This window comes from Bos indicus, chromosome 11, assembly GCF_029378745.1.
Source record: "Bos indicus isolate NIAB-ARS_2022 breed Sahiwal x Tharparkar chromosome 11, NIAB-ARS_B.indTharparkar_mat_pri_1.0, whole genome shotgun sequence".
Lineage (NCBI taxonomy): Eukaryota > Metazoa > Chordata > Mammalia > Artiodactyla > Bovidae > Bos > Bos indicus.
The window spans coordinates 35,058,410-35,130,498 of record NC_091770.1 but is presented as its reverse complement, the minus strand read 5'-3'; positions in this window follow the sequence as shown (position 1 = coordinate 35,130,498).

The window sequence follows — 72,089 nt, the reverse complement described above, 5'->3', positions numbered from 1 at the left end:
TCTTTGGCAAATTCAAGGTCACTAAGATTTACCCTTATATTTTCTTCCAAGAGTTTTATACTTTTCCTCTTTTATTTAGGTTTTTGATTCATTTTGACTTAATTTTTGTATATAGTATACAGTAATGATCCAGTTTTATTATTTTATATGAGGCTGATTATAATTTAATTTTGCTCTAATCAGAGATTATACTTAGCATGATTTGAAGATTCCCTGGTGAAAGGAATGGCAACCCACTCCAGTATGCTTGCCTGGAGAACTCCATGAACAGAGACACCTGGTAAGCTATACAGTCCATGGTGTTGCAAGAGTCAGACACAACTGAGTGACTAACACTTATTAATACTGTTTTAGTTCAGAATATGGTCTTAAAGTTCAATATACACTTGAAATTTGTATTCTGCTTCATGTACTTTATTTACTCTTTCTTTTTCCAGTCTTTTTTTTTATCTTTGCCTTTTAGTTTTGGAAGTTTCTATCAAGATGTCATCAAGTTCAAATACTTTTTCAGCTATGTCAGTCTACTAAAGAGCCCATCAAAAGAAATTTTCATTTCTGTTAAACAAGATCTTTGATCTCTAACATTTCTTTCTCCTTTTTATTCTTAGTATTTCCATCTCACTGCTTACATGGTACATTTATTCTTCCATCTACTTTATCTATTAGAGCCCTTACCATATTAATGGTAGGTGTTTTAGCACAGCAAAGGAAATCATAAACACAACAAAAAGACAACTACAGACTGGGAGAAAATGTTTGCAAATGATGTGATGGATGAGGGCTTAATTTACAAAATATACAAAATTTTCAGACAACTCAATAACAAAAAACCAACCAAACAGCCCAGTCAAAAAAAAAAGGGGGCAGAAGACCCATTTTTGGAAAAATGGAAAAAATAGACATTTCTCCAAAGAAGACATGCAGATTGCCAACAGGCACATGAAATATACTCAACATCATTAATAATTGGAGAAATACAAATTATAATGACAGTGAGGTACCACTTCATACCAATCAGAATGGCCATCATTAAAAATCTACAAATAACAAACACTGGAGAGGGTATGGAGAATAGGGAACCCTTCTACACCATTAGTGGGAATATAAATTGGTACAACCACTGTGGAAAACATTATGGAGTTTCCTCAAAAAACTAAAAATAGAGTTGCTATATAATCCAGCAAGTTCTACTCCTGGGCATGTATCATAATTCAGAAAGATACATGTACCCAGTGTTCATAGCAGCACTATTTACAATAGACAAGAAGTGGAGACAACCTGAGTGTCCATTGATATATAAATGGGTAAAAAAAAAAGATGTGGTATCTGTACACAATGGAATACTAGTCAGCCATACAAAAAAATGAAATAATGCCATTTATAGCAATGTAGATGGACCTAGAGATTATCATACTAAGTGAAGTTAAGTCAGAAAGAGAAAGACAAATAACATATGTATATGTGAATCTAAAAATGACACAATTGACCTTATTTATGAAACAGAAGCAGATTCACAGACACAGAAAACAAATTTATGTTTCCCAATGTAGAGAGCAGGTGAGGGAGAGATAAATTAGGATATTAACATATATAAACTACTATACATAAAAGAGATAAACAACCAGGTCCCATTGTGTAGTACAGCAAACTGTATTCAAAATCTTATAAAAAATCATAATGGAAAAATATGAAAAAGAATGTGTGTGTGTGTATATATATATATATAAAACTGAGTCACTTTGCTGTACACTAGAAACACAACATTGTAAATCAATTCTACTTCAATAAAAAATAAATTTAAAAAAGGAAGCATGTCTGTGATTCCCAAAGAGACATGCCAACTATATGTAATGTGCTATCTTGGATGAGATTCTGAACTGGAAAAAAAAATTAAGTAAAAACTAAAAACAATTGATAAAATGTGGACTCTGATTAAAATAAAATATGTTAGTTGTTTTAAATTTTCAGTCTGATAATTCCAAACAGCCCTGCCTTATGAGTTTGGTTCTGACACTTGCTCTGTCTCTTCAAAGTGTGTTTTTATTTTTTTATATGCCTTGTGATCTTTTTCTTGGTAGCTGAAAATGACATACTGGATAAAGAAACCCAGCACTGGTTCTCATACATGTTTCTGCTCACAGGTTTCTGCTCTGACAAATTGTAATTCTCTCTATTTATCTGTCTGTCTCCCCAATTTTGGGTATAGCAGTTTGTACTATGACCCTATTTCCCCAATGGATCTAAGAAGAGTTGTTGATTTTTCAGGTCGTTAGCTTTTTACGGTTGTTGGGACAGGGTGACAACTTTCAAGTATTTTACAAGCTGGACTGGAAACCACAAAGTATGGTTCATGTATTGAAAGCTCTATTTTGGGGTAAAACACATTGAAGGCTATTATGCACATTTGATGACTAGACTTGTTTATTAAAATGATTGTATTATCTCTGGCAATATTTCTTGCTCTAATATGAATTAGTATACACTAGTATTCTAATATTAGTATGTGTGTGCTAAGTCACTTCAGTTGTGTCTGACTCTTTGCAATGCTATTGCAATTTTCTTCCCATTAGGATTAGCATAGTAAATCTTTTCCTACTCTATACTTTTCTATATATTTAATGTAAATGTCATGTTAAAAGCACATAATTAGTTCCTACTTTTTGATCCAATTTTAATATCTCTACATTATTGAGCTGTTTAGATGATTTACATTTAAGGTGATTATTGATATGATTAGGTTGCAATCTACCATCTAATATTTATGTTCTATTTTTCAGTTATTTTGTTTCCATATTTCCTGTTTTATGGAATTTCTTTGGATTGAATATCTTTTATGATCCTAACATATCTCCTTTACTGCCTTATTATGTTTTTATTAACTTTTTTATTGGCTATTTTTGGCTTATAGCATGTATCTTTAATTACATCTATTTTAGGTAGTATTATATGCCTTCATAAGCCTAAGAGTATACTTTCAGTTTTCCTATTCTAGTCATCATGGCCCTGTCCTCATAATGTAACTTATACATATATTATAAACCCCATTGTTTGTTTGTTATAGTGTTTTTCTTATTTTAAACAATTGTCTTATAAGGAGATATTAAAAATAAGAAAAGTTTTTGTATATTTATCTACATATTTATCATCTATGTTACTCTATTTCCTTGTGTTGTAGATACATATTTTTATCTGGTTAAACTTTCCCTATGTAATATGCGCTTCTTGTGATATCTATGATTATGGTCTGCTGGTGATACATTCTTACAGTGTTGTATATTTAAAAACATTCTTACAACTCAGGAATTATGCTCCACATATTTACTCAACAGATATGAGTATATGCCCATATAAGAGCATATGGATAAATGGTTACAAAATATTTACAATCATAAATACCTGGAAACAACCAAGATGTCCAGCAGTAGGTGAACAGATAAATAAACTGTAATAAATACATAAAGTGGAATACTATTCAATAATAAAAATGATTAATGAGCTAATGGTCACAAAAATCTTAAGTGCATATTATTAGTTGAAAGTAGACAATTAAAAAAAAGTTACATATTGTATGTCATTGATTATATGACATTTGGGAAAAAACAAAAATATAGAGATTGTAAAGCCTTCCCAGGTGGCACTAGTGGTAAAGAACTCATCTACTAATACAGGAGACGTAAAAGACACAGGTTTGATCCCTGAGTTGGGAAGATCCCCTGGAGGGGGGCCTGGCAACCCACTTAGGTATCCTTGCCTGGAGAATCCTGTGAACAAGGGAGCCTGAAAGAGTTGGACATGACTGAAACGGAACACACACACACATAGACTCGAAACAGATCAGCAGTCATTAGTTCATAAGGGAGGGTTGAATAGGTGAAGCACAGGGGATTTCTTTTAGGACAGCAAAACTGTTTTTAATGATATTATAATGTTGGATTCATGGCATTATACAATTGTTGAAATCCATAGAAATTTATAGCACCAAAGGTGCTTGTAAAATGCAATTAAAAAATTATTAAGAAGTCAGGGAATCCCAAAGTGGAATGCAAAAGGTGGCTAATGAGTCTAATTGTATTACAAATGGATAAAACAATGTCCCTGAAGCCGGTGGAAGGAAAAAATTAAAAGTGACTTTGGAGAGGGTAGGAGGAATTAAGAAAGTGGCATATACTCTATCATGTGTAAAATAACTAGTGGGAAGCTCAGAGAAGGCAATGGCACCCCACTCCAGTACTCTTGCCTGGAAAATCCCATGGACGGAGGAGCCTGGTAGGCTGCAGTCCATGGGGTCGCTGAGGGTCGGACAGGACTGAGCGACTTCACTTTCACTTTTCACTTTCATGCATTGGAGAAGGAAATGGCAACCACTCCAGTGTTCTTGCCTGGAGAATTCCAAGGATGGGGGAGCCTGGTGGGCTGCAGTCTATGGGGTCGCACAGAGTCGGACACGACTGAAATGACTTAGCTTAGCTTAGCTTAGCGGGAAGCTGCTAGAGCTTCCCTAGTGGCTCAGTGGTAAAGAATCTACCTGCAAGGCAGGAGCCACAGGTGATGGGGGTTGGATCCCTGGGTCGGGAAGATCCCCTGGAGGAGAACATGGCAACCCATTCCAGTATTCTGCCTGGAGAATCCTATGGACAGAGGAGCCTGGCAACCTCTCAGTCCATAGTGTTGCAAAGAGTCAGATATGACTGAAGCAACTGAGTACATATGCACACATTGGAAGCTGCTGTATAATACAGTGAGCCCAGCCTGGTGTTTTGTGATGACCTGGAAGGGTGGGATGAGAAGAGGGAGGGATGCTTAAGAGGGAGGAAAAAAAAAAAAAAAAAATATATATATAAAATTATGACTTATTCTGATTGTTGTATGAGAGAAATTAGCACATTTTAAAGCACTTATGCTCCAATTTAAAAATAAATTTTAAAAATTATGGTATCTAAGACTAAAAGCAAAACTAACTGTAATAAACTATATACCCTTATGGCAGAAAGCGAAAAGGAACTAGAGTCTCTTGATGAAAGTGAAAGAAGATAGTGTAAAATCTGTCTCAAAACTCAACATTCAAAAAACTAAGATCATGGCATCCTGTCCCACAGCTTCATGGCAAATAGATGGGGAAACAATGGAAACAGTGAGAGACTTTATTTTCTTGGGCTCCAAAATCACAATAGATGGTGACTGCAGCTATGAAATTAAAAGATGCTTGCTCCTTGGAAGAAAAGCTGTGACAAACCTAGACAGCATTTTAAAAAGCAGAGATATTACTTTGCCAAGAAAGGTCCATATAGTGAAAGCTATGGTTTTTCCAGTAGTCACGTATGGATGTGAAAGTTGGACCATAAAGAAGGCTGAGCACCAAAGAACTGATGCTTTTGAACTGTGGTGCTAGAGAAGACTCTTGAGAGTCCCTTGGATTGCAAGATCAAACCAGTCAACCTAAAGGAAATCAATCCTGAATATTCATTGGAAGGACTGATGCTGAAGCTAAAACTCCAATACTTTGGCCACTTGATGGGAAGAGCTGAGTCATTGGAAAAGACCCTGATGCTGGGACAGATTGAATGCAGGAAGAGAAGGGGAAGACAGAGGATGAGATGGTTGGATGGCATCACTGACTCAATGGACATGAGTTTGAGCAAGCTCCAGGAGTTGGTGATGGACAGGGAAGTCTGGTGTGCTGCAGTACATGGGGTCACAAAGAGTCAGACACGACTGAGCAACTGAACTGAACTGATATACATATACTGCAATTGCATAATTAAATAAATTGATGATTCATGGTGGGATCCAGGTTTCTTACTATTACAATGGGAGGTTAAAAATAAGCAAGGGAATGAGGCTATAATAATCTATGTGGTAGGAACTTGGAGTTCCAGATATCAGTCTGAATTGAGGTTTACCTCATTATAGATACAGTATATTACATATATAAATATTTATAGAGATGTGCATATACATAGTTTAGTATGCACATAGATATTTCCTTGCTCGGTCAGCTGAGACAATCTATAAAAACATCCCTGTAGCAATGGGCATACCTAGTGCTCAGATCTTGGTTTCTAATATCCTTATTAATACCATTTGGTTGAAACTGGTATTTCTAGGATTGGAGCAGGAAATATAGACTATGAGCCTAGAATACCTTGTGATGTTGGAAAGTAAGGAAATGCTCAAAAACAAAACAAGATCCTGTAATGATGAGGCTATGGCAAAGTGACACTGGAGTCAGTAAGAGGCTCCCAATGTTCCCAATTGTTCCAAACCTGGAACAGTTTAATATGGAAAAAAAGTACTGAATTCTAATTCCCAGTATAAAATTAATATTCATGATTCTATGTTGATAATGGCAACCCACTCCAGTATTCTTGCCTGGAGAATCCCATGGACAGAGGAGAGCCAGGTGGGCTACAATCCATGGAGTTGCAGAGTCAGACACGACTGAATGGCTTTCACTCACATGTTGATATATATGATTGATTATATAAATATTCTTGTATACATGAGCTTGTATTAGTACACAATAAATCCAGATAATTCTCACATACAGAAGAAAAATCCTAAATAACCTATGTTAAATATTCTGCCCTCAAAGAAGTAACACATTAAACCCCACTTTTAAGTATGGGATGAACTTAGTGAATTCCTTTCAAAGAATACAGTAAGGAAAGCAGTGGGGAACAACTATACCATGAAAAAAACTGACAAATATTAGTTCAGCCAGGTGATCCAAGTAAATATCAAAGGTAATAAATTATGTTAATAGTATCTACTCTTGATATACTGTGATGACTCTGACACTTTTTTCTGTGGTCTTCCCCCCAAGAATATAGAACCTCAGTATTACAGTCTGTTTCTGCCATTATTAAAAAAATACCATAGACTGGGTGGCTTATTAACAACAGATATTTATTTCTCATGGTTCTACAGTCTTGGAAGTCCAAGATCATAGCACTGGCTAATTCAGTGTCTGAAGAGAGCCCAATTCCTGGTTCACAAATGCCCATCGCAGTGAGCTCACATGGGTGAGGGATCTCTCTTGGGTCTTTCTTCACAGGTACACTAACCCTGTTCATGAAGACTTACTTTTGTGACCTCATCCCCTCCCAAATGTCCCACCTCCAAAGCCATCACACTGTGGATAAGATTTCAGCATATGAATTTGAAGGAGGGAGGCAAATCTTTAGTCTACTGTATTCAGTCTAATCATGAAAAAATATCTAACAAATCTTACTTGAGAGACATTCTAAAAAATACCCAACCAGTACTCCTCAACACTGTCATTAGTCATACAAAACAAGAAAGGTATGAAAAATTGTCACATCCAGAACAGAAAAGAGATATCAGGTAAAAATTAAGGAAATATAGATAAAATATGAATTTTAATAATAATATATCAGTATCAAATTATTAGTTTTAACAAATATATCACAATAATATGTTAATAATAAGGGGAACTGGAATAGGAGTTCTTTATATTAAATATAGGAATATAAAAAATAGGAATTCTTTATATTAAAGTAATATTTATTAATATACAACTAAAATTTAAATATTCCTTTAAAAAAAAAAAACAAGGCCTTTATTTCACCTTTCTTTTTGAAAGATTCTTAGTTGAGCACAGAATTCTAGTTGATAATTTTTTTCTTTCAGTACATTAGAGATTTCATGCCACAGTTTTTTCTGACTTACATTACTTCTGAGAAGTTGACTGTCAGTCATCTTTGTTTTATGTATGTTTTGTTCATTTGCATCAAGTTGCTTTTCACTGTTTCTAAGCAATTTGATGTGCCTTTGTACAGTCATGTATGAGACCCTCTCTAAAGAAAATAGTGGGTATTCATATTTGAATATTAACACACAGAACATTTCTTAAAACCATCATTTTAAGCCTAAAAAGTAGAGATGAAACGAATATGAAGGACAAAAGAACCAAATGTATTTTCATGTTCACTAGGGTCAACCCTTCAAATATTACCATTATGAGATTATAAGAGATGTTAAGTTACATTTAATCTCATTTTATAAATAAGGAAACTTATGATCAAGGATGACTAAGCAATTTTGTTTTAAATCTCACAGCAATTTAATAGAAGAGTGGAAACTGAACTTATCTTCCTATTGGTTACTTGTTAGTACTCCAGCATCTGTAGGCTAGAATCTGCTGGTCCAGCCTGGTTGCTGAATGTGGATGCAGGATGAGATATGAGTAGAATGCTACAACCTCGATTTGCCTGCGTAGGCTTCCTTCTATGCAATGAGTTTCATAGCCACAAGAATGCAGGAAGTCCGGGACTTGGAGGGTTTAATTATACTTGAAAAAGATACATTGGTTCTTGGCCTTCTGCTGTTTTCTCTCTGGACTGACACTCATGTGGTATGAATCTCCGTTGGATTAATGCTGTATCTTTTGTGTCACAAGGCTTCAGAGTGACTTGCACTTAATCAACCAAGATCTTGGTTCTTATTTTCAACCTTGGCTCTTGTTTTAAACATAAATGACCTTCATCACTTATGCCTCAGGTTCATTTATGATAAGGAAGACTGATGTGTAGTTATGGCCATGAAACCTGACCTATGGGGTAGAGTGCTGGGAAGTTTCCCACAACATTTTATAACTTGCTGTGGGGAACAGCTGAAAATTACTGCTACTGGGGTGTTACCAGAGAAGCTGCAATATTCCTTTTCATAATCAAATTTTCATAAAATTACCACGTTACTCATTAAGAATAACTATTTCTTGTAGAAAATTGCCCTTTGAGGAGGCATTTGGTATGTTTCCAAAGGAATTTACTTAATAAAAAAAAGTGTCTCTGTATTCCTATCGATTGCCTTTAAAAAACATCTTTATACCAGAGACTCAATAACAGTAAAATGGATAAAAACAAGCAGACCAAGGGATGAGGAACTCGAAAATAAACCAAAATTACCCAGGTGTCCTTGGGTAGTAAATGGTACACACTAACAAAGACAAAACCATTCTTCATGGGACAATACTCAAAGAAACATCTGTGCCTTTCCCAGAACCAAAGAAATTTTAGTCTGGCAGTATGATACAGATCAATTGATGTAGTTTGAATGGATAACAAAACATCTGCAGCTCTTATTAGACTTAATGCTAGGAACTGTACTTGGAGGTTAAATGTTATGGAGTCTCTGGCTGCAGACATCATTAAGTTAGAGATGTTGACAGAGGAAGAAAGTAAAAATGAGGTCTCAATTACACAAGCATCTAGGTAATAATTTACAATCACACACATATAAACATATATATTTATAAATACTTCCTATGCTGTGATAAGAAATTGTTGTAATTAATCTCAAAGTAATTATCTTTGAGCTGTGAATACTTATGATCTATAAAGCAGAGGCTTTTCCTTATTTAGGACAAAGGAATAGTTAAAATGGAGAGGGAAAATAAAATTGGAGGTGAGATTTCTTTTCAGCTAAGCCAAGAGAGAGATTAATGTCTGCTCCCTGGCAGCTGCCCATTACTAAACTCCTAAGTATGGGACTCTGCACAATTGAAGGCTCTCTGGAAAAATAACTATTTACTTACAGTCAACAAACAAAAATCCTCAAAAACCCAACCAAATTACTCTGCCCTGGAAAACCTGCAAAAATAAGATCAATTTATTATCATGGGTCTTGTGTCACAGAACTCTAAAAACTGGTTTGTAATAGGCAGACTATGTAGCCATACACATACAGAGATATGTGGATTCAAGGAGATTTATCCATGTCTATATATAAACAGCCTCACATACAGCAGATAAAAACATGATAAAAGGGTAAGGCTTGAAACAGCCTTTGGATTTTTAACAAAATATCTTCTCCTGTGCAAGAAATGGGACAAACAAATGGGAGATGTGCTGCCCAACAGCCATTTTTAAGGCATAGTGCTAAATTTGTTTGTGTATTTGAGCATCAGGTTATATATGTGTGTATATATATATATATATATATATAGACAAGCTCCTCCCACATTTTTTGGTACCTTTTAGTACCAGCAAAATAGCTAACAAAAATGAAATAAAATGACCATTTATTGAACATCTCTGGCCTGCAAGGCATCTTGTTACATCCTGTTGTTGTCTGCACAATTTTTCAAGATTAAATGAACAGAAACTACATTGATCTATTCACTTAAGTGGGGTGGCTAATGGTGTGACACAGAAAGCTGTTTCTGCTCTAAGAAAAATATGCACTTTTACTTTGACACCAATGATTCTCTCAATTTACTGAATATCTACAAAGAGCACGCTCAACATTAGTGAACTGATGGCAACATTTTCCCAACAGTGGTACAGATTCACAATTATTTACCTCAGCTATAAAATCCAAAAAAGTTTTGAAAGCCAAGAATTTTATAACTTTTTTGGGGAGCAGAAGCTAATCTGAGCCAGTATTTATAGCTCCTTTAAAAAATCCCACTTCATGTAACTACTCATCTGTTTAGCTGTAAAAAATATTCATATTTGATTGTGGAATGCTGCCCCAGACCCCACTGGAGTTGTTACATAATATGCAGTTTATGTCCTAATTGTGTTCCAAAATATGAAAAATTCTGAATTTTAGAACATATTTGGGAGTGATACTGATAAGGGGGGAGGCAATGCCTGTGTGAGAAGAGGAAGGTTTATGGGAAATCTCTCTACCTTCCTCTCAATTTTCTTATGAACCTTCAACTGCTTTAAAAATGTACAATTGTTAAAAATAACAACACAACACATTTGATCTCAACAGTTGCAGGCAATGGATTTTGGATCTAGGCAGCAAATGATTTGAAACCCTTGGGTTCTTCATTATTTAATAGCAATAATTTTAAAGAATGAGAGTATTCAGAAAAAAATAATAAACTTCATATTAGATTTTTTTTCATTCATAACATCATAAAGTTATAATCCAGGGATAATTTATTCTGTCTGCCAAATCCTTTATAATTATTTATCAGGCCACCAAAAACATTCACAAATTCAAATGAATCCTAATCACATTCTTAACGTTAACTTGCAGTCTCTGATATCAGATTAGCTTGTCATGAATTGGTTTATTGGCAATGGCTGATTTTTTCTCAAAGTGGCAAATAGTCATTTGGTAAATTGCTATTTATTTTCTTTAGGATGTAGACTCACGGGGGCTGGAGGTGAAATGATTCTTAGACCAGGAATTATACTTTCCACTTAACCACTTTCACAATGAGACTGTTTCTGATGCTGCATTATTGGAGAGGGCTATGGACCTTGAAGAAAGCAAATGAATATCGACTTGTGGTGATGGAGATGACATGTCTCCAGAGGATCCCAGGGATTCGCAGAAGACAGAAACAGAGTAATGACATCGGCGGTACTTTGTGAATAGAAAGGAGCTGCGGGCTGTCAGGGGAGGACTGGGATTGCTAACTGGGCGGTTCACCCGTCAGTCATGCTGAGAGAGAAGAGAAGCAAGGGTGAGCTCTCCTTCCAGACATCTGAGAAGTAAACCCTGCTGTTCTCCAGACCCTGAAACCATATGGCTGTGAAACCACACCCTGGACATCGCGGTTCTGAAGAAAGCTCATCCATGAAAAAAAATGAATGAACAATTCTCAATATTCTTGTCAAAACATAAGCTTGTAATGATTTTTAGCTCCCTCAAGTTGTCCTATTTACCGGCTTTGAAAACAAGAATGGCTCGATTTAGAATAGCAATTTAGTAAAAAAAAAAAAAAAAAGAAAGAAAGAAAGAAAGAAAGACATGTAGGTCCTTTATTTTTCTGGAGATCCTTTCCTTGAAGTTTTAAAAGCAACTGCTAGTTTCCAAATAAAATTGATTAAATGTGAGTCACTCTAATATGGACCACTGGAGCTGATACTTACATTCTCTGGCAACAGCCCTATGGATAGTGAATAAAAGAAATGAGAAAAGCTTCAATAGTCTAGGAGTTCAGATTGTCTTAAACTGACACACAATGGCTGACTATCAGAACAGAGTCTGACATCTCCATGATGCAAATTAGAACACTAATATTTTCAAAACGCCTGACGTTCATCCTCCCTTTTTTTCCTTCTGTTTAGGAATTTTGAGTAATTTTTTTTTTCATTCAAAATCCATAAGACACCTAGAAACCCCCAGTAATGGCTTCACTGTGAACTTAATATAATTATGAATGGTTCTTTGTGGTTCCCTGCATGATTCTTCAATAGTATCAGCATCACCTGGGAACTTGACAGAACTTCTCCTACTCCATCTGAGACCTACTGACTACAGATTTCTGGATTTAGAACATAGAAATCTGTAGCTTAACAAGCCATCCAGGTGACTGAGACACGTTCAAGTTTGATAACCACTGGCTTAACATTAGGAAACTTCAAAGGGGACAGAGGTACAGGTAAGGAAATCACCTGATTTTGGAAAATGGCCTGTTTGTGGGTTTTGCATAATAATCTACAAGGTGTTAACACCTAAAATGAAGTCAGTGTCCTTCATGCTATCCTGGCTAGACTCCCACCAAATGATCAGAAAACAGGTGCTTCGTCCAACTGCTTGCTGTCCTCAGAATTAACATCCCTTAGTGGCTCAGATGGTAAAGAATCTGCCTGCAATGCAGGAGACCCGGGTTTGACCCCTGGATCAAGAAGATGCCTTGTGGAAGTGAATGGCTACCCACTCCAGTATTCTTGCCTGGAGAATTCCATGGACAGAGGAGCCTGGCGGGCTACAGACCATGGGGTTACAAGGAGACAGACACAACTGAGTGACTTTCACTTCACTTCATGACATAATGGAGTGTTAAACAGTTATCAGTTTTGTTTGTTTTGCTTTTTATTGTTTTATTCTCTTCTCCTTTTTTATAGGGTCATGTAAAACCTGAAAGTAGTAAACTGGGTGTTGTGACTTAATATATAATAATTAACTCAATCTCTTGCACTACACAAGATGGAGAAAATTGAGTCCCATGTTTTGTTCTTTCGTGGGTGTTCTTGCTAGTCAGATCATGTCAGAACATAAATCAACACAGAGCTTTCTTTGTTGAGAATGTATTCCTGCTGTCCTCCACCCAAAAATATCTACTGGATTAAAGAATGTGCTTAAAGACTGTTTATTGGCATTATTCTCTGTGTGGTCTGATAACAGTTACCAGGTAGCAGTCTATGGATCACCCTTTGTATGGCCCTGTTCAAAACTACCTGTGCATCTCTCATAAAAGAACATTGTGGAGCCTTTATCCAGAGCTTAGTTTTCCTTACTTAGTTGTGATTTATACACACACACACACATACACACACATACATATATATCCCCTTAGTCATAAAGGTTGCTTGGTGAGGTCTGGAAAGCCAATATACATTGCAAGACATTATTCTACTCTATGGGGTAAGAGGAGAAGATAGTTGAGAACCATTCAGTTAGACATATAAGGCCATTCTCAGAAATAGTCCCAGTGAAGGCAGCCAAGTGGTCTAATGCATGTCTCTGCCTGAAGGATGTGAAGAGTGGAATCTGGTTTCAATCAATGTGCAGGAGAGTCCTATAAGACACATTGGGCCTTACAGCAGGATTCTAAGTGGAAAGTAGTCAGGCATGGTCTTAAGAAACATATATCCTAGCATCCCAAATATTGATTCAGGTACACTGAGCAGCAGACAGTGTTCCTTTCTCCGAAGGAGAAATCCTTGCCTGAGGGAAGAGTCTCCCTGATACTATGTAGAACTCTATCTATGAGGAAGTCATGGTTAAAACAATGTAGCAAAGTATTTTTACATCATTACAAACAGTTTAGGATAAAACACTACTCTTTTGGACAAGTAGGAATACTCTTCAGCAGAGGGAGATCATTTTTTATTTAATCAATAAAGAGGTATGCCCTCCTGGATATCAAACTGAACCTGAGATGTAGGATTTGAGCTATATGGATGACAAAATCAGAAAGGCCTGTCTATCTGGAAAAGCACTTTAGGGAAGTAGAAAGTAGAAGATCCATCTCTTGAAAGCGACGAGGTCTGTGTGGGCAAACTAATTAGGGGGAAATCAAGTCTCTAATTTGCTAACTAAATGATTACAGTCCTTGTTAAGTTCTATATTTAAGGATCTATTAGCACTTGTGGTATCATTTTAATAGTCTCATCCAGTCTTCAACACAATAAAGCAAGCCAAAGACCACAATTAAAAAAAAAAAAAAAAAGGACCTCACCATCTGGGGCCAGGACGGTAGTCAGGAAAACAATGTCACAAAACCTCAAGAAATCAAAATTCAAGAAGGCAGGTGTCATATAGTGAGTGGCTTTCATTTAGTAGGTTTTTCATCTTGTGCCAAACCTTATTTATTTTAAGTTTTCTCCTATTTAGCAGAGCAACATTGACTTATATCTGACAAGATCCAGTAAGCCTGCATACTGCAGTGATGAAGGTCAAATCAACTTTTCAGTTCCAATCAACAACTAAAATAAAGGGCAAAATAACTCAGGAGGAAGCTGAACTGTGTATCTAATCCACAAACAGAGAGCAGGTCAGTTTCCTATGGCTCACCATAAACTCATTCCTTTCCATGTCTATGACCACTTGATCAATGTCAGACCTTCCATGGATGCTACCCAGTTAGAACTGACTGAGGTAAGAAGACAGATCCTGCAGTGAAAGCGAGCATATATACATATACACATACATACATAAATAAAAGAAGTGAGTTATCAATTCAAAAAGCAAAGCAGTCTTAGAACACTTGAGAATAGAAAGATCTCCTATACTAAAAGAATCTTTAGTTATTAACATAATACAGAGCAGCAAAATAACACTTTGATAATAATATGACTCCTAAATAAGGGTTATGAGATATGAAAATTGCAGACTTAGAGAAGAGGTATTATAGGTCAAATATGGGTTCCAAATCAAATTATTGCTCTAGAAAATTAATGTTATTATAAAAGTTAATGAAATAATGTAACATGGTATTGGCCTACATTGTATGTTATATCAAGAACTTAATGTACTTAAAATATATATCAATGAGAAATTGTGACCTAAAAGATAATGTATTTTTAACAACTCCATCATTGAATTTTCCCAGAAGCACAGTATTTTGTCTAGCACCAGCATTCATACATATGTTCATACACAGATTTTTGTCTTTAATTCTATTTTCTACTAAAAGAAATCAAGGATCATTAGAGAATAGTTCTTTCTGTCTATATCCTGGCAAGCAGAAAAATCAAGATGGTCCTGGAGTATCTTACTGTGGTCACAGTGTAGTGTGAAAGTGAAATTGACTCAGAATTCTCCAGGCCAGGATACTGGAGTGGGTAGCTTTTCCCTTCTTCAGGGGATCTTCCCAACCCAGGGATCAAACTCAGGTCTTCTGCATTGTAGGCAGATTCTTTACCAGCTGAGCCACAAGAGAAGCCCAGAAATACTAGAGTATTGTCACAGTATAAGGATAGTATAATCTGAAAGATGTTTTGAAAGTTTCCAGAAGTGCAAATGAATGTACACCTACTGCCCAATTTTTGACAGTTTGGATATATACTTAATTAGAGCAGTTATCTAGGTAAAAAGGAAAAAAATTAAAAAAAAAATTATCAAAGTGATTAATGATATATATTCTACAAAAGAAAGGGCAAGTTTTCAAAAATATATACAGAAAAATCAGAATGATACACAATTGGAATTATAAATATGCACTGTTCACTTTTTGTTAATACCTAGGTTTATAATCACAGCTAAGTAAACCAATCTAAAAGCTTTAAGCTAATTCATAGACATTAGGTCCACATTATTTATAAATTATAGGACCTTGAGACCTGTAATCCTGATGAAGTAATACTTATAAATTTATCATTTCAAGAAATAGAAATATATGTGACTGGCTGATACTGGGAAGTCCAGTTGAGTCATCAATTCAAAAGTTTCACTGTAAAAGCTTAATAATTTTGCTGTAACTAAAGTGGCAGGTATACAATCATCTTGAAAACATCCCTGATCTAACATTAGCCATTTAATAAAGAGAATTAATCTCTTTGGGGACTGATAAGATTACTGCAACACTAAGTTTACACATATACACACAATCAATCTGATGGCAGTATTTTTGTTTTAAATTATGCTTTTGAAATTATTTTGCAGGTTTATGTACATTTTCTTTACAGGTATTTGAAATACTTAAATGAATAGAGTTTATTAGTTTTATAAGACAAACTTATTAACTTTACAAAATATATTTTTCATAATTAATTTTAATCAATATTTTTGCAAATTAAGAGTTAGAGAACCTGAGAGACTTGTAATTTTCATTTAGTAGGATTTAATTAGTCAATTAAATAAGAATTTAAACACTGAAGAGAAATTGATTCTTTAATTACATAATTATCATGATTTAATGATTAAACAATTGTTAACTGAATCTACAAGCCCAAATCATTGACCATAAGTCAAGATGTGAAGTGTTTATGAAGGTTCTCCTGTATGCACAAAAAGCCTCTGGGCAGTAAAGAGCTCTCAACAGACCTGAATTATGGAGAGTTTATAACCTTATAACTTGTGCTTTAAAGGAAATGGGAATACAGGACATATCTTTGAGAAATATTCCATAAAAAATCATGAAAACAGATTTTTGGTACTTAAAGGGGTATGTGTCAATTATTTGGAAAATGTATGCGTGTGAAACACTTCATTTCCTAGATCATGGCATCAGGTCCCATCACTTCATGGCAAATTGATGGGGAAACAATGGAAACAGTGGCTGACTTTATTTTTCTGGGCTCCAAAATCACTGCAGATAGTGATTGCAGCCATAATTAAAAGAGGCTTGCTCCTTGGAAGGAAAGTTATGACCAACCTCAACAGCATATTAAAAAGCAGAGATATTACTTTGTCAACAAAGGTCCATCTAGTCAAGGCTATGGTTTTTCCAGTGGTCATGTATGGATGTGAGAGTTGGACTATAAAGAAAACTGAGCACCGAAGAATTGATGCTTTTGAACTGTGGTGCTGGAGAAGACTCTTGAGAGTCCCTTGGACTGCAAGGAGATCCAACCAGTCCATCCTAAAGGAGATCAGTCCTGGGTGTTCATTGGAAGGACTGATGCTGAAGCTGAAACTGTAATACTTTGGCCACCTGATGTGAAGAGCTGACTCATTGGAAAAGACCTTGATGTTGGGAAAGATTGAGGGCAGGAGGAGAAGGGGACGACAGAGGATGAAATGGTTTGATGGCATCACTGACTCAATGGACATGGGTTTGGGTGGACTCCAGGAGTTGGTGATGGACAGGGAGGCCTGGCGTGCTGCTGTTCATGGGGCTGCAAAGAGTCAGACATGACTGAGTGACTGAACTGAACTGAATATGGGATAAATGAAGTGTTGCTATATTCATTGGTTGGTTTATTGAAGACATCCATCATATAATGATGCTTTCTTAATAGATTTGCACAACTGAAATGATAATTTGCTACTTCTACAGCAATTTCCAGATTTAGCCTAAATTTCCAGACAATATGAATCAATTCTGAAAAGCAAGAATAAGCTTGCTATTGAGAAAGCAGATACATTCTCCTATACTTACAGAATCATGAAGTTGGGGAAAACCTTAGAAAACATTTTAGCCCAGTAACTTATTTTACCAATAAGTGAACTAGCTAAGGGAAGGTAAATAATTTATCCATAATATCACAGGTAGTTAATAACAAAGACCAAGTCAGTCTTATTACTCCCATTCTTTCCCATCAAAAGTCCTTATTTTAGTTTGTATACAATTGTCATTTTAGTTCACAAATTTTTACTTAGTTCTATTGATAAGAAAACAAATCTGTAAGAAAAAACTGGAGATTTTCATCACTATTGTACAATATTTCTTTATATCTCTGCCCTCTTGAATTGCATATCTAAATTTTAAAGTGATATGTTTATGATAGTAATAATAGAATGCTTGTTATTATTTATCTCTATTGACAGCATGCTTCTTTTATAAATTCATGTCTCTGACAGTATTCATCTGATTTTAGTCCCTCAAATATCCCATCAGATTTTAGAAGACCATTATCTCAAAATTATTTAGAAAACCGAGGCAGAATGTACCACAATTCAATAGAGCCGCAAAGTTAAAAGTAAATGGGTGGTAACGCTAGTTGAAAGGAAGGAGAAAGTGACAGGACCTTGAAGAGTACATACACACACAGACTTTTCACAGACCATCTTCACTTTCCGCCATAACCTGCTGTTCTCAAATAGCAGTTCTCAAATTCTGGTCTCTGGACCTCACTATAACTCTTAAAAATTATTGAAGAGTCCAAAAAGCTTTTGTTTATGTGGGCTATATCTATCAATATAGTTGTCCCTGGGTATTCCCAGGGGATTGTTTCCAGAACCCCTGTGAATCCAAAATCCAGAGATGCTCAAATCCCTGATAAAAAGACATGGCACAATCGCCCTTTCCTTGATCTACATCCAAAGATTCAACTGACTGCAAAACAAAATCCAGGGGTGCGGAACGTGAGGGTACAGAACCCACAGACACAGAGGGTCCACTGAATTTACTGTAAGATAAAACTAAGAAACTACAAAATTAGTTTCTTATTAATTAGTAAATTATTGGTATATTTTTAGATTAATAAAAAATAAACACACATTAATGAAAATAACACAGCTTAGGAAAAATTAACTACGTTTTCCGAAACAAAATCAATGAGAAAAGTTGCATTGTTTGAATTTTTGCAAATCTCTTCAAAATTTTGCTTTAGACAGCTAGATGCTTCTGCATTCAATCTGTTATTTGACTGGCACTTACTAAAAACATTTGGACTCAAAGTGGTAGTCGAGAGATAAAGGACTTCACAGACCCCCTGAAAGTGCTTCATGGCTCCCCAGGGGCTCTCAGATCACACACTAGAAATATTGTCCTACAGTAAGAGAGGGAACCACAGCAGAACTTCATTTAAGCTCAGATCAGCTTCAGATACTCATCTAAACTTTTGGAATGATCCAAATACAAATACCAACTAATTGAACACCATAAGGGGCTATCTTTGGCTTCCTATTTTGGAGATGAGTCTGCCACAGGATTTCATGTTTCCAAAAGAGATTCCTATCTACCTACTGTCTTTACTTCTTTGTTTAGTGCTGTGATCACCAACAGTCATTGCATACCCTTTGTCATTGTCATGGTCTATATCAGAGTCCCCCACCTATCTATACCTGTATATCTGAATAATCACGGGCTGCAAACATCATATTTTAAACTAGGAGGTGTGTGCATATATTTAAAAATGGAATTCCTCTTTAATGTACATTCTGAGTTGTTCACTGGTTGGTCGTAACCCTGCTAACGTGAAGATATAACCAAAATTAAGGGTTGAAGAATGACAGCCTAAATGCATGTCAGCAATGAAGGCAAGTACAGAATTTGCTCATCAAAATCCACTGCTTTCCTTAGGAAGATAGAGGAAGTCTATGAATACATGATAGAAAGTGCTTCCTTGGTGGCTCAGAAGGTTAAGTGTCTGCCTACAATGAGGGAGACCCAGGTTTGATCCCTGGGTGGGGAAGATCCTCTGGAGAAGGAAATGGCAACCCACTCCAGTACTCTTGCCTGGAAAATCCCATGGGAGGAGCCTGGTAGGCTACAGTCCTTTGGGTCACAAAGAGTCAGACATGACTGAACGACTTTTATTACTTACCATGTCAACAACCAGTCAGGCTCCTAGACTTGCTCTTCAGGACTATATTATGACAACTACGACTGCATGCTTTCTAAGTCTCGGTCAAGGCTGTAAGACTTCCTATAAAGACAAGCTATGAGAAAAGGTAAGAGTGCTCTTAGGTAGCTACAGCATGTTCCAACTCCCTCCCACCCCCAACAGATCATATATGACAGGAGAGTAGAATACTGATCTTCTTCCAAACCATAAACATACACGCACTCTCGAAACCCTCACACTTAAACAATCTTTTGTTCTTTTGTTTTGGGTAGGATTATTATTTCCTTTAAAAATGCTTTTAAATGCTACTCTTTAAATTTTGGACAGCACTGGCTGCTGAGTATTTCAAAAGAAGATGTATCTGTCATTGTCAAACTTGTTTACATGAGTCAAGTGACACTGTCATTACAGAAGTACTGTCACCTTTTTTCCCCTCTCTCTTCTCTTCCAGATTTCAAAGCAATGTCTACAATATTACAACTGTATTTATGTTGACTTGAAGAGGACTGCTTTTTTCCCAAAAATAGGTGGAACTTAAAGACAACCCCCCAATTCACAAATCTTCAACTCTGTAATGGAGATTAGGCAGCTGTAAACAGAAGTGAAATTGGAGGAAGAGTGTTGGGTGTTTAGACAGGACTACATGCATTTTTCTTTTTTCAACTAAGCTGACACTTCGTATTTTTATTTACCTTTGCTTCTTTCTGTATAACTTCAGACATGCAAACAACTCATGCATGCAGATTTTGCAAGCCACTGCTAAATGGTAGATATTATTTTATGTCTTAAGAAAAATATTTCTCAGCAGGTTTGGATGATATGTAAACCCCGTTCTGCCCATAATCTTTCTGTGGCTTTTCAGGTATCTGTGAAAATGACCAAGAAAAGATTCAAATCAAATTTGTCTTCCCTAAAGTTTGACTATTTGGCCTATAGTTTATATTTTAAACCTAGGGATATGGACTAGAATTTACTGTCAAAACTGATGTCAGTGACTGACAAAGATACTCAGGTAGCACCAATTAAAAGAAGAGTGAATTTTCAATTCATTCTGTCTTATAAACACTAAGTTACTTAAAATGGCAGTTCAGAATAGTAATTAATTCATTTACCAGGTAGTTCATTATTGCTAAGTGTGACCGCCTGTAAGTTATTTATGTTCTTTAGACCTCATTATAAAGGTAAGTTTAAAATGCCATTACTAACCAGATGTTTGACCTCAGATAATAGTAATAAACTTAACAACTGCAAAGTATTTTGTGATATAAAAATATTTTTGCATTCATTATCTTTTCCTTTGTACATTTTATCTGCCTTTACCAGATGAAACACAAGATGTACAGTTAAACTGGAATTTCATTAAAAAAAATTATGTATTGTATGTCCCAAGTATGGGACATGCTGTATTTTCATTTGCCCAATCTAACAATTCTGTATTTGAAGAAGCCAAAGCTGAGAGAGAGAGAGACATTTTACCCAAAGTCATCAGGTTCTTTTTACTCCAAATCCAGTCTGTTTTTTCTATATTGCCACTGTGCCTAGACTCTGCAACCTGTTTTCACAAAAAAAACAAAAGAAGTATGGTAGGAGTGGGTCTAACCAAGGTAACTGTTAAAAGACCTTCCATTTGCAAGAAGTTGTGTTCCCAGAGATTTCCTGAGGGCAGTGTGAAATAACACTACACTCTTAGACAGGATTAGGTTATTGGTTGTAATCAACAGAGTTACTCTTGGCTTATTTAAACCAAGAAGGAATTCAAAGATACTAGGTAGCTTACAGGAAATCCTGGGAATAAGACAATCAAGTTTGAAGACTGCAGAAAAATGAGCAGTTCCCAAATTCTCCATTACAACTGGCTCACGAAGACCACAGTGCCACTGCACTAGACAGAAACCTTGCAGACAGTCAATGCTGGGAGTGGAGCACTCTGAAAGCTCCATGTCTGCCAACCACATTCCACCATCTTCACTAGGAAGGATTCAGTGCATATCCTCCTACTTCCTATGATTCTTCTCTAGATTGAAGGCTTGAATTACATCTAATTGGTGTTGTCTAGGCCACATCATTGAAAAGAATGAGAAGCATAGAGTAGATCTGCAGCAATCTTTTCTGAGGATGGCAAGAAAAAGAGACATTTCAACTGTACCTTTAGATTCGCAATCAGGTTGATGGAAACAAATACCCCAGGTCATTCACCTTAACACCTAAATAAAGAAACAAACAATTGGCCAACCAGAGGTGTAGAATTGGTATAGAGTTTAAAGGCTCAAGAGACAGTTTTCTATGACAGTTAACCTGGGGTATCTTCTAATGCACATTAATGAAGTCTCCTTTATGTACAGTTGGGAAGGTCCCCTGGAGAAGGAAATGGCAACCCACTCCAGTATTTTTGCCTAGAGAATCCCATGGACAGAGGAGCCTGGCAGGCTACAGTCCATGGGGTTGCAAAAAGTCAGACACAACTGAGCGACTAATACTAATACTAGGCCACATCATACCAATGTGTTAACTGCAAGGGCAACTGGAAAAGCAAGTTCCTGGCTTTTACCCTAGATGAGAATGATTCTTACAATGGGAAATTCCCCATACATAATAAGTATGCCTGGTTTAATAAGTAATGGTTTAATAAATAAGTTTAATAAGTAAGGGACAGCAGAGACAGTATGCCACATGTTAACATTAGCGACATGCTTCACCAGAATAATTGTGTTCATTTTTAGTAGAACTACATCATACTCATTCCCATCACACATCCACTTGTGTCATCTGCCTTAATCCAACCTGTTTTAAAATTTCCTTTCCTCTCAGATCGTAACAAAGAACATACACATTTTATTATATACGGAGTCTTCATCCATACAGAAAACCTGACCCAAGGCACCAACCTATAAATGCAAAGTACCATACTATCTATCCGAATAGCTTTGAAAGCCCCAGAGTTTGCCCCATGTAGTTTCTCAGATCCCCAGATTTCATTTCATTGTAGGAGAAGAGCATGCCTCCCTTAGAGAAATTCTTGTCACTTTAAATTCCAAGATCCCAGAAGTGTTTGCTTCTCAGCATCCTGAAACACGAAAGTGCTGACAACTGTTAATCTTTATTATGGATGAAGTTTTTGTTTTAAATCCAAGATCTATAAGCTTCTCTATGTAAAGGTTTAAATAATCTACACCTGTGGCTCCTGCAGGTTTATTCTGCCTGTAGAACTGACATTGCAAGTGCTCTGCATGGATCATGCAAAGAAAAGAGACAGAATATACATTGGTTTTCTGAAAATCAGAGAAATTCTAAAAGGACTATCAAAGACTGGGTGTCCTAAATAAGCTATTCAGCTACTTCACTGCTTAAACGGAACCCATTGCCTTATAGCGGTCCCGATCTACACTCCTCAGACACCCTTTTCTTTCTGGTGCTTAGATGAAGAATCTCACTTCAATGACATCCTCACTGCTTAGGTAGGTTCATAGATTCCATTAGGCTAAATAAACTTCAAAGAGAAACACATGCATTTTTTGAGTTTTATTTACCTCATACTAATTTTTGATTCTTAGAAATTATATCTGAAGAGACATGGGGGAAACAGCTAGTCAGAGCTGAAAACAGCTTACAACTATCTTCAAAAAGTCTTTATTTCTAGCTTAAAATGTTGTGTAGTCCTGCACTCCAAAAAGAAACAACCTTGAATTCAACAGCATTTAAGAAAAATCACAGGGATTTTAAAGTTTTAATCCGTCTATTTTGACTTGGGTATAAATGGAAAAGGAATAGATTTTTTTGAGGAAATTTTTTCTATATCAATAAAGAAGAGAAAACTATGCAGACTGTCCAGTGAATACATTATTTCTTTTGGTAACTGATTCAGTGGGATAACCTCCATCTTTTCACACATAAATAGGATAATCGAATTTCTTTTAACAGCCCAAGCTCTCAAGTCATTAACAATTGAGTCAATACCAAAATACTGACATCTCCCCCAATAAAACTTTGACATTTTTCCTATTTTCTTTCTCGGGTAGAAAATAGAACATGTAAAAGCTATTTATACTAAATTTCCTCATTAATTTATACTAAGTGATCCCCTGAAATAAGAAAATTCACAGTAAGCATTTTTATCCTCCAATATAATCACGAATGTAAAATTTTGTTAAAGTAAAAATCCAAGTTAGTCTTGAAAACAAAAGAAGTTACCAGAAAGTAATCACAAGTCTTTAACATATGAAGGAATTTAGGTGGGTATTTCTGCTAACTATCTAGCAAAAAAATTCTTCACAAGAATATATGGTGGGAAGACTGTGGTTATGGGCTGATGGTATGTGTATCAGCACCCAATATCTGCTTCCTGGCTTCTTCCTGGGCCACTCCTCATTCTTGGTGAATCTGTACAAAGTTTATAATAATCTGACAATTTATAGGGCTGTCTTCATCCCTTTGGGATTCCCAGGTGGTGCTAGTGGTAAAGAACCCACCTGTCAATGCAGGAGACATGGGTTTGATTTCTGAGTCTGGAAGGTCCCCTGGAGAAAGAAATGGCAACCTACTCTAATATTCTTGCTGGGAAAAATCCCATGGACAGAGAAGCCGGTGGGTTACAGCCCATGGGTTCCAAAGGGCTGGACATGGCTGAGGATACACAAACACACACACACTCTTCATGCCTATATACTTCACTTGGACACCTTGACAAACATAGTGAAAAGCATGTATACGAATTTGTTTTCCTTGCCAACATATGACACTTGGTCTTCATGTGCAAAGTCATTTGCTCTAAAAAAGAAACTCCATCAGTGGGTATAGACCCACGTGTGAAACCAAGTAGAATGTTAGAGAGAAGGTGTTTTCAGGTGACCCTATTTCTATGTCACACAGGTAACTCTACCTACTCAAATGTATTTATTCAATATATTTATAAAAATGTTTCTTGTGCTTTTCTGTATTTTCAAGAATATGTCACAAGTTTCTCAAAAACCAATTAAAAACACAATTTAACCACTGACACCTGTCAGCATTCATTTCATTATCACACGTGCCAGTCATATTTATAAGGTCTTAGTCACTAAGTCGTGTCCGACTCTTTGCGACCCCATGGACTGCAGCCCACTAGGCTCCTCTGTCCGTGGAATTTTCCAGGCAAGAATAATGGAATGGGTTGCCATTTCTTTCTCCTCATATTTATGAAGATGACAATTATTTATCTTAGCAAACCTGTTCCTGTTCAAGAAGCAATCAAGAATAGGAGTAAGGTCGCTGTATACTCTAATATGCAGTGACAGCTAACACACCTAAGTAATCAGTGCTTAGGCACTAGGGACGGAATTTAAATGTTGGTACAAGCATCCCATTTCTCAAGTTTGGTACCTTGTTTCTTTTAAACTTTTAAAGGCTTTACTACTAATGAATTTTCTACCTAAGTAATTACAACAGTTGGGCTATGTTTTTTTCTGGTTGCTAACTACTGAATTTAAAATATATTGGCAGCCAGTTGCTTTCTTTTCTTTATGCTAAAGGAGATACTGATAACCAGTAGGCCAAGAGTACTAACTATATGCTATGAGACTGAGGGGTATACAGGCAAATAGAGGGATGCAGAGATATGGAGCCTGTCTTCTGTACCTGGCATACCCCAAAAGGATAGGCAAGGGCTGATTGATTTTTAACTGCAAAATAATGATTTCCTGAGCCTCTCAGTCATTTGTCTAACTATCCCGGCTTGGTGTTTATCATCTCCCTAGAAGTAGTTTAGACCTGATTGAATGCACATTTCTGAAAGCTCCAGAGATTATTAAAGTCCAATTGTCAGCCCATAAATCATTCCAAGATTTTATATTATGTGACTCTGAGGCATCCATGCTACTAATTGCAGACTTCCTTCTAAGGCTGTTATGATAGCCAAAGTGCAATTCTTAATCCCCGTGTGACTTAGACAGCTATTCATAGACTGAGTAACATCACCATCCAGGCTGTAGAAGAAATTGAAATTTTGTTCAAAGGTTATCAAATCATGGGTGGTTGAGGCATCTGCCATCTGATTACCTAATAATTTACAATATTAGCTATATACATGTTACCTTATGATATCCCATCTTGCTTTTCCTTTATTTCAATTATTTCCAAAATTTTTACTTTTATTCTTCCCTAAAATATTCACCAATACAATGTCATCATATTCAAAATAAAAAATGTTCAATTTAAGAAATATTTATTGCAGCATTACAATGTTCCAAGAACTATGCTCGGGGATCACAGTTTGAAAAAAATCAACTAACTGTAACACATATAGATGCACCAATCATAGAATATTCTGCAAAGTTATGAGTGCTATACTAGCTATTGAGGGAATCAGAACCATGGAAACTTCCCTAGAGATAGTTAACCGTAAGCTAGAGGATGAGAATTCTTCTTGGGGTACAAGAGATACAGGGAAGAGAAGGATCCATGTGGGGGAACACTGGCCAAAGCAGAGGTTTTATAGGAAAGGAAAGGCCAGAATTGAAGTTGGAAAGGGAATCTGGAACTAGTTAAGACCAGTCATAGATTCTTCTGGTCTTGTTCTATTGGAATCATTCCAACCCTATGTATTCCCTCTCCAAAACCATAGGAGGCATTACTAGTTCTCAGAATGCCTATTTGTACTGGTTTTCCTATCTTCATACTAGTCATTTTCCCCCCCTTCTTTCTCTTAACTATATTCAATCTTTTACCCCATGGGCAGAATGATGTAAGATGCAAACCTGAGATGCACTCAGTGTCTCTGTAGCTCCCACCTGCTCTAGCCCATGTGTTCTAACAGGCCATACATCCCCTCCATAACCAGGCTCTTGCTTACCTTCCAGTTTCATTTTTAGGGGATTTTCAATTATTAATCCTTGAATTCAGCATGCTCTCATACCTCTTTGCTTCTGCTGCATCATTAATCTTGAGAAACCCTCCTCTCACTCCTGCATCACCTTGAAAGCTGGTATTTCTTGGAGGGGGCTGCTTTCTAGAATAACAGAAACACACAGCCCACTCTTCTCTGCATTTACAACACTTCATATGTACTGCAATGAAAACATTTATCATATTGATTATAATATTATATTCATTATATTTTATCCTTCTCCTTATAAGGCTACATAGTTTATCCTGTTCATCATTATTTCACCAAGAACTAGTAATTGTTCCTGGCCTCTAGCAAAGGATTATCTTATGGACAAATAAGTGAACTTTACAATTTGAGTCAAAGAAGAGAGAACTGCAAAAAACGAGGGACTGAGTCAACAGTCATTTTACACAGAAAAGTCAAGGAGAATTAGGGTAAAAGTTATTAATGATACTTTCAATAATTTCTCAACAGATTAAGGTGCATTAAGAAGTGAATTGGTAATGAGCATATAGCAACAGGAGATCATCTGTACAACATTTACAAGTTGACCATATCTGTAAGACCCAGAGGAAAAAAAGTGAATGTGTTAGTCATTGAGTCATGTCCAACTCTTTGACACCCCATGGACTGTAGCCCATCAACTCCTCTCTCCATGCAGTTCTCCAGGCAAGAATACTGGCTGGAGTGGATAACCATTCCCTTCTCCAGGGGATCTTCCCTCCCAAGGATCAAACCCAGGTCTCCTGCACTACAGGCAGATTCTTTACCATCTGAGCCACCTGGAAAGTGCAGAGGAAGATCCAGGGAAGGAACACTCAGGGAAAACCCAGAGGAAGAAATTAATGAAAAGGGAAAGATTGAAAATACAACACAGATGGGATAATTGATGGGAAATGATTTCAAAGGAGATAAGGAATAGCATCAAATTACATTTGGAGAGACTTGTCTTATAGAGTAAGGAAGATTTCTTAGACAACTGGTAATGTGGTACACTGCAAAGTAAAAAACCAAAAACAGGTAAGTTCACAAGTAGGACAAATGGGATTTGAGCATTTATGCACTTATACCTTATGTCTTTACAGTATACCTCATTGCCTAGAGCATAATAATAGTTCAATAAATATGTGCTAAGTGATTGTTAACTATATTTTAGGAAACATAGGCTCACTATTGGAGTATGAGGACCTAAGAGAAATGTAACCACTTGGAGAACCTACAGTTGTGGTTCCAAGTGGTAGCTTGGATAGAATAAATTTTAGCTCTCCGTAATATCTATCCTATATCCATATAAAGTTCAGGTAATAATAGTAATAACAACAGATACTGACTATGAACTGTCTTTCAATCTTAAAGTACTAAAAGTAACTTTAGAAACTTTTGCTATTTTCCTAAATCTGTAATATGCAAACTAAATAAACACAGAATGCTATTATGCAAGCAAAAAATTCAAGACAAGTCTCCTAACTTCTATTTCCAAACAGATTATCAACCTTATGTTCACCCTATATAGAAATGCTAGAACTTCCTCATCCACAGTGAAATCAAGTGAGAGAAGATACTAAAGTGGAGCAAAAAATTTATAAGCAGCATAAGGACCCAGTTGAAGGCTGACATCATAAATTTATAATGACATCAATTGGCAATATTTTAAAATTGTCTTATTTGGTTCCTGGTAAAGCAAATGTTAAGTGTCTAAAAGAATTTGAGAATGTTGGTAACTTTGGCTATGCGAATCCATGAGTGAAAGACAAGAGCCAGACAGGCTCAGTGTGTTTTCTGTGACAAGCAATTGCTTAACTTAATCCCTATCCTCTTTCCACTGGGCAGCTGGTTGTTCTTATCTCCTGTTGCTTCTCATGGCATAAAGGCTCAGAAAGACCTCTTATCGTAACTGTAAGTCAAAACAGGCACCTGAAGTTAGTCTAGAAAAGCCTGTGGATACGTTCTCAGCATCCTTTCATTCTGCTTAGATTTGTCCTAACTCATGCATTATATCATTCATTCATTTGACAAATGTTTATAGAGCACTGACTCTATGCCAGACACTGTTCCATGTTCCATGTTGCAACAGTAAACAAAGAGGCAAGATCCATACTTTTATGGAACTCAATATTTTGATCATGGAAAAGAGATTTTAAATGACTACACATACACTTAAATTTTTTTTGAAAAAGTTATTTTTTATGAATTGGTAAGCTAAAATTAAAACAAAAACAAAAACAAGAAGACTGTCAGATTGATAAGGGACTCTGTAGACTAGAATGTGAGAGTTGAACCATAAAGAAGGCTGAGCACTGAAGAATTGATACTTTTGAACTGTGGTGTTGGAGAAGACTCTTGAGAGTCCCTTGAACTGCAAGGAGATCAAACCAGTCAATCCTAAAGGAAATCAGTCCTGAATATTCATTGGAAAGACGGATGCTGAAACTGAAGCTCTAATACTTTGGCTACCTGATGAGAATTGACTCACTGGAAAAGACCCTGAGGCTGGGAAAGATTGAGGCAAAAGGAGAAGGGATGGCAGAGGATGAGATGGTTGGATGGCATCAGCAACTCAATGGACATGAGTTTGAGCAAACTCCGGGAGATGGTGAAGGACAGGGAAGCCTGGAGTGCTGCAGTCCATGGAATCGCAAAGATATGGGCATGACTGAGCAACTAAACAACAAGACTAGGTCAAGGAAGACCTAGTCTTTCATTGACCTAGTCTCATTATTGACCTAGTTTCATTATCAGGAACTCAAATGTGAACTGAGAGTGGATGGATACCAAAGAGCCATTCATGTGACAACGTGAATGTAGAGCATTTGAGGCCTAGGTAATAGGTAAGGAATGAGCTTGCAGTGTGGCTGGAGCACAGGAGAAATTGCAAGAAAGGTAACGTGCTTGGGGCACAGTGAGTGAGGGAGAAAGGAGTACTAGATAAGGGCAAATGAGAAGACACAAAACAAGTTTCTTTTTGGAATGCTGTGCAGGCTATGACAAATAGTCAACATATTTCTCCCTAAAACGGGAAGCCACTAAACAGTTTCAGCAGAGGTTTGACATGAAATGATTTGTATTTCAAACAGCAATTTAACTTTCACTTCAAGAAAGGATGTTGAGAAGCAACAGGGATGCTATTGCTAGGAAGTTTTTGCAGTAGTCTGAGAGAGAGATGATGGTGGCATTGTTTAAAATAGTAAAAGGAAGTAGATGAATGCAAGATGTTTCTAGAGAGAGAACTGATAGGACTTTGGCATCTATTGGATGTGGGTATGAAAGAAAATGAGAAATCAAGAATCAGTTCTAGATGTTAGTCTGATGTTGAACTTCAAAGAAATGATAGTGTCCAACCATTCTAAAGAGACAAAGATCTACCTGAGACTCAGTATACCAGTTATAATTGTAAACTCAAGCTGTTTTTGAAGCTCTTTCAAATATGCTTATTTCGTGTGTGTGTGTGCGTGCTCAGTCACTTAGTGGTGTTCAACTCTTTGTAACCCTACAGACTATAGCCCACCAGGCTTCTCTGTCCATGGGATTTTCCAGGCAAGAACATGGGAGAGGGTTCCCATCTTGTATCTTTAGCATGACCTAAATTCTTGTGACCTCAGATGAAAATGATGTAGTCATCTGGGACTTCTTTACTTCTTTCACATACTAAATCTGGTACACACAGTTATGGAGATTATATTTCTAAAATGTCTCTTAAGTATTTATTCTCTGCTATATTGCATTTGACATTGTCCAGATGTGCTCAGAATCTTCAGTGGACCATTGCTTAGTACCCACAAGTTTCTACTTTGTCTCCAAATTTCTTCATCTATGCTTATTCCCATCTAGCTGCAAGCTTCTGCCACAGTTGTCTTCATAAATCAAGGACTGGATATATTTATATGCTTTTGTGGAACATAAATCAGATAAAAAATGTGATGACTCCCAACTTGTGTGTTAAGGCTAAATTCCTGAACTTGTGACATGGTAGCCTTTTCCAGGGGTATATGATTGGAACAACAGCCCTCTGATAAAATTTTGACTAGCCTGAGAAAGAATGAAAAAAGTAGGATTTCTATATCTATCGTGTATCTTTTTCAAATAAGTATGACAATTGCCCTTTCTTGAAAATGACTGTATACTATTTTGATATTATGTACTTTGGATATGTTCTAATATTTCTAGTCACTAGTCAGAAGATACCTCTTCTTAATAGATGTCAGGGTCCCAGGAGTTGTAAGCATCGTGACACCAGTGGGGATGGGTTATCTGAGACAATGCCAATAGTTGCTACTCCAGTCACTAGGGATACAAGGGGAAATGACCCCAATCAGGAGAGAATTCTTCATCCAGAGAATGTACACAATGCCAGAGAGGATGCTTTGTGAGAAACTGAAAGATATCATAGGACTCTAGACCACTGTGTGTGTGCACTTCAGAGAGTTGATATCACCTGATATTCTGTTTTAATAAAACTTTCTTTTCCCAAAGCCTGGTAAATAGGTTTACCCATTCAGTGGACATCTGGGTTTTCTGGTATTTAGGAAAAGAGTATAAATTACTATAAAATAACTAGTATATCCTAAGTCACAGGTGCCTAAGTGGCAGCATTATATTATATTCAAATATATCATTGCATTTTCTTATGAGTTTTTTAATATGTGCAAGTTATGACTCTCCAGAGAGTTTGTACATCTGTTTTTAGGACATGGGAAACTCCAGTACTTTGGGCACCTCATGTGAAGAGTTGACTCATTGGAAAAGAGTCTGATGCTGGGAGGGATTGGGGGCAGGAAGAGAAGGGGACGACAGAGGATGAGATGGCTGGATGGCGTCACTGACTCGATGGACGTGAGTCTGAGTGAACTCCGGGAGTTGGTGATGGACAGGGAGGCCTGGCGTGCTGCAATTCATGGGGTCACAAAGAGTCGGACATGACTGAGCGACTGATCTGATCTGATCATCAAATATTTTTCTATTTTTGATAAGCATTAAGAGAAAATTATGGTTATTTTTAATCATTTGTTGAGTTTAAATAGATTGCTTCCAGGATCAAATAACTTAAACTAGAATCAGCTAAAGTCTTCTCTAGAATTAGCAGAAAGAAAACACCAGAAGGAAATGGAAGGGAGCTCTCTGAGTTATAGGAAGGGTTCCAGTAAGAAGAAGGTGAAAGAAAACATATCAGAGATAAATTTGTCTTACTGGACAAAGTAGTACAGGGTGAGCCTTGGGAAGAGATATACTACTTGGTCTTTCTGAGATGACAAGTCACCAAGCAAGGTTTGTAAATAATAAATGCATAAGAAATTATAGAAACAGCCTGTTGGATTTAAAGCAAAATGAACTCTGAGTCCTCGTGAATCTGTTTTCAAGTTAACCTGATAAAATTACCCTTAATTTAAAATTTCACAGTCACTCCACCATTGGGTGCACATTAGAGGTTCATTGGGTAATTACTATTTTTTAGCATTACATACAATTTAGATCAGACTCAGGCAACGTAGTGTAAATTCTTTCCCTTGAATCTGACCTTAACCACAAAGTCTAATTATCTAGCCAGGGCAGTTAGCAGGGCAGAGAGAACCCATTATCTAGAGCAGGTTTTTGCAAAATGCCAGTTCACTCATCATTTATTGGCTAAAAGGCAATCTGACCTTGGGTATGAAGTCATTTTCTGAAAATCATCTTGAAATCCAGTAAATCCACTAGAAACTCTGTGGGAATTGAGATTATGAGCACCAAACACATGTTTCCTAGACACAGCTTGACATGGTAGTGCAGAAAACAGCTCTCATGTTAATATTCTGATTCCAGCAACCACTGCAGAGGTATTTTTGTATTCAGAATGTGCAGTCACAGGAACAGCATGATCGAAAAGCTTGTCGTGTGTTAAATGGCTCAGTGTTTCGCAGACAACAGAAAGTTTCACTTGCACAAAGTACCAGAATTAATGCGTCAAGGTTGGTGACAAGCTCTTAAGCTGATACATACATCAAGGAACTGAGCTCCTCATAACCAACCTGTCATCCTTGATTATGTTCTGGGAAAATGCTCCACATACAAATGTGACTTTGTTTATTAAATCTAATGTATTAAATGCAGTCTACTGCTAAAAATTACTCCCATTTTTATATAGGAGAATGTATTTCCATAAGCTATCTAATAGAGAATAATTTAAACAACATTAACCATATAGAATTTGGAGAAAACATTGTTATAGTTTGCATTAAAATGTCATGAGATTAGAGAGGCTTAGAACAGATGATTTGAAGGAATCTTATTTTCCTGCAAGTCTATTTCATTTGAAGTATGGTGAACACTGCCTTAAAATATTCTCTTTCATAAACAGAGCACCCCAATCTTAAGAGTTCTTAATGTAGATATTATGAAATTGTTCCTTTGGGATAATGACAAAGAATACAGATGGAAGAGGGAATCATATGTTACTGAGTTAAAAGAAATTGCTAGATCCTTGCTCTCTGTGAAGTTGATTACTAAAACCAATGTGAAAATGTGATCTTGTTAAATTTTAGTGAATGGAGCATATTTGCACAAGGGCAATGTTGAAGACCTTGTGAGAGTGTGAACCAACATCAGCAGTAGGCCCAGCGTCCTGTGACTCTTCCAAACAAATGGAGACTGACTCATGAAAGCCAAGTGAACTATTAATGGTCAGGTGTAAGGATTAGAAATTGAGCAGCATCTGGATATGGAAGGTACAGAGCAACAGGACTGGGTGTGGTCAAAACCTTGAACTAGGCAAGTCCAAGGGATGGGAAGTATGCAGTGGAGAAGGCATAGGGACCAGGGAGCTATGATGACTAACTAGTTACTCTCCTGGGCCATTGGATCAGAGTGACTTTATTCTAAGAATAATATACGTAGGAAGTCAATACAGTGCATGGCTGCATCATCAGAACACATTAAGATCTCTCATGTATTAACTTTATGGTCTTGGGCATGTTACTTTACTTCTCTAAGCTTCAACTTCTCCATCTATTTAGATGGAGAAGTTGAAGCTTAGAGAAGTATGGAACAATATGTGTGGGGGTTGCAATGAAGAGACTGCAAACAAAGTTGATAACATAAGTGGCATATAGTGAGCAAATAATAATATTAACTTTTATTAGCATTGCCTTTGTGCTCCTTCAGATCAGATCAGTCGCTCAGTCATGTCCGACTCTTTGCGACCCCATGAATCGCAGCACGCCAGGCCTCCCTGTCCATCACCAACTCCCGGAGTTCACCGAGACTCACGTCCATCGAGTCAGTGATGCCATCCAGCCATCTCATCCTCTGTCGTCCCCTTCTCCTCCTGCCCCCAATCCCTCCCAGCGTCAGAGTCTTTTCCAATGAGTCAACTCTTCGCATGAGGTGGCCAAAGTACTGGAGTTTCAGCTTTAGGATCATTCCCTCCAAAGAAACCCCAGGGCTGATCTCCTTCAGAATGGACTGGTTGGATCTCCTTGCAGTCCAAGGGACTCTCAAGAGTCTTCTCCAACACCACAGTTCAGATGCATCAATTATGTCACCCCAAATCATAGTGAATTAAGACAAGATTGATCCCAAGCCTGGGATGACCCCTAGCTCTGTGGACTTAATAGGCTCCAGCTATGTTTAGAGGCACATTGAGTGGCCCAGGCAACTGTTAGTTGTAAGATATTTTCAGGTACAGTGGGTCTCCATATTAGTTTCAATTAGTAGACACCTTGGGAGCTTTATAAAAACTGATTCTGTGCTCCCAGTCTCCGAGAATGATGTTGCAGGTAACCTAAGTATCGGTTTTTAAAAGTTCCCCAGCCAGGTGATTCTAATGTGCTAGCAAAAGTGTTGTCACTGTTTTGGAGAACAGCCAGGTGACTGGAAGGACTTTTGACAAACTAAGATTTCTCTAAAAGAGGATGGAGTTATGCAGATGGCAGGTATTTAAATCAGCCCTAATAGGGAGATGGATTTAGAACTAACTGTAAATTTCATAGAAAAAGAATAATCAAGAGAGACCAGCATATTATTAATTGGAAGGTCTACATTTCTTCAACATCTTGGTGGGATGATTATTTATGTGGAAAGTACAGTCAGTTCCAAAAATATTAAAACTTGCATTTGTTTGAATACCCAGCAGGCTGTATATTGACAGTGAGACAAATGGAGACGGAGACAGGGGAGGGACAATGACAGACTAAGACAGAGTCAGAGAAGCTCATTAGAGCCTTTCAGATAACTTTAAGAAGTTATATAATTCTTGGGTGCACCAAACATTTCAAGTTCTATGTATGATGAATCATACTCCAATCCTGAATACTCCTGTGAGTTTAGAAGTAGATTCAATAGTGAAGTAGTGAGAGGCCTGGAAGTACCTGATGCAGAAGGAAAAACAGAAGGGAAAAAGAGAGAAGTTCAGAAACAACAGTGGCGGCAGCAGCAAGAAAAGATGGGCTGTCACTAGCTAAGCAATGAATAAGCAATAAAATACAAGGATTGAAGACAGAGTGCCCCCAAACCCAAACTTAACATTTTAGAAAGAAGCAGGAGCAAAAAGAGAAAGGAAAGAGGCTAAGTGGCAGTCTCAGTAGGGAATCAATCATTGGAGTGGATTCGGGTTAGGCTGGGAAGTCTGCCCTTCCCCTTGCTGAGAGGCCCTGGTTCCTAACACAAGTGTCTCTTCTTTATTAGCAGGTGCCAGGTGACTTAAGTCGCAAAGAGTCGGACACGACTGAGCAACTGAACAGAACTGAGGTGACAGTGGCCCTTTCCCAAGTTCTTATCTTTGAGTCTCTAGCCAGAAGCACTATTAGAAAGACAGTAAGCAAGCAAGGGCTGATGAGTGAAAGCTCCCTTAAGGATAAGTAAGAAGACTGAATTTGGATCTCAGTTTTCAAAGAAGAAAAAAATCTAATCACTTTTTAATCTCTGATTTTGGCAACTGGGACTTATTCTCCCAATAGATTCTTCTACAAATCTCAGAGCTATAAACCTTAAATTGCTAACAACAGCATCGCCTCTGCAGTCCATCTTACAGCCCCAAGGTCATCTGTGATTTGCATAATTAGCAGTTCTAATTTATTTTTTTCTTCAAAAGAAAATCAGATTTGTGATTAAAAATAGAATATTATCAGAATCTTGTTCTTCAAATGGTTTTCATTCTAGTTTGCAATTGTTTTTAGGTACTAAAAGAGTATAATAATTAGGATCCATTATCAAGATGATTGGAACACTGAATCACTATAATGACCTCTGTCTATTTAAATCACAGTGGCATGTTCTTATAAATGATAGTTTTATAGCCATTTCTGGAATCTAAACTCAAGGAAGCAAAATAATATCTCGCTGAGACAGGCTCTACCTCCAAGAATGGAATTGTCTATTTTAGCAAGAAAGTTACAAGTATTTTCCTTTAAAGCAGCAAGTGGAGGGTGAACATACTCCCACAGGGTCACCAGATGGCAGGACCCACCTGCCAAATGCTCCAGTACCCCTGGCACCTACTGAGAAAGGAGAGAAGAGATTTGTGCACGGTTTATCAACTTCTCCACTAAACCACCAACTTCTCAAAAACCACAGATCATTCGCTCTCTCTGGGGAATAAGTGATTAAAAAAAAAAAAAAAAATCTTGTGTAAGGAATGGTTTTCCTTCATCCTATTTTTAGAATCTGTCACCCACTCAGTGGATACGGGTTTTGGTAGACTCTGGCAGTTGGTGATGGACAGGGAGGCCTGGCGTGCTGCGGTTCATGGGGTCGCAAAGAGTCGGACACGACTGAGTGACTGAACTGAACTGAACTGAGTGCAATGAGGGTTTCTATAGAAATGTTTTTTCTTACTTCCTGGCCTACCTGGTCACTTATTTAAGGTTTTCACCATAGTTCTTTCCTTTGTCATCCACATAAAGATGACTTCCTTTTAGTATATTTTTTGTCCATTTGAGGTATAATTGATACATAAGTTTAAGGTGTACAACATAATGATTTAATACACATATATATAGTAAGATTATAGTAAATTTAGTTAACATCCATCTTTCACATAGACACAAATTACTCTTCCTTGTGATAAGAATTCTCTTAACAACTTCCATATATACACTATTGTTAACTATAATCACCATGCTACATATTACATCTCCAGAACTTATTTGTTTTATAAGTTTGTATCTTGACCACCTTTACCCAATTTCCCTACCTTCATCCCCAGCCTCCAGCAACCACAAGCTGGATCTCTTCCTATGAGATATTTTTTAGATACCACATCAGTGTTATCATACAGTATTTGTCTGTATGGAGGAGAAAAGGATGTGGAGAAAAACGCTTATGAACAGTTGGTGGGAATATAAACTGGTGCAGCCACTGTAGAAAACAGTATGGTTTCTCAAAAAATTAAAAACAGAACTGCTGTACTATCCAATAATTATACTTCTGGGTATATATCCAAAGGAAATAAAATTACTAACCCCAAAAGATATCTGTAGATCATGTTCACTGCAGAATTATTTACAATAGCCAAAACATGGAAACTAACAGATGAGTAAACATATTAATATATATTTGAAAAGAACATATAGATATAGATATATAGTAGAATACTATCCAGCCATAAAAAGAAGAAAATCCTGCCACTTGCTACAATATGGATGGACCTTGAGGGCATTATGCTTAACAAAACAAGTCATAGAGAGACAAATCCTGAATGGTTCCTTTAGTATATGAATAGATAAGGGGTTCCCAGATGGTGCTAGTGGTAAAGAACCCACCTGCCAATGCAGGAGATGTAAGAGATACAGGTTCGATCCCTGGGCCTGGAAGATTCCCTGGATGAGGGTATGGCAACTCACTCCAGTATTCTTGCTTGGAGAATCCCATGGACAGTGGAGCCTGGAGGGCTACAGTCCATTCAGTCGCAAAGAGTTGGACACGACTAAAGTGACTTACCATGCAAGAGAAAGTGAATGAGAAGAGGGGTTAGCTTTGATCACCATGATCCTTTGTCTACCATTGCTCTCTGTGCAGCCACTGATCCATTTCTTCACTGCTGCTCACAGCCTAGGACTTACAGACTCAGAACGCTCCCACACAAGGCTGGAACAAGACAACGTCTCTGCAGGGCCACCATCCCCAAACAGGCATGCCTCATTTTTAAGATGATCATACATGCTGGTCAACCTGGTTTTTGCCAGTTGTCTTGGCATATTTATTAATAGCACTTCCTTTCTTCCTGTAAAATTGTCTCTGGCTGAAAAACAAAGTATGTGGTCACCCTACTGATTTCCCTTTCTATTGCCATTCCTCATTCTACCTCCATCACCACACAGATCTGTCAAGAGATTTCAGATTTTACTGAGTGACTGGAGGAACGTACAAGGAGTAAATTAGAGAATTTCCAACAGAATTTAATACATGTAATTTTTCTTGAAGTCCAACAGGAAAGGACTGGATATATTTTAATTTTTATAGAGTCTACCCATGGACACACTCCAGTTTCTAATGTTTCTCCCATTCTGAATTGCACATAGTCCTGTGTGTGTGTGCACACGTACAAGCAGAAGTGGGGTTGGTCTCCACGAGTCCCTCCTATCAATTATTCTAAATATACACACTCTTAATGAAAATACCCTGTTATGTATAAAAAGTAGACCCAACTTTAAGACAGGTCCCCAGAGCTCCACTTCCAATCAGATTGCCAGAGTGAGACCCTCCTGCAGAGAACCTTGGACCCCCTACTTCCCACCCCGGCTCTGAGAGCACCATGACCTCTCCACAGTGTCAGACCCCACCCACCTCCTGGGAGATGGTCTCACACTCCAGGGACCATGTCTCTTCTCCTGGAAGTACTCAGTAAACAGAATAGTATCCATTTGTGCATTTCCGAAGTCTGATGGATTTAATGTGTTACTAAAGTATCATTTGAGGCTGGAGCAGAGGCAGAGTGCTGTCAGGCTCTAGCTGAGCAGTCTGGCACGGTTTTTGATATCCAGTCTCCATTGAGGACATATCATTGGGAGTTGGCTTTTTTGTTTCTCAACATATTCAGCAAATACTTGTTGGAAAATACATCCTCACAAGCACACAAAACCACCTGAAGGTAATCATCGTATCTCATGAACAGTCTAAATTCAAAAGGAGAGAGGAAAACCTATCTAATTGCCCTGCAAGTGGCAAGGCCACTGATGCCCAAAGTGGACATAGCATGCTAAGTATTTTATGCTGAATGATGCCAGTCATATGCACCTCTTCTGCTTATTTTCACAATATATTCCCTTCAACCTACAAAGATTAATAAAGAAACCCAAAACATTACAGAATTCAGCTTGTGGTTGGTATTACGGCCTGGGAAGACCAGAAAAAGTGGGTCCTAAGTGCTCTCCTCACAGCCACTTAGAGGAGAGATGATTTCATTTATATTGTCATATATTCTATCACAAAAAAATTTTTTTAAATTGCATTTATTTCCCTCTCCATTTTCTTTTTTATTTCTGCATTTTATCTTGCATTTAAACTACTCTTACCTTAAGTACTTTTACATTACACAGGATGTTATGTGTGGTCATTAGGCAATACCATTAAAAAGAAAAAAGTCTTACCACTACTTAATGGTTTCTTTTGCAAAGATACAACAATATTAAACATAAGGTCCAATCAGGCCAGTCAGCTGACATATTAACACAGAAGTGTTTCATTCCTATTGAAAAGGTAAGTCAACATAGGAGATTAACTAAGATACAATGAAGTTAAGTAGATATAGATTAAAATCCTGGGACTGCCACTTACTCCTTCTATAACATTGTTACTTAAATTTCCCTGAACCTCAACCATCTCCACTGAAAAATAGATATAATATTCCTTACTTTCTAAACCTCTTAGGAAAATTAAACAAGAAGGAAAATAAATAGTGTCTAACACTATGTGTCATATCTGCCACTTCTACTGGCAAATAGGTCACTACCCAATCCTTAAAGAACAGTCTTACTTGGTTGCTTGATCATGTCTCAAACTCATTGTCCAAAAATGAAGCCGTTCTCTCTTTCTAAACAACTTCTCCTTGAGAAAGACACCTCACCACCAATATCTGTGAATCACCATTGGCTGCGTCTTCTCCCTTACGTTTTATCCAATCAGTCCATCAGTCTGGGGTCCCCTTCAGAACAACTTGAATATTTTCTCTCCCCTGCTCTGTTTCCATGGCCACTGCCTTAGTTCAGGCCTCCAGAATCTCTTTTCTGGATTATCACAATTTTCACTTGTCTTTCTGTCTCTGCTGCTGCTGCTGCTAAGTCTCTTCAGTCATGTCCGACTCTGTGCGACCCCATAGACGGCAGCCCACCAGGTTCCCCCATCCCTGGGATTCTCCAGGCAAGAACACTGGAGTGGGTTGCCATTTCCTTCTCCAATGCATGAAAGGGAAAAGTGAAAGTGAAGTCGCTCAGTCGTGTCGGACTCTTTGCGACCCCATGGACTGCAGCCCACCAGGCTCCTCCGTCCATGGGATTTTCCAGGCAAGAGTACTGGAGTGGGGTGCCATTGCCTTCTCCACTTTCTGTCTCTAGTCTTTACCATTTTTAAGTCACCCTCCCAATTCTCCTAGAGTGATTTTTTGAACTACAAATATGACAATATACTTGCTCTCCTTGAAATAATTCAATGACTTCCCTTTGCCTAGGGAATGATTTCTGCTTCTAACCTTTTATACACAGTACCTCTACTGGTCCTGTTTTACTCTCACTTACCTGCTTCTTCTTAACAGGTACTCTCTAGCAGCCATTAGTTGGCTGCTCCCTGAGGATACTTGCTCCAGTACTTGCTCCAGCCTCTGGACCTTTGCTTATGCCATTTCCTTTCAAATGCTTTCCCTTTTTGCTATTGAGTTGCTGAACCTAAATTGTGCTTTGAAAGATTCCACCAGGGTCAATTGTTGGGTCTTATAATCCTCAGCTACTCATAAATAAGTTTGCTCTAGCAATATGTAATGACCTAAACGTCTCCTGCCTAGCTAAAGAAAGAGCATATTTTTGTTGTTGTTGTTTTTGAAACTTCAGTATCTAGCACAGCACCTGATACCCTGCCAGGTTCACTGCCGGTGCTGAATAAACATGTGAAGGAATGAGCCAGTGGAAATGGAAACACTCATTTATTTAAACTGACATGTGTCACAGGCCTCATTGTAAAAGAAGAGCTGGTAGTTGTGAAGTGAAAATGCTGCAGACACATAAACTTGAAGCCTGGAAAGAATAATAACTACCATACCAAAAAAGAAATGTCAAAATGAATTTGCAGTGTTGATTTTAAATGTACCCAGCCTGTTTTGGTTCTGGGAGGTTTTGCTGCTGTGCTTATCAAAATGCATATGTCTAACAAAAAATGCACAGGACTGCCATCAGTTACCCTGCACTGACCTTCTAGGAAGCAGTATGTTGGTGTGGAAAAATATACCAGTGACTCAAGGCTAGGCTGATCATAATTCACTCATTCAGCAAATATTTCTCTGAGAACCAAACATATACAAGGCACAGATTTTCTATAAAAAATAGTGTTTTTAATGGAACCAGTGACAGTTGATATACTTCAACAGCCAGAAAGATTCCAAAAGTAATGTATCTGAAGAGGATTGAGGTGTTTACTTCCTGTATAAATTAATTTTTCCACTGCCCTGACCATAAATCATCTTCCCAGGGAAGATTACACTATGGTAAGACCATCCTCTACTCAGACTCATACATAAAACATGGCACACCAAGGTGGGATGGTGTGGTATAGGTTCCTAAGACTACCCCGGGTTGAGTGACTTTCTAGAAGGACTCGTATGACTCAGTATATAATTGTACTCATAGCAAAGATTTAGCACAATACATACATACAAAGCAAAATCAACAAAGGGAAAAGGTACATTGGGGAAAAGTTTGGGGGAAACCAGGCACAAGCTTTCAAGTGTCTACTCGCAGCTGAGTCACACAGGACACACTTAATTCCTCCAGAAATAGGATACTAACCTTAGTGTTAATCATCGTTTAAAAATCACAGGGGGTGTGGGTACACTGCTGAAACACATGACCAAAGGAAGCAGGTGGGAAAAAGACAAAAAACCAAAAATCTTGCACTGCAATCCCATTGAGATCCAAAAGCTTCGTTGTTTAATTCTAATTCACTTTAAGTCCCAACATTTCTAAGAATCATCTAGTTTACCATAGTTTATATTAGAGAATAGACATGTACAATATACCTCATTGATGCATACATCAGTTCTGCCCTCCTTTTAGACATAACTATGTTTAATACAGTTATTTTTTACATAATTAACTGGCTTCTAGACAAAAGACACTATTGGAGGCTTCTTAAGATGATAAACTCTTAACAATCAAAAAAGGGTGAGAAAACTACAAGCCACATGCCATATTCAGCCTGAAGCTTGTTTTTATAGATAAAGTTTTATCAACACACAATCCATGTCCATTCATATACATTTTGTTTATGGCCACTCTTTCCTCCATGGCAGAGTTGGGTAATTGTGATAGAGACTGTATGATTTGCAACGCCTAAAATATTCACTGTCTTGCCCTTTACAAAATTTTACAACCTTTTTTTTCTATAGGAGGTTAAAACTGAGCTTTATTTCTAGCCCCCACTGAGAACACATTTGCTTCTTGCTATAACTTTAGCTTATCAAGGATCCTCATGACCTAAATTCTTCTGGCAAGAGCCAGACTTTCATCTCTTCCTTATATATCCTATTAATTTTTTATTGTAATAGTTGCACATCAGAAATGCTGTATCATGAAATAGGTGCTATATAAAATTCTATGTGTCTTAAAGGATAATTCAGACACTGTCCTAATGCATTTTTGCATTCACCCAGCACTTTAATCTGCCCTATATTTGGGTCTCAGGAGAGTGAGTTCTCTACATTGATCCTGCCCACACACTTCTACACTGCTGCTCTGGCTCCTCAATGACAGATCTGGGTTGGCATTTTTCTGTACTGGATGCATAACCGTATGGTGTTTGGTTGAGGGGAGCAAACAATAGTTTCTTTTTTTTTTTTCCACATTCTTTTTTTTTAATTTATTTTTTTAAATTTTATTTTATTTAACTTTACAATATTGTATTGGTTTTGCCATATATCAAAATGAATCTGCCACAGTATACATGTGTTCCCCTTCCTGAACCCTCCTCCCTCCCCATACCATCCCTCTGGATCATCCCAGTGCACCAGCCCCAAGCATCCAGTATCGTGCATCGAACCTGGTTTCATTTTATAAATTCAGCACCTCTGATCATGAGCAGGAGCTGATGTGTTGAGATCTGATCTTAGGATATACTTAGAGCCTCCAAATCTGTTATAAGGTCTCTCATTGCCGGGAGGAGGCCTATCTGCCTTCCCCAGAATGCCTCAGTGTCCAGGAGAGGGGCAGCCCACATATGGGGGAAATGACCCTGCAAGTGGTGATAAAGCAATCTCAGGACAGAACACTAGGCAAACCAGTGAAAGTTTAGCTTTTTAAAAAACTAAATAGATGAATAATTTCTTTTAGTCCATAAACATCCTAATCCTCATCATAACAGTAATAATTCCAGGTAAGATTTTTAAATCTTTACTCTGTGTCAAGCATTATTCAGAGTACATTGATCCAGGGATGGAAAACTACAGCCCATTTTGTAAATCAAGTCTTCCTGGAGCACAGCCACATCATTTGCTTATATATTATCCATGGTTGCCTTTCTTCTACAATGGTGGAGGTGAATAGCTGCAACAAAGACCATAGGGTCTCTATTGCTATCTGGCCCATTACTGAAACAATTTGTTGACCACTGATACAGATTATCTCAATTTATTCTTGTGAGAACTCTGTGATGTAGGTAGGCACCATTATTATTCTCTCATAAATGAGGAAATTGAAGAGGTTGGAACATTATTCCCTGGCCACAAAGTAGGTGACCTCAAGGCCGTACATGGTTTTATGGTGACTTTAGGTACCTGGTCCTCATCTCTATCCTGGACAAAGGAAGACTTTGGGTGAGATGGCAGCTGTGGTGTTTCCTTTTAACTTTGTATGTCCAAGCTGACTTGTCATTTCACACAGCATAGATAAAACCAGTGATTGCTACAAAGCATGATATCCAGTTATGTCAAAGGAGATTTTCCAAATGCCTCTCAGAAAAGGGATTTCACAGAAATATCTAGAGTAGTAAAATGAACTTATGACTCTTATACCACAAAATGATGCCAGAGGCTTGTTCTCTATCATTAAATCACACATTGCCTTGTTCTCTACACTATCATGAACACAATTGCTAGTTCTAGGACAACAGCTCCCATCAAAATCTCTAAAGCACAAAAACTAGCCTAGAGTATCATGAGTATATACAATGTGTAACATGATTATCATGTTATAAGGCAATTTTCTGATGGCCTCCTCAGCAGTCTGATAGCCCTTTGATGTGAGCAGGTTTAAGCTCCTAAGTACTTCTGTCACTTCAATCCACAAGTATTCACTTAGCATCACATGTGCTACACTGTGGCCTATGTGCTGTGAGAGCCATTGTCATGCTCCCCCTGTTGTATTTTACATCAGCGGTGCTGCCCCCGGCAGGCTGTCTTTCCTAGCAATTGCTGCTGGCTTAGTGCCCCCCAAAGGAAAGTACTGAGTAGAGGACAGAAGAAAAATGCCTCTGGTTCTCACTTGCCCTCTCCCTGTCTCTACCTCTGCCTTGGGCAGCATCTCCAGTGGTGAGTGTTTCTCCTCCACAATTCCAGTTCATTTCCCACCAGAAAGACTGACTGCGATTCCAGCTTCTTTTACTTAGAATCAACCCCGAGGCTGTATAACACTTTCCTGCTGCTGCTCATCTCTGGCTGCTTCGTGGCTCCATTTTGGTTTGTGTTTATGTCACCTATATGACTACACTTTGGATTAAGTTCTATTTGTTTCCAACAGTTCAAAGGTTTTATGTTCTCCAAGATTTTCTCCTAACAAAGGCACAACATTTGGTCAGATTCAAGCCTCCAGAATTCTGGCACTAACAGCAGTCTCAACAGAAAAGGTTCTAAGTGTGCATGCTTCTTCTGTCCAACCTAAATCAAATCTTGTGATAAAGCCAATTTCTCTTAGTAGATGAAACATCTCTGACCATTTAGATGTTTGTCTAAACCTTTGAATTTAATGTAAAGTCTCCCATTGAAGACCCATTAATTGTACCAAATGAACAATGCAAGAAAGTATGGTCCACAATATCCACAGTGCAGAATATCCAGGGTCAAAGAACTTAAAAGTCTTTTTATGCAGATATGATGTATTCATATTAAAGTAATTAAATGATATGGTAAACACCTAAATATATGAAGGAGACTATAATGGCCATCACTGTAGACTGAAATGAAAGGAATCATTGTAGCTGAGTATTCCTCAGTAACTGCAGGGGATTGGTTCTAGGATTCCCAGTGGATACCAAATCCATGGATGCTAAAGTTCCTTATATAAAATGACATCGTATTTGCATGGAACCTGCACATATACTCTGCTATATACAAGGGATTGAGATGAGAGCAGTGGACAGAAAGTTTTGGGGTTATGCAGATCATTAAGACCGAAAAACCTCCTTTATTTGGGGGTGCTATTCACAAGCTGACATTCCACACAGAGACTTTTGAGGAAAAGTCTAATGGACTTTCACTAGGTCTATGGCTTTGAAAATTTTGTGGTCAAAGTTTCTTCTTGGGGAGCAAAGACAAAGGGCAAAGAAATTATGAGTAAACAAACTTGTGGACAAACCCCTTAAAAAGAAGGACCTACTCCAGCATCTTTAAGGCTAACGTTAGATGGAGGCCTAATGCTTGCTTTTTTGCATTAAATGCCTTGGACTGAAGCGCCATCATTGTTAATCCTGCCGAGAGAGGAAATCCTTTGTGATTTTATCTTGCCCCTTTGTTATTTAACCATACATAAATGCTCCTTGAGGCTATAACTACTTTTATTTTTTCTTCTTATTAGGCTAATTACTATGACTCCATTGCTGCCGCAGCTAAGGACATGATGACACTATTTCAACAAAAGCATATATTTTTAGAGATTAATAACCAAGGCAATCTCTACCCTTAAACAGAACTAGCAGTACATGGAACATTGAGAGAAGAACATTTTAAAATTCTGTTCTATGGAAGACTTATTTAGATCATGTTCTCACAAGGCTGTGGTATAAGTAGAGCACGAATGCACAAAGCCTTCATAAAACTATGTGGGTTTTTTCCAGTCATTTTGCTTTATCATTTATAACTTGATTGAACTCTAAGTTTTGAGAATCCCATGGACAGAGGAGCCTGGTGGGCTGCTGTCTATGGGGTCGCACAGAGTCGGACACGACTGAAGAGACTTAGCATGAAGAAAGAATATTAGTCAAGAAGTCACACAAATAGCCTCTCGATCTATCTTTATGAACTATAAGAAATAGACTACTGTATGTATGCTCAGTTGCTCAGTCATGTCTGACTCTTTGTGACCCCATTGACTGTAGCCTGCCAAGCTCCTCTGTCTATGGGATTTTCTAGGCAGGAATACAGGAGTGGGTTGCCATTTCCTTCTCCACGGGATCTTCCCAGCACAAGGATCAAACCTATATCTCTTGCAGCTCCTGTATTGGCCGGAGGATTCTTTACCACTGAACTACCTGGAAAGCCCCAGGTTAATATAATGGGACCTTAATTTTTCTCAGTTTTCTTCCATGAATAGATAGGATTTGAATAAATAGTTGATATCAGCTATTCCAGTCCCCGGTGTTCTGAGTCCAAGAGTCTCCCCATTGGATAGATCATATGAGTACATAATTCTACTATCTGAATTTATTTCAAATTTTGAAATAAATTTTGTATTATAATTATACATTGCAAATTAAATTTTGAAATATATATATATACACAATTTAAAATTATTTTACTTTTTATGCTCTAATCATGTGTTCACTCATTCATTCAATATATGTCACTTAAATTAGCTTTATAAATGCTAATTATGTTTACAACTTTTTGCTTAATAATTGTGGGATGGTAGGAAAAAAATCTTAGACTCAGACTTGCACTGTATTTGTGAATTCTACTACTGTCACAGTAAAGATATGGATGTGAATTATATCAAACATTTAATACAAAAGGGAAAGCTACATAACAATAATGTTCCTCGTAATGTAGAACTAAGAGATGATATTCATAACTTTGTTTCTGCGGCCAAATATCTCTTATCCTGTCCCCAGAAAATGTTCCACTAAACATTTGTCTTCCCTTTAACCAAGAGTTACTTCGAGACTGTGGTTTTTGTCCGTGAATAGTCAGTATACAATGGGGCTCTCTAATATTGAGTGATCAAATAAATGAGTGGCAGAATGAATTAATGAAAGAAAGATGATTAGAAAGATGTTTTCCCAGTAACTTGCAGGAGAAGACCATTCTGGTTCACAAATTCTCAGGAGGGGGAAAAAAAAAAAAGTCAAACTTCAGTTCTCAATAAGCAATTTGCTCATTAATTGAACATAAGAAAAGTACTTGTGGCTACAATATAAACCAGTAATACATATTTAAAATGAAAAATGTTAAAAGATAGGACACCATAAGAAATTCAAAACATACATAGAAACAGGATGGTTATCTACTGATAATGGGTGAAGTTGATTGACAGGTCAATCGCCATACCCTTCTTTCTACTTCTGCTTATATTGAAAAAAATACCTTTAATAAAGAATTAGAAATAACCAAATAGATATTCTGAGCAGGTATTATGCTTTGCTCTAGTGATCACAGTCCATGTAGCACAGGAATTATAAAATAAGAAACTCAGTGCTAGTGATTTTCAAACGTAGGATAATTTTGAGTCTAGACAGTATGTCTCTTAGTGGCACCATCTTAACTGAAATGGTATGGACAGTGAGAAAGGAAAGGTTATGTCTCTTGATGGCCTATGTGGAGACCACCAGCCAAAGCAGCAGTTCTCACTGAAATTGTGACATGTTGATCCAGAGCTACCTAGGCAAGAGGGCAGGAAGGATGAAGGGATGTATTTGGTCATACCATATCATTTTTTTTCTTTTTTGATGTTCCAAAGGAAGAGTGACTGGCCTTCATATCTACTGATAGCCAGTATTAAGGGGGTCAACTTGAAGTGAACTAGTGGAGAACCTATGATACACTGAATTTTAAAAGGTTAGATTTTTCTACCTTTCCTCTCTACTGCCCATGCTCACAATTTTCCTAATCTATTAAAATGGGAATTACCTTCCCTATGACATATACACCATGTAGTGCGTGCCTGCTTGCTCAGTCACTTCAGTTATGTCTGACTCTGTGCAATCCCATAGATTGTAGCCCGCCAGACTCCTCTGTCCATGGGATCTCCCCAGGCAAGAATACTGGAATGGGTTGCTATTCCCTTCTCCAGGGGATCTTCCCAATCCAGGGAGAGGATCCGGGTCTCCCACATTGCTGGCAGAATCTTTACTGTTTGAGCCCCTAGGGAAGCCCCCAGGAAATTCATCTGGAATATTTATTTAAAACTCCAGACCTCTCAGGCTTCATTTGAAATACCACAATTTTGAACAGCATAAAAACTTACTAATTCCTCACTCACTATTTGGCTTTCCACTGTATTTTGATCTATCTTTGAATTTGGCAAATGGCAACAGCTGATTCTTAGGGACCCAACAGGACAGTATCTCGGAGGATGCTGAGTGTAAAGTAACTCGCCCTGCCATTGCTTCTGGGGGTGCTTAGACACACAGAGCCCAAATCCCTCCCACAGCCACCACATGTGTTCTCAGCTTTCCATCCTTGTTGGAATGGTTGTCTTTCAGAGACCCAATTTCTTCTTTTTTTTTTTTTTTTTCTTTTTAGGGTTGCCCATGGTCTCCATTTAAACCATTATTCACTTGAGTACAGATGATAGAAATCCAGAAAGACACATGTGCTCTATACTAAGCATTCCATCAACAATAATGAGGATTAAAAGTAAATATATTAGTGCCACAGTGTTTTTAAAAACATCTTCTAATGTCAAATATATGATTTTGAAAATGATCTGGGCAAACTATGTTCTAAGAAACAAATGTGTTAAAAATAAAAGGTAATTAATGGTGTGAGAGTTTGTGTTTATGTGTGGGAGAAAGTCGCATTACACCTTATATAACAAGTTATAACAATAGTTTTCACATTAGAAAAATTAATTTTCTGGAGTCATAATAAGAGGTTTTCTTATGACACACATTTCAAATGAGGCTGGGCTCTAAACTCCAGGGAAAATCCTAAAGGATCCGTGTTGTGCCAAATAAGGGTGGTCCTTTCCATTTCTTACCCCCTCTGAATTGGTTGTTCAGGGAAGTTTAAAAGAAGTTTTTAAGGCATTTGAAAGGGAAAACATATTAACATGTTTTATATAATTTCATTTTATAATTTCTCAAGAAACAACTTGTGTCATAGTTCCCATTCTGAAATCTCTCTGATTCTAGTCTCGCCTTACTCCCATCTGTCTAGTTCACAACTGCCAGACTGTTATCCTAACCTGTCACTTGAATCTTGACATTTCCCTGCTCTTTGCCTAACCTCACAATATGTTTGGCTTTTTGTCCTGTGGACCTTCACAGCAAGAGGCCTTTACCCCTCACCTCTAGGTCTAAATTCATCCTAGATTCTGGGACCAGAAGAAGTCCAAGTAGAGCAGGTGTTTATAAATACTGCAGATGACAAATCATCATTTAGCAGGACTAGGTTTGTATGTGGAGAGTGAGAACAAAGAGGCATGAAGACTAGCCTCAGGTCTCTCAATGGGTGGCTGTGTCTTCCTCAGCTATATAAAACTTTGGGGACACATACAATGTACACAAGAAAAAGTCAAGTAGGAAGTTGAATTTATAGACATTATATATATTATATATCATTGTATATTTTATGTGGGTGTTGAAAGTGTTAGTCACTCAGTCGTGTCTAACTTAGCAACCCCATGGACTATAGCCTGCCAGTTCCTCTGTCCATGGAATTTTCCCAGCAAGAATACTGGAATGGGTTGCCCTTCGCTTCTCCAGGGGATCTTTCCAACCCAGGGATTGAACCTGGGTCTCCTGCATTGCAGGCAGATTCTTTACTGTCTGAGCTGCCAGATGTATATACACACATATACATATTATATATGAATATTATATATATGTATATTTTCTATGTAATATATGTACGTGTACACACACACACACGAATATATATATTCAGGAGAGAGGACTGAATTGAAGATGAAGAAGCAAATGTCATTTTCACACAGGTGAAGGATAAACCTAGCAGTGAGTGTTATAAGTCAAGTAGAATCTGTCAAGTGAGAGGGAAGAAGGCAAGAATATGGGAAAATATAAAATTAAAGCTTGAGTAGGTGAGAAGGTGCCCAAGGAATCAGAGAAGTAAACAGCCCCAAATTCTCCTCTGAGCTAGTTCCACAAATATCTCACATTTCACAAATCACAAAATGAATTCTCGATCTCTCCCTCAGGCTAACGAACACCATTTTATTGCTCAAACAAAAAAACTTATTCTGCTTCTAGTCACTCCCTACATCCAATCCATCAGGAAATCCTGCTGCTTCTAATTCCAAAATCGTACCTCAATACCCTTAGCCTCTCTGTCTCCATTGTCACCTCCTCGATCCAATTCACCGGCTTCTCTCACTGCAATAACCTCTTAACAGTTCTTACCACAAGCCTTGGTCTATTGTAATCCAGTTCATGTTACTGCCCTGCCTGGCATGAAAGCTCTCAGTATTCTGTCACATTTTTAATTCAATTTAGCCACCTTTCAAGAATTATACAAGGTGCTGCACAACCTGCTCCTTCGCTTTTGTTACTCAGCTTCATCTTAGACTGCAGTTTCCTTCTCTCATTGTACCACTGTATTATTGGTCAGGGTTCCCCAGAGAAACAGAACCAATAGGACAGATTAGAGATACAGATATAGACACACATAAAAGAGGAGTTTTATTATAGGAATTAGCTCACATCACTATGGAGACCAGGAAGTCTCAATCTGCCATCTATCAGGTGGAGAGCCAGGAAAGCCTATGGTATAATTCAGTATGTATCTGAATACCTGAGGACCAAGGGAGTCAATGGTTTGTCTCAGTTCGAGTCCAAAGGCCTGAGACCCTGGAGTACCAATGTCCCTGGAAGTAAGATGAATGTCTCAGCTCAAGCAAAACAGCAAATCTTTTTCTCCCTCTTTTTGTTCTATTCAAATCCTCAACAGAGAGGAGAGTGCCCATCAGCATTGGTTAGAATGGATCTTCTTTATCCAGTCTATGGATTCAAATGCTAATCTCTTCTGGAAACACCCTCACAGACATACCCAGAAATAATATTTTACTGGTTATCCTTTAGCCCAGTCAGGTTGACACAGAGTTACCCATCACAGCCTCTACTACACCCCCACACAAACAGTTCGCCAAATAAATATGCCAAACTCTCTTTAGTCTGTGCCTTCATAGGCACTGTTACCTCTGCCTATGCTCTTTTCATGCCTGGTTCTTTTTCTTTTTTCTTCTTCAGGTCTCAGTTTAAATACTACTACTGGGACTTCTGCTTTATCTAAAATATCTCCTCCCTGATCTCATTACTCTTCAAAAAATTTTTCTTCCTGCTTCTTTTAAGCCACTTATAATAGTTTCAATTCTTAAGTGTATAATCATTGGCTATCTTAGTAAGTATACCCAGTGTATCTACACACTTGAGATTATGTTGAATGAGTGAATTAATGAATGAATTTCTGGATCCTCCTAAATTCTAGACACCCACCCAAATCTAAATATACCTCTCGCTGTTACTTCTATACTTGCCTGATTCAGTCTGAAGTTACATTCCTGCCCCACAGAGTTAATCATGCTATCAACCCACAAAATGAAGTCACACTTAGTTTATCATTTAAGTTCCTTTGCTGTCAGACTTCTGAATTCTTCCATCTTATGTCCTACTCTTTCCTGTTATAACCCATGGAGTCCATCTAGGCTGGTCTACTCCTACATTATCAAATAGACATGGTGGTTTCTAACAATCAAGCTACCATTCAGAGTTAACTTCTACCAAGAGTATGTTCCTCTGTCTTATACAATCACCTGTCCAAGTCTCCTGCAGGACATGTCTAGACTAACTAGTGTTCAAGGATCACATTTTTTTCTTAATTGTTGTGACTCATGCCCTATTTTGCTCTTTCAGAAAGTTTTAATGTGTGTGTGGTTTTTGTTTGGATCACCATTTTTTTATTTTGCCTTATATATTAAAAGTCATGTCTTCATTGTTTGTCCACAACTACCTACCTAGTCAAAATTTGAGGATAATTTGTCCTATTTACCTTGTTTCCCCTAAAATGTCCTAGACATTGTAGGAGTTCAAAAATAACTATTGTTTATTTAAAAATAACCATTGTTTGTTCCTTCATTCACACAAAAACATTTTGGCAGTGATAACTGGGAAATATATTAAGTATGAACAGAGAAATATGGAATTCATACTTGTCATATACAGTCATTTTATATTTGGAAAAGTTTTGGTTGATTTCAAAGACTCTGATATAATACAGAAAATGATCTTGCTTTGTACTAAATATCCGTGCACATATATTTTTTGTTTTGTTTTAGAATGTAAAGAAAATAAATGACCAGGTACTATCAAAATTAACAAACAGCAAGTGAACATAGGGTTGCTAAGTAAACAGTTCTCCACTGGGACTAAGGTAATGTCCTAGGAGATCCTGCGTGCTGCTGTTTCCATTCTGCTCAGTAGGTACCTTTTTACACTTTGTTGCCCAGTGATTAGTCTACTGGGCATTCCATGCTAAAGTAGTGCAGTTATAAATGAGAGACGGATTGGTAAACTTTGAATCATAGGGCAATAATGAATTTATTGTCTCTAAAAACAATCTGATTCTCTTTCCTTAATTGTTTTAAGTTATATAAAGAAAAACTCTAACAGATAATATTTTAATCTTCTTATAAACAAAATATTGGTAGTAAATGGATCTCCAAGCCTGAGCTTGCAGAATTGTTGATGCATTCCCACATTAGCCAAATGCTCTACAATGCCAGGTCTACTGATAGAGGAAGCAATTATAGAACAACTCCCATCAGACTAACAAAGCAAAATTCAAAGTTAAAGTTTGGAATTCTGAGAATAGTAAAATATACTTCTGATTCAAGATGGTACACTAATCATATGCACATCTCTTATTTTCATATCAAACCCTCTGAAGCAATAGAAGGTTTATTAAAATATATGTACTTCCATATATAACAATGCTCTCAAATGAACAGCAAATCAAAAACTTTCAGAGACTTCCTAAAAGACACAAAGCAGATGGAGTGAGCATGAGGAAGAAGACCATATCCTAAAATGTCTGAAGAAATGACACCAGTGGTGTGTTCTATGCCCAAAAGTGGTAAACGCTAGAAATAGGCAAGAACTTGAGATTATATAACAACATAATTTCATGGGGAAAAAAGCCATAGGCATTTCAGCAAAGAAGGTCAACTTCTTTCAATCATCCTTCCTCCTTTCATGGTAAAGCAACAACATGGGTCTAACTCCTCTTACATGGAAAACTGGAATGTGTGAGCTTTGCAGTATCTGGAGCAGCCATATTAGAAAAGAAAAGAAAAGAAAAAAAAGACACACCTTCCAAGTAGCTCACCTCTAATTCTCATTCTCTTTCAAAAACAGTTCACAGGGTAAGTAATAGATAAACTTCCTGCCTCTTCCCCTAGATTCACTGCATATCTACAATAGATAATTTAATAGGAAATAACCAAGATAAGCACATGGTCAAAAATAAACACATCTGAAGGCCAACATCAAGACAGAGAACACAAACTGAAATCAAATTTAATTTGTAATAAAATAGGTATAATTAAAATTTCAGAGGATAGAAAGAATATCACATGCAGCCATTATTTTAGAGTGAGAGATTTTGAATAGAAAAGTGGAAATTTTAAACTAAAGACAGCAGTAAATGGGCTGGATAGCAAAGCAAAAGAACAAATTCATGAGCTATATGAAAGTGAAATAAAGTGCTAGTTGCTTAGTCATGTCCAAGTCTTTGCAACTCCATGGACTGTAGTTGGCTGGATCTACATTTGAACCCAGGTCTCCTGGATTGCAGGCAGATTCTCCGCCTCTGAGCCACCAGGGAAGCCCTGAGCTATATGAGAATGTCAAAAAATTTCCTTAGCATGAAACACAAAGGGAAAAAAACATGGAAGATATAGAAGAAATATTAAGAGAAATTGAGAATAAACCTGGATTTTCTGCCAAGTGTTAAGCAGGAGTTTTGGAAGGAAAACTAGTGAGAAAGGAAAAGAGCTAATATTTGAATAATTAACAGCATAAAATTCCCAAGAACTGAGGAAAATCAAGAGTCCTCTGAAATAAAAGCATTACAAGTGCTAAGTAAATAAAAGCAATGCATTTAGAAACAAGGTAATGATATTTAAGAACATCCAGATAAAAGAAAGAATAAATTTAAATCTTTTAATAATTATTAACAAACAGATTACCTAGATGGAGGAGAGTCAGACCATTGTCTGACTTCTCAGCAGCAACATAAGATTCAAGAAGCTAATAAAGCAGTATCGTCTAAGGCATGAGAGAGGCATAGAAAATATTTGAAGAAACAATGGCTAAAGTCTTTCAAATTTGTGAAAAGTATGAGCCCACAAATCCAAGAATTTCATTGAAACTTAACACTGATAGTTTAATTCCTATGGAAACAATGCAAGTGAGACTACAATGGAGCAACATCTTTAAAGCTGAAAGAAAAAACTCAGCCTTGAACCAGACACCCAACAAAACTTTTTTTTTTTTCCCAAAATCAAGTTGAAATAAGATTTTTTTTTCAGAAATACAAAAGCTGAAAGAATTCATCAGAGCAAAGAAATGTTATAAAGAGCCATTAAGGCAGAAGGAAAATGAATCCAGATGAAATTATAGATATACTCAAGGAATAAAGAGTACAGAAAATGAAAACTAATATAGAGGATTTTTTCTTTTAATTGTCTTTAAAGGATAAATATACTATTTAAACAAATGAATAACCATATAGCATAGGCTTGAGAGCATATGCAGAAATTAAATGTATAAAAAACCCACAAAGGCTTAGAGGAAAGAAAAGACATTGTTGTAAGGCTTTAATTTTTTTGATGTTGTTTAGTCACTAAGTAGTGTCAGACTCTTGCAATCCCATGGACTGTAGCCCACCATACTCCTCAATCCGTGGGATTTTCCAGGCAAGAATCCTAGAATGGGTTGCCATTTCCTTCTAAGGGGGATCTTCCTGACCCAGGGATTGAACCTGCGTTTGCTGCATTGGCAGGTGGATTCTTCACCACTGAACCACCAGGGAAGCCTTATACAATATATGAATTGTCATGAAGTCACTTGAAGGTAGATTGCCTCACATTAAATATATATACTAAAAACCCAAATGCAAAAATAAAAAAATAACTAAAAACATGAAAGCTGATAAACCATCAAAAGAAATAAAATAATGAAAATTATCTAAATACTTAAAGGAGGCAGAAGAGGGACAAAGGAGCAAAGAATAGGAGAAAAACAATAGTAATTTCAGGTGGCATATTTAATCCTGACCATATAAAGCAGAGACATTACTTTGTCAACAAAGGTCCATCTAGTCAAGGCTATGGTTTTTCCAGTGGTCATGTATGGATGTGAGAGTTGGACTATAAAGCAAGCTGTGGTGTTGGAGAAGACTCTTGAGAGTCCCTTGGACTGCAAGGAGATCCAACCAGTCCATCCTAAAGGAGATCAGACCTGGGTGTTCATTGGAAGGACTGATTCTGAAGCTGAAACTCCAATACTTTGGCCACCTGATGGGAAGACTTGACTCATTTGAAAAGACCCTGATGCTGGGAAATATTGAGGGCAGGAGAAGAAGGGGACGCAGAGGATGAGATGGTTGGATGGCATCACCGACTCAATGGACATGGATTTGGGTGGACTCCGGGAGTTGATGATGGACAGGGAGGCTGGCGTGCTGTGGTTCATGGGGTCACAAAGAATCGGACATGACTGAGTGACTGAAATGAACTGAGTATAAATAATCACATTAAATGTAAGAGATTTAAAACCATAAGTAAAGGCAGAGACTGTTAGATTTACTATACCTACCTCAAATGTTTATGTATATAGTAACAAAACTTCAAAATTTATAAAGAAAAATCTGACAACTGCAAGTATAATATACAACCATAGTCTGAGATTTAAAAAAGCATTAAGATAAAATTTTTGTGACCTTAAGTTAGGAAAAATTTCAGCTATGACATAATCTACAAAAGAAAAAAAGATAAATTGGACTTTATGAAAAGTAAAATTTTCCCTTTGAAAAAAATATTAAAAAATAAAAAGATATTCCCTAGAAAGAGAGAACAAATCTGGCATAATCATACAATGCAATTGATTTAAAATTACAAAATAATAAACTATTGAAAATTGCAAAAACATGGAGTGAAAGAAATCAGACAAAAATGGGAGTATACTGTTATTGGATATGTGAAATATTTAAAGACTCACTGACTTCATCCATGTTCCAAAAGTCAAACTCGTGCTTCAGAGAAGAGCTAAGCTCTTTAGTGGTAAAATCTAGGTATACAGGTCCCCTTATTCTTAACTGAGTGTTTAGATTAATTCATCAGATGCTCTGTATTGCTCAATATTTTATATCAGAGAAAGGGAAAATTTGCCATGAATTTAGATTCCAATATCTAATAAAAAGTCTACATCTGCATGGATATTTATATCATGACACTTCCAGTCAACATCAATGTCACAGGATTTTCAGTACAAAACAATGTGTTGAGTCTAACATAGTTATGCCATTTCTAAGTAAGTATTACATGGAATTATATAAATATATATAAATCCACTGAAATTATATTCTAATACAAAAAGATCAAGAAGTTACATAAATAATACAACTGAGATAATCACAAGTAATCAATAGAAGTGGAAAGTGTTATCAGATTTCAAAAGAGGAATAGGGAACTTAGAGAGAATAGGAATGATTAAATGGAAAAGATATTTCAGATCATCCTAACAAGTTTATCTTTTGTTTATTTAAAAATATTACATACTAGTATGAGAAAATCTGAAAAAGCAATAGGAAGAACCATTCTATAATCTCACTCCATAGTTCTATTAGTAAGTTCTCTCCAGATTCTTGATACAAAGTTATTTTTATATTAGAGTATAAATTATATTAGAGTATAAATTGGTATGCTATACTGGTAATCATAAATAAAAATTATGGAATCTCTGAAAGTAATGTGTAGTATGCTTACTTTAAAATATTCTGAAAATAATGAAAAAGAAAAACTACCCAGAATTCTGCACACAGAGACACTCTCAGTATTTGGTGTACCTTGTCATCTTCTTCATATTCTAGAACTTTTAATGTATTTGATCTTGTACTGTATACATTACTTCATATATAATTAGCTGAGAAGCATTCGCTAGTGAAAGAGAATATTTTAAAAGTCTTGCTAATATCTGCCAGTGAGAAATTTGTGAATAACTTGGATTATTCTACTATTATAATTTATATTATTCCTGAATATTTGCTTCATGTTAGGCACTGTTCTAAGTGCTTTACATGCATTAGCTCATATTAATCATGTAGCAAATGACTTTAGAGACCAAGAAACTAGATATAAAAATGCACAAAATGATCTTATAATTACCAGAGGAAAAAGGTCTTGGTGAGTGGGGATAGACTGGGAGTTTGGGATTGCCATGTACACACTGCTATATTTAAAATAGATAACCAAGAAGGATAAATGACATAGCACAGGGAACTGTGCTTAATACGCTGTAATACCTAAATGGGAAGATAACTTGAAAAAGAATAGATGCACGTGTGTGTTAAACTGAATCTTTTGCTCTACACCTGAAACTAACACAACATTGTTAATCAATTATAATATAAAATACAAATTAAAAATAATTAAATCTTTTAAATTATGGGCAAAAAATGCACAAAATCAATATGGTAAGGAAAATGTCCATTACCTTCATTATGCAGTTCAACTTTATGTAAAGAAAAAAGATACATTTGGTGACACAATGAACACAATTTTTCCATTTTATGTTTCTATTCTGCACATGGTTCAGTCTTTTGTGGGGTGATAGAAAACACCTCTGGTTATTTAAATGAGCAAATACAGTAACTTTCACTGGAACTGTGTCAGTAAATAATTAATAATGATCACCCTGCTAATGTAACTTATATGCAGAGTACATCATACAAAATGCTGGACTAGATGAATCACAAGCTGGAATCAAGCTTGCTGGCAGAAATATCAGTAACCTCAGATATGCAGATGATACCACTCTTATGGCAGAAAGCAAAGAGGAACTAAAGAGCCTCTTGACGGAAGTGAAAGAGGAAAGTGAAAAAGTTGGCTTAAAACTCAATGTTCAAAAAAACTAAGATCATGGCATTGAGTCCCATCACTTCATGGCAAATAGATGGGGAAACAATGGAAACAGTGACAGACTATTTTCTTGGGCTCCAAAATCACTGCAGATGGTGACTGCAGCCATGAAATTAAAAGATGCTTATTCCTTGGAAGAAAAGCTTTGACAAATCTAGACAGAGTATTAAAAAGCAGAGACATCACTTTGCCCACAAAGGTCCATGTAATCAAAATTATGGTTTTTCTAGTAGTCATGTGTGTATGTGAGTGTTGGACCATAAAGAAGGATGAATGCCAAAGAATTGATGCTTTTGAACTGTGGTGTTGGAGAAGACTCTTGAGAGTCCCTTGGACTGCAAGGAAATCAAACCAGCCAATCCTAAAGGAAATCAGTCCTGAATATTCATTGGAAGGACTGATACCAAAACTTAAGCTCCAATACATTGGACACCTGATGGAAAGAGCTCTCTCATTAGAAAAGACTCTGATGCTGGGAAAGACTGACGGCAGGAGGAAAAGTGGATGACAGAGGATGAGATGGTTGGATGACATCACCTACTCAATGGATAGGAGTTTAAGTAAGCTCCAGGATATGGTGAAGGACAGGGAAGCCTGGAATGCTGCAGTCGTGAAGTGTAAAGAGTCAGACATGACTGAGCAACTGAACAACAGCAAAAACTTATTACCTCCAATGGACTTTCAAAATATGTATCCTACTTTCTTTTCTATTTATATTATCAGTTTTTATTTCATTCTGTTGTCAACAGTTTCATCTCAATGTCTTCTTTCCTTATGGTAATTTGTACTTTTCCTTTAGCCTCATGCCTCTGCTTTTTGATCAGGGTTTCACACCAAATTCTAAAAAAAATCTAGTTCCTGCAATAGACTCTTCAGAAGTTCTGTTTTTGGATTCAAAGGTCTTTATAATTCTTCAGTCTAGTGCTTTTCCTTTGTCATGTCACATTTTTATGGGCCTTACTGGTTCACTTCTCTTTATTGGTCTTTGATAGGGATAGGCCTATTCAGAGCTTGTAATTGAATCCCTGTGTTACCATATGAATATGAGAATAATGAACTGTCACATCATCTCTATTCCACTTACAGAGGATAATTCAGAAATTCTGGGCCTAAGGCTACATTGTGACCAAAGACAGGGGGAAAAAGCATTATTTCAGAGCATCAACTATCTATGTGTATAATCAGAGGAAACCTACTCAAATGCAGAGAATGTGTTATTTAAAGTAGACTTGTTAAAGATCCCCATTTTTACACCCAGAGACTCCTGGATTTAGTATAGAAGGCAGCGGATGACAAAAGAAACATAATGATGCAAAGCTTTATCACTTTTGTGAGTAGGAGGAGTGTAGGCACATTTTGCTAAATTCCTTTCCTTAATTTTGGTCTGCTGCTGCTGCTGCTAAGTCAATTCAGTCGTGTCCGACTCTGTGCGACCCCATAGACGGCAGCCCACCAGGCTCCCCCGTCCCTGGGATTCTCCAGGCAAGAACACTGGAGTGGGTTGCCATTTCCTTCTCCAATCCATGAAAGTGAAAAGTGGAAGTGAACTCGCTCAGTCATGTCTGACTCTTAGTGACCCCATAGATGGCAGCCTACCAGGCTCCTCTGCCCATGGGATTTTTTTCCAGGCAAGAGTACTAGAGTGGGGTGCCATTGCCTTCTCTGTAATTTTGGTCTAAATGGTGCCATGTTAAAGATTTTTCCCTTGAAAAGTTTATGTGTATCTCGTCATGTGTGTACAGGGGTGTGTGTTGTTGTGTGGAAGCAGACACACATGTAGTCAGTTAGGCCTGGGTTTCAGATATTTGTTATCTTATAAGCATCTATTACATGCATATTACATTTCACACTACTTGTAAATCTCAGATGAATTTGGATTACAAAACCTCTTTGAAACATTCCACAGATGCTCTTCTTCCATTTGCTATGAATTTTTATCAGTCCAAATGTTCATTTTAGAAAATGACCTACCAGGTGTTATTGTGTCTTAGGCTTTGCATTTGTGATCACGGATAGAACCAAGCCCTGTGAACAAATATTAGAAGCTAGTGAAGATTAGTCCTGATGAAGTCTGAAGAATAAATAATCTGAGACCTGAGCACAGACATTAAAAACTGGCTGTGTCTATGAAGGGCTGTGCCGTCATGCAGTGTTTGACATATTTTGTGCTTTTCATTGTCAAAGAACTTTAACATTTTACCCTCTATCTTGTGTTCTAATCCATTTTGTTTGCTTTCAGTACTGCAAAGGAATTTAATATACCTACTACCTTATATCCCCCCTTCACACATCACGCCCTTGTCATGGCAAAGGGGCTCGCATAACTCAATGAAGCTATGAGCCATGGCATGTAGGGCCACCCAAGATGGACGGGTCATAGCGGAGAGTTCTGATAAAACACGATCCACTGGAGGAGGGAATGGCAAACCACCCCAGTATACTTGCCGTGAGAACCTCAGGAACTGTACAAAATGACAAAAAAGATATGACACCGAAAGATGAGTGCCCCAGGTGGGAAGGTGTCCAATATGCTCCTGGGGAAGAGGGGAGGACAACTACTCATAGCCCCAGAAAGAATAAAGTAGTGGGGCCAAAACAGAAATGACACTCAGCTGTGGATTTGTCTGGTGATGAAAGTAAAATCTGATGCTGCAAAGAACAGTATTGCATAGGAACCTGGAATGTTAGCTCTATGAATCAAGCTAATTTGGATGTGGTCAAAATGAGATGGTAAGAATAAACACCAACATCTTAGGAATCAGTAACTAAAATGGATGGGAATGGGCAAATTTAATTCAGATGACCATTATATCTACTACTGTGGGCCAAAATCCCATAGAAGAAATGGAGTAGCTCTCATAATCAAAAAAAAAAAAAAAGAGTCTGAAATGCAGTACTTGGGTGTGATATAAAAAATGACAGAATGACCTCAGTTCATTTCCAAGGCAAGGCATTCAAATGTCCCTACCACCAATGCTGCAGAAGCTAAAGTTGATCGGTTCTCTGAATACCTAAAAGACCTCCTAGAACTAACACCAAAAAAATGATGTTCTATTCATCATTGGTGATGGGAATGCAAAAGTAGGAAGTCAAGAAATACTTGGCATAACAGCGAGTTTGGCCTTGGAGAACAAAAGGAAGTAGGTCATAGGCTAATTGAATTCTGCCAAGAGAATGAAGTTTTCATACCTGTTTTCAACAACATGAGATGACTTTACACATGGCCATCACCAAGTGGTCAATATTGAAATCACATTGATTACCTCCTCTGTAACCAATGATGGAGAAGCTATATACAGCTTTGTACATGAACTTGGACAAACTTCAGGAGATGGTAAGGGACAGGGAGGCCTGGCATGCTGCAGTCCATGGGGTCACAAAGAGTAGGACATGACTGAGTGGCTGAACAACAACCTTATATACAGAAATTGTTAAAATTAAGATGCAGAATAGAAATGGTAAGTATGCTTGCCTGACTTCTACCCATCTGTTGAAGTTCACCTACAGACACCAGCACTTTACCAAGTCCAAGTATTCTAGGTGCTGACTTGCAATAAAATAAGAAGTACTCTACAGCAGACTTTTGAGCAGTGAGGAACAGGTAATTAAGGAGAGCCATTGCCTAAGCAACAAGGCCCCACTTTCATGAAAATAATGTAGATAAGTTGGAAGGGCCAGCACTTGTGGTTTGGCAAGAGCCTGTTTGCATGTCCAGATGCTCCGTCTTGTGAGATGCCAATGTTAATCATTGTCTACAGTAAGATGGTAAGTTTATGAGTACTGAATGTACCTGAATAATTTGATACCGAAAGTGTGGCTTTGCTGGATCAATATGGGATCATCCAGTATTCCCAATGAACATCTTTCCGACTAGCTCAATATGCCAAGTTCATTAAAACTAAAAATCCCCAGAATGTCCTCCTTCCAAGGTTCTTCCTATCTTAGTTATGACAGATCTTAATTTGAGAGAAAGACATATACTAGCATGCAAGGGTTCAGACTAATTCTTACCTCAACTACCTGCCCATTTCTTTTCTGGAAGTTTGATATTCAAATAGTCTGAGAAAAACTATTCTGATTGTGCTAAATAAAAATAACTCCAGAGAACAGGGGATTATTGACTGAATTTCCTGTTTATAACAGACCTTGTTTTGCTGGAAAGCAGGCTGGCTCAGTCAAAATATAGCAGAGCCTGCCAATGGATTGCTTCTATCCTTTCCTATTGGTCTTGAATTTAGTGATAATCACTGTCTAATTCAGAGAGATGGTTGAATGTAATCCTTAATTTGGAATTGATTATGCTTTCATCTTTTTTTTTAATTAAAAAGCTGTGAGAATATCACAGTTAAGAAGTAATAAAAGTCAGAGCTAGAACTATGGGAATGTAAGAAGCAGAGAATGGAAATAGGGACATAATTTAACAATTGAAAGGCAGAATGTATGAAAATTAATATGTAGCAGATAATAACCATGAAGAGGAAAACAATGAAAAATGCCACTGAGATTTCAAGGGTGAGACACTAAGAGAATTCTTGCTGCCATTAATGGGATAAAGCCAAGAAGAGAATTTATTTCAGAAGTGAAGGGGGATAATAAAACTGTAAAAAATGATTCATACGTATACAAATAAGTATGAATGATCTGTAAAATTTTCTGAAGCAGGGTTGAGGTATAAGATGCTTTACTAACCCCATTAGGCTATAGTGACTTTATGGATATAAGCAATAATTTATAACAATATATCTGAAGCTCAATCTCTTATTCTTATTTCCAAAGTATTTTTTTTCTGTATGATGATGTAAACATAATTGAAAAGTCAATCAAAAGGTAAAACTGCATGAAACTTCACCTACCATCTTTCCTCCCCATATTGCTTTAAATAGATATTAGACAAAGCCCCGTGCAGTAGAGGCTATGCCACCCAATGTAGAAAATTCCACTTCCTTTCTGTATTTCCCTATTGCTACCATGTGATAGATTTTATAAATGTTAAAATTGGTATGATTTTCGTCAAGTAAAGAAAGTACTTGGTAAGAGAATCATCTTTTAAGTTATTGCAAACCCGGTTTCAGAAAAAAGTGCCCAAATGATTTTCTGAGGTATAGTCTTGTGTTGGTCAGCCTACTCTTTGCTGCTCTATAAGTTATGTAATATTTTAATATTATGAGTCATCAATGGAAGAATATCCATACAGATAGTAGATGTTCAATGCTTATTATTGAGGAGATTTGAGCATCAATTACACACAGACTGCTATTTAAAAGAGGCATTCCAGATTCAGCAAGAGTGATACCATGTCTAACTCTGTAGTCTTTTAAGGAAGAAGTAATTTTAGAGCTAGGATGCCATTTCTTTGATGTGGTAATACAACATGGTCAATTTTCTTTAAATTATTGACATTATTTTTCAAAAGTAGGCAAAACAGAAAAAAACTGAAAAATGGCAAAAGAGAAGACTAAATGGAGATATAATTAAGCCAGTAGAAATGTTTACTTAATGGAAGCCTCAGTGATAATGTGATATTTAAATAACTCTTTAAGCGTATAGAAACCACCCACTTAAAACAGCAGTTCAACAGGCTTCAAGATAAAATACCTATGTTTAAACTCTTCCTTTATGTTTTTACATAAATTTTTAGCTCCTCTGAACATTAGTTTTCTTAAGTATAAAAAGAGGATTATAGAAACCTGTTTCATATATACCCCCAATTCATTGACTTTTCTCTGTCTCCATTCTAATCTAGTCTACATCACCATTATAATTTGTGTGCATCCCCACAAAAGCCTCTTAAGTAAATTCTCAGCTTCTATATTTGCCACGCCTGCTCCCTCTCCCTGTTTCAACTTTCCACTTAGTGTGAACTTTCCAAAAATTTTAAATTAAATCAATCCCCTTCCCTGTGTAAAATCCAATGTTTTCCTTACATTTAGAATAAAATCCAAACTCCCTACTCTGACTTAGCTCTCTGGCTTTATAGGTCACTATGGTTCAACCACAGGTCTTTCAGTTCCTGGAATTTAATTCCTATTCTAAGACCTCTGCACTTCATATTCTCTGTGCTTGGAGTGCTCTTGGGGTTTTATAAGTCTGGATTTTCTTAGCTAAAATATCACCTCCTCTAAGGTGTTTCCACATTACCTAGTCTACAGTCAACTTTAGCCCCTCTCAACCCCAGGAGTCACCTAACATGTTAAATTGTATTTTTTTCTTCATAGAATTTATATGAATGAAAGTATTTTAGATTATAGTATTTATCTGACTGTGTATCAATTGCTTTATTTCATCAGAATCTAATTCCTTATGAGAACGATCTTATATAACTAGCACTGTATATGCTCAGAATCTAAAATAGTCGCATAAACATAATGCATGCTGAACAAATACTTATTCAATGAATACTCAACATGCAATTGTAAAGATAATGTTTGCAAAATTACCTAGAGTGAGCAAAAGAAAGATGTGAAACACTGTTATACCTATTGTAAGGATATTGTTGAGACCATTATTTGATTTTGAGAACACCATTCTAAATTCTGAGAACAATTTTACTCTATACTGGTAATTGTTTTGTTTAAATCACATGGCATTGAGCATAGTCTGATGGCAAGATTTTCTTAGAATGTTTAGAAGCATTTTATAGCTCTACATTTTGCACTCCTATTTTCATTTCAATCCTGTCTCCACTTTGCACCAATTCACATTTTGCCTTCTATAGGCTTACTTTCAATCCATGCTATCTTGCTATATTTTATGAAAAATTATCTTCCTGGAATAGAGGGGAAGAATAACCAGAATAAGGGATTCAAAGCCCCAATAGTTAATATTCAGTTAACATAAGGCAAATCTGAATTTGAATGTAAAACTACAATAAGAATTCATAAAAATCAAATTAGACTATCTATCACAGCACCTTACACAGAGCAGGCATTCAAAATAGTGTTTATTTCAAATGGGACCAAATCAAACTTAAAAGCTTTTGCACAGCAAAGTAAACCATAAACAAAATGAGAAGACAACGTGTGGAATAAGAGAGCGCATTTACAAATGATCTAATAAACAAGGGATACATTTCCAAAATATACAAACATCTCATATAGTTCAATATCAAACAAACTAACAAAAAACAGCTCAATCAAAAATGAGCTGGTGATAAGTTGTTGTGTAGCACAGGGAGCCCAGTCTGGTTCTCTGTGATGACCTGGAGAGATGGGATGGGAAGAGGGGGAGGGAGGCTCAGGAGGGAGGGGCTGCATATAAATTTACAGCTGATTCCTGTTGTTGTATGGCAGTGGCAGAAACCAACACAAAGTTGAAAAAATTAAAAAGTGAGGCAGAAGACTAAATAGATATTTCTTCAAAGAAGACATAGAAAGGTCAATAGGCACATAAAAAGATGTTCAGCATTTCTAATTATTAGAGAAATATAAATTACAATGACAATGAGGCATCACCTCACACTACTCATAGTGGCCATCACCAAAAACTCTAGAAATATGAATAAAAATCTTGGAGAGGGTGTGGAAAAAAGGGAACCCTCCTACACTGTTGGTGGGAATGTAAATTGGTGCAGTCACTATGGAAAGCACCTTGGAGATTACTTTAAAAACCAAAAATAGAGTTACCATGTATGTGTGTTTAGTTGCTCAGTCATGTCTGACTCTTTGCGACCCCACCAGGCTCCTCCGTCCATGAGATTTATCAGGCAAGAATACTGGAGTGGGTTGCAGTTTCCTTCTCCAGGGGATCTTCCTGACACAAAGATCAAACCTAGTCTTCCATGTCTCCTGCATTATGGGCAGATTGTTTATCAGTTCAGTTCAGTTGCTCAATCGTGTCTGACTCTTTGCAACCCCGTGTACTGCAGCATGCCAGGCCTCCCTGTCCATCACCAACACCCGGAGCCCACTCAAACTCATGTCCATCAAGTTGGTGATGCCATCCAACCATCTCATCCTCTGTTGTCCCCTTCTCCTCCTACCTTCAATCTTTTCCAGCATCAGGGTCTTTTCAAATCAGTCAGTTCTTCACATCAAGTGGCCAAAGTATTGGAGTTTCAGCTTCAGTCCTTCCAAAGAATATTCAGGACTGATTTCCTTTAGGATTCACTGGTTGGATCTCCTTGCTGTCCAAGGTACTCTCAAGAATATTCTCCAACACCACAGTTCAAAAGCATCAATTCTTCAGTGCTCAGCTTTCTTTGTAGTCCAACTCTCACATCCATACATGACTACTGGAAAAACCATAGCTTTGACTAGACGGACCTTTGCTGGCAAAGGAATATCTCTGCTTTTTAATATGCTGTCTAGGTTTGTCATAACTTTATATGACTCAGCAATTCCATCTCTGAGCTTATATCCAAAAAAAGAAGAAAACTCTAAATCAAAAAGATACACACATCCCAATGTTCATAGTAGCACTCTTTACAGTAGCCAAGACATTATGGCAACCTAAGTGTCCACTGATAGATGAATGGAAAAAGAAGATGTGGGGTGTGTGTGTGTGTGTGTGTGTGTGAATATATATATATATATATATATATATATATATATATATATATATATATATCTTCACAGGCTCAACTTGAAGAAAGTATGGAAAACCACTAGGCCATTTCAGGTATAACCTGAATCAAATCCCTTATGATTATACAGTGGGGGAGATGAATAGATTCAAGGGACAGGATCTGGTAAGACAGAGTGCCTGAAGAACTATGGGCAGAGGTTCATAACATTGCGCATGAGGGGATGACCAAAACCATCCCCAAGAAAAATGCAAGAAGGCAAAGTGGTTATCTGAGGAGGCCTTACAATTAGCTGAGAAAAGAAGAGAAGCTAAAGGCAACAGAGAAAGGGAAAGATATACCCAAGTGAATGCAGAGTTCCAGGGAATAAGTGGAAATAAGAAAGACTTCTTAAGTGAACAATGCTATAAAATAGAGGAAAACAATACAATGGCAAAGACTAGAGATCTCTTTAAGGAAATTGGAGATACCAAGGGAACATTTCCTATAAGTCAAAGTGAAAGTCATTCAGTCATGTCCAACTCTTTGCAACCCCATGGACTATACAGTCCTTGGAATTCTCCAGGCCAGAATACTGTAATGGGTAGCCTTTCCCTTCTCCAGAGGATATTTCCAACCCAGGAATCGAACCCAGGTCTCCTTCATTGCAGGTGGATTCTTTGCCAGCTGAGCCACAAGGGAAGTCCAAGAATACTGGAGTGGGTAGCTTATCCCTTCTCCAGGAGATCTTCCCAATTCAGGAATTGAACTAGGATCTCCTGTATTGCAGGTGGGTTCTTTACCAACTGAGCTATCAGGGAAGCCCATTTCATATAAAGATAGGCACAATAAAGGACAAAAATGGCAAGTACATATCCAAAGCAGAACAGATAAGAAAAGGTGACAAGAATATACAGAATAACTGGACAAAAAAGCTCTTAATGACCCAGATAACCACAATGATGTTGTCACTCACCTAGAGGCAGACATCCTGGAGTGTGAAGTCAAGTGGGCCTTAGGAAGCATCACTAAAAACAAAGCTAGTGGAGGTGATGAAATTCCAGCTGAGCTATTTCAAATCTTAAAAGATGATGCTGTTAAAGTGCTGCACTTAATATGTCAGCAAATTTGGAAAACTCAGCAGTGGCCACAGGACTGGAAAAGGTCAATTTTCATGCCAATCCTAAATAAAGGCAATGCCAAAAAATGTTCAAATTACTGTACAACTACACTCATTTCACATGCCAGCAAGAATAAGCTAAAAATCCTTCAAGCTAGGCTTCAGCAGTATGTAAACTGAGAACTTCCTGATATACAAGCTAGATTTAGAAAAGGCAGAGGACCCAGAGATCAAATTAGCCAATATTCATTGGATCATAGAAAAACAAAGGTAATTCAAAAAAAAAAATTCTACTTCTGCTTCATTGACTATTCTAAAGCCTTTGACTGTGTGGATCACAATAAACTTTGGAATATTCTTCAAGAGATGGGAATACCAGATCACCTTACCTGCCTCCTGAGAAATCTATATGCAGGACAAGAAGCAAGAGTTAGAACCAGACATGGACAACCAGACAGACTGGTTTAAAATTGGGAAAGGAGTGTGTCAAGGCTGTATATTGTCACCCTAGTTATCTAACTTATATGCAGAGTTCATCATGTGAAATGCCAGGCTAATGAATCACAAGCTGGAATCAAGATTGCTGGGAGAAATATCAACAATCTCAGATATGCAGATGATACCACTTTAATGGCAGAAAGTGAAGAGGAACTAAAGAGCTTCTTGATGAAGGTGCAGGAAGAGAGTGAACAGGCTGGCTTAAAACTCAGCATTGAAAAACTAAGATCATGACACCCATTCCTATCACTTCTTGGCAAACAGATGGGAAAAATGTGGGAACAGTGTCAGATTTCATTTTCTTGGGCTGTAAAATCAATAGGGATGGTGACTGCAGCCACGAAATTAAAAGATGCTTGCTCCTTGAAAGAATAGCTATGAAAAATCTATACAGTGTATTAAAAAGAGGAGACATCACTTTGCTGACAAAGGTTTGTATAGTCAAAGCTATGGTTTCTCCAGTAGTCATGTATGAATGTGAGAAGTGGACCATAAAGAAGGCTGAGCCCCGTAGAATTGATGCCAGGAGAAATATCAGTAACCTCAGATATGTAGAACACACAACCCTTATGGCAGAAAGTGAAGAAGAACTAAAGAGCCTCTTGATGAAGGTAAAAGAGGAGAATGAAAAAGTTGGGTTAAAATTCAACATTCAGAAAACTGAGATCATGGCATTGGGTCCCATCACTTCATGGCAAATGGATGGGGAAATAAAAGAAACAGTGACAGGCTTTATTTTGGGGGACTCCAAAATCATTGCAGATGGTGACTGCAGCCATGAAATTAAAAGATGCTTGTTCCTTGGAAGAAAAGCTATGACCAATCTCGACAGTATATTAAAAAGCAGAGACATTACTTTGCCAACAAAGGTCTGTCTAGTCAAAGCTATGGTTTTTCCAGTAGTCATGTATGGATGTGAGAGTTGGACTATAAAAGAAAGCTGAGCGCTGATGAATTGATGCTTTTGAACTGTGGTGTAGGAGAAGACTCTTGAGAGTCCCTTGGATTGCTAGGGGATCCAACCATTCAATTGTAAAGGAAATCGGTCCTGAATATTCATTGGAAGGAGTGATGCTGAGGCTGAAACTCTAATACTTGGGCCACCTAATGTGAAGAACTGACTCCTTGGAAAAGACCCTGATGCTGGGAAAGATTGAAGGTGGGAGGAGAAGGTGACGACAGAGGATGAGATGGTTGAATGGCATCACCAACTCAATGGACGTGAATTTGAGTAGGGTCCGGGAGTTGGTGATGGACAGGGAGGCCTGTTGTACTGTAGTCCATGGGATTGCAAAGAGTCGGACACAGCTAAGTGACTGAACTGAACTGAAACTAACACATCATAATATTGCAAATCAGCTTAACTTCCACAAAAAATGACAACTTAAACCATAAAAAAGTGTTTTATTTGTTCACATGCTATAGGATTTATAATTTAAATATAATTCATTTTAAACCTATATAATATGTTATGATACCTTCAAAATAACTTGTTAGAAGTCAAGAGGATATAACAAGTCAGCCCTTTCACTCTTCCCATTTGCACATAATATACAGTAGGAAGATGAGACATAAACCCAAATACTTTAATATAGGATACAGATTACTCTTGGCGACCCCAGCCTCAGTGTGCTTGCCACTTTCAGAGCTTCTCGAGATATGAGATAAGAGATATGTCTCAATCAGTAGCTGGACTGGAATTGGAGGACATACACAGCCACAGCTGACTGGTCTGGGTTTGCTTTTGAACCACAGGCAGTCTATCCAAGCCATAGGTTGGCCAGTTCTATATATAGTGGTCTGGTGGAAAAGCTCTGGCAAAAAGAGTAATGGTGACTAATGTGGTCATCCAGATCCTGTGTGTGGATGGTTTTGAATTGAGACACGTAATGTAAACAAGTGGTGACTACAGCCAAAGGACATAAAGAGAGCCTGAGTTGCAAAGATTAGTCAAGGCCTCATAGTGAGAGCACAGACTGAGAATCAGAAAGGTTCTGGGACTGAGAAGACAACCAGATACCAGACACTTGTACTATGAGCATAACTTTCTCCTATTTCTGAACATCTTATCTCCCTGAGACTGTGGAGAAATTTTTAGGTTTATATAGGGGATTGCTACATAGAATAGATCTTTTGTCTTTCTCCCAATAAATTCACTTTTCACATTTTTATACAATTTTTAAAGGCTATACTCCATTTACAGTTATTATAAAATATTGTTTATATTCCCCATGTTGTATAATACATCCTTATAGCCTATCTTACACCCAATATTTTGCACTTCCTTCTCCTCTACCTTTATATACCCCCTCCCCCACCACTGGTAACCAGTAGTTTGTTCTCTGTACCTGCAAATCTGCTTTTTTGTTATATTCACTAGTTTTTTTTAGATTACACATATAAATGATGCCATATAGTATTTGTCTTTCTCTGACTTGTTTCATGTAGCATAATGCCCTCCAAGTCCATTCATGTTGCTGCAAATGGCAAAAATTTATTTTTTATGGCTGAGTAGTATTCCACTATAGACACACAGACACACACACTCCAAATCTTTTTTACCCATTCATTTGTTGATGGATACAGGTTGCTCCATATCTTTTCAACTGTAAATAATGTTTCTAGGAACACTGAGTTTTTGCATCTTTTCCCCACTCCTTCCGGTAGAAGGTTAGACGGGATGGAAGAAAAGATCAAGAAACTAAGTGCCTCTCATGGAAGCAAGCATGGTTCTGTAGGAAATCAGGAAAAGCAGGGATATATTAAAGGAAAGTTAGTGTTTACATGGGACCTTCAACCTATGTCAGCCTGCTGACTCCAGGGTCACAGAGTGCAGCAACGGAGGGCAGCACTGCCCCTTATTAGTATCTGAAAGTGAAGTCGCTCAGTCCTGTCCAACTCTTTGTGACCACATGGACTGTAGCCCACCAGACTCCTCCATCCATGGAATTTTCCAGGCAAGAGTACTGGAGTGGGTTGACATTTCCTTCTCCAGGGGATCTTCCTGACCCAGGGATTGAACCCAGGTCTCCTGCACTGCAGGCAGACGCTTTACTGTCTGAGCCACCAGGGAAACTGAAAACCCCAGTAGGCTCTGAGGTGCTATCTCTTCCTCAGTTAATCTCAGAGCTTCCTATTCCCCGTTGGGTTTTGAGTGCCCCCTCTGGAAGAAGAGTTGGTGTTTTACTTAAATGTATTCCTAGGGGCTTTTTCTAAAGGAGCAAAAAGGGATTTGGAGGTGGGGTGTCTGAAAGTTAAGGTAGCAATGGATATTCTCTTCTCCTTTTAAATAATATTTTTATACTTCATGTTTGCCAACTCAGGCTTTTTACATGGAATTCCCCAAACGGAAGGGGTAGGGGCATTCTGTTCTTCCTCCAAGTGGATAAGGGTGGGAGAAAGGTATTTATTTAATTCACATTTCTTGAGGAGACACAAATGAGCCTCTGTTCTTTACACCTAAATACGTTAACTAAAATAAGGATAGTCTACAAAATTGACATACACAGAAGTGAAAATGTGACTTGGCTAAACTTTGGCAAAAGCATGCACATTAGAAATAATTTAACTGAAAAATAAAATACTCTTCAAAGAGATTTGCTTCCGCCATGAAGATCTTGTAAAAATGTATATGTCTGAATGAACATTCTAAGACTAGAAAAGACTTTAGAAGTTACCAAATCTAATTTCCCCCACAGTTTACAAATCCTGCCTGCACCCCCGCAGATGATCAAGCTCTCTGTTTCAATACTAAACTTTCAGAGATTATTTTACCCTATCCATATGGTAGCCCCTTGCACTGTTGTGAAAAAGCACAGCTATGTGATGATTGTGAGACAGCTTTTCCTATGCTATATTAAATCCTGTCTTCCTTTAATTTGTATCAGTCTTTGCCTCCCAAACAACAAAGACTACTCCTCACTTACACTGACAAATTTTCAATTTTTGAAGATAATTGGAAAGTTCCCATAATTTATTC